Consider the following 72,089-nt stretch of genomic DNA (forward strand, 5'->3'; position numbering starts at 1 on the left):
TTCCACTTTAATTAAACACCTTTCATCATAATGTGCAATGTGTTTTCCATTCAACTGTCACATTCCCTAAGGATGTCATCCAGCATGGGTGCTCTCTATGTCCAATTCACATGTAAGGACAGGTAAGAGGGCAGAAGCTTGATGTAAAACCATGCTCATATTTGATCACAGAGTGACTAGACAGGTAGAGACTGAGGATCAGTGAGCCAAGTGGGTTCTATGTTATGAGGAGACAGTAGTGCTCCCATAGTGGTTGCCATGAAAGTCTTAGAATAACTGGCCTTTTGTGTAGACTCCAGAAATTTCCTGGTACATAAAGGAAACTTCAAGCCTGATATCTCTTTAAGCCATATTTTAATCATTTCCCCAAAATCAAACTTCAAATATAATTTCTTATAACAAATCATGAATTAAGATTTGAGGATCTGGAGTATATTCTTATTAATCAATAGTATCTAGGTCTAGAAGTCTGAACAGTGAAATATAGCCGGAAGAGCCCACAGCTCAAAGAAATGTAATTATATTTTTCTGCCACCAGAATCATCCTAAAAATCATGTGAATCTCCAGGTTCAATGTCTTATATCATGAGTTAATCACTAAATATCTACTTTAGGATCTCCCAATATCTATGTCCAACCCTAACAGCTCAGAGTTTCATGTAGCCAGAGTTGCTGATCATTGAGCAAGAAAGTTTTCATAGAATCCTGTCAGTCCCTACATCCTAACTCAGTCCCTACAGTGTCAGAACATAAACCAGCTGACAAGCAGCTGACTGGGAGCACTGCTCACATTTCTCAGATCTGGGCAAAGCTTCCTAAGACACATCTGCTTTCTTAATTACATCTTTATGAAGCCATTACTCACTTCCAAGGTTACTCCTTGCCAAATTCCGGGCTCTTTTTTTCCTCCACTCATTAAGCCACAAAAATACTGAAGTTAATTATAGGGAAAGGAAAGTCTGCACCCCAATAAAATAACAGTACCCAGTAACCCAATAAAAAATACTACATATTTAAATCTGTACAGATAGTGTTCAAAGTGGGCCACATAAATGAAATGATAATCAATCTAAGCTTGTGCTTTTATTTATTTGTTTATTTATTTATTAAAGTTGATTTATTTATTTTGAGAGAGTGTGAGTGGGGGAGGAGCAGAGGTAGAGAGAGGGAGCAAGAGCAAGAGAGAGAGAGAGAAACAGAGAGAGAGAGAGAGAGAGAGAGAGAGAATCTCAAGCAGGCTCCACCTGTCATTGTAGAGCCCTATGCGGTGCTCAGTCTCATGATCGTGAGATCATGACCTGGGCCAGAATCAAGAGTCATACCCTTAACCAACTGTGCCACCCAGGTGCCCCTAAGCTTGACCTTTTAGATAAGAAAAATACAAATCAGTAGAATCAATACGGATGGAAGAATAGGCAGGAATGATGAACCAGTAGTGGAACTTCTCTTTACCTCTCATTAATCTCTCTCCTGTTTAGTGTGGCTTCTATCAATAGAGAAATACAAGTGCTAAGAAGGTGCCCATACTACTCTGTAAAGATGCACTTGATCCTTAAATATCCTTCCCATCTTGTCTGTTGTCTCTCATTTTGCCCCCCTCTCTAGGTACACGATAAATACTTTATTCCCAAGAAAAAAGCTCATATTTGCAGGCCTGGGCAACATATTTCTGTTGAAAGGCCCAATATAAAAACTGCTATACATTATGTGGTCTCTTGTATTGTTGTACCCAGCACTCTCAGGACTCCATAGTTGAATTAAATTTCAACTCTCCAAACAATTCCATCAAGTTATATGTTTATCCTTAGACCAATGAAAGCTAGCTGTATGGTAACTTGAAATCAGTGAGAATACTCCAACTTTGATTATTTTTTTTTCAAAACTTTTTTGGCCAATGTAGGTCCTTTGCATATCCAAACAAAATCAGACTGTTATGTTCTGCAAAAAGCCTGTTCATTTTTTTTTGTTTCTTAAATTCCACATATTAGTGAAATTGTCATTCTCTGTCTTATTTCACTTAACATAATACTCTCTTTAGCTCCATATCATTGCAAATGGAAAGATTTTATTCTTTTATAAAAATAATATGGGTAATATTCCATAATAGATAGATGATATATATAGATACACACATACATCTACACATAGATATACATACATACCACATCTTTATCCATTCATTAGTCGATGGACACTTGGGCTCTTTCCATAATTTGGCTACTTGTAGATAATGCTGATATAAAAATCAGGGTGCATGTATCCCTTTGAATTAGTATTTTTGTATTCTTCAGGCAAATACCTGGTAGTGCGATTGCTGGATTTTAGGGTATTTCTATTTTTAACATTTTCAGGAATCTCCATACTATTTTCCAGAGTGGCTGCACCAGTTTGCATTCCTAGCAATAATGTAAGAGGATTCCCCTTTCCTCATATCCTCACCAACACCTGTTATTTCTTGTGTTGTTGATTTTAGCCATTCTGGCAGGTGTGAGGTGATATCTCATAGAAGAAAAGGGGAAAAGAAAGGAGAATGAAAGGCAAACCAAGAAACAGACTGTTAACTATAATGAACAAACTGATAGTTACCAGTTTGGAGGGGGGTGGGGGATGGGTTAAATAGGTGATGAGGATAAAGGAGTGCACTTGTTATAAGTACCAGGAGATGTATGGAAGTGTTGAATTACTATATTGTACACCTGAAACTAGTATTACACTGTATGTTAACTAAATTGAATTTAAATAAAAACTTTTAAAAAAGCCTGGTGTGATTTTGATTTGATTTGTGTTTTATATACATATACTCTTGAAGACAATTTTATATTTTAACAATATTGACCTTCTGTTCATGAATATGCTATATGTTTCCATTTATTTAGATTCTTTAGATTTTCAAGTCAATGTTTTATAGTTTTCACTGTAAAAGTTTTGCAAGTATTTTGTTAAAATATATCCTGATTTGGGGCGCCTGGGTGGCACAGTCGGTTAAGCGTCCGACTTCAGCCAGGTCACGATCTTGCGGTCCGTGAGTTCGAGCCCCGCGTCAGGCTCTGGGCTGATGGCTCGGAGCCTGGAGCCTGCTTCCGATTCTGTGTCTCCCTCTCTCTGTGCCCCTCCCCCATTCATGCTCTGTCTCTCTCTGTCCCAAAAATAAAATAAACGTTGAAAAAGAATTTAAAAAAATATCCTGATTTAAGTTTTTTGGTGTTATAAATGGTATTGTTTCTAAGTTTTACTTTCAAATGGATGGCTGGTAGTAAATAAAAGATACAATTAATTTTTCTATTTTGAACTTTTGCCCAACATCGTGCTAAAATCACTGCTTAATTCTAGTGGATATTTATAGATTCCTTAGGATTTTATATATACACTACTATACCATCTGTGAATAAAAAGAGTTATTAACAGCATTTATTATATATTTTAAAATTCTTGTCTGCTAGTCCCATCGTTTCTCAGTCTGCTTTGACTGACATTTTTTTATTCTAGTTATGGGTCACATTTTCTTGCTACTTGTCATATTTAGTGATTTTGAATATTTCAGTGTTGATTATCTGGATTCTGCTGGGCTTTGTTCTGATAGGCAACTGAGTAATTTGTAAATCATTTCAATAATTTTGAAGCTTGTTTTCAGACATTTTCAGGGCAGGTCTTGAGTTGCTTTCACTCTAGAGGGAGTTTGGTCCTATGTCTAATAAGCAGTCTTTTTGGGTTTTCCGCTGAATGTCTTTTCATTAAGGTCATTCCAATCTGCCTGGTCTGCACTGGAATGTTCTCCAGCTCTGCATGTTTAGGATTTATTCAGGTTACAGCTGTATGGTTGTTCTTTGTCCACATATTCATGGATTAGCAACAGACTTAATGGGACAATTATGCAGATTTCTGGAGGTTTTTTCCTGCATATTTTTCTTTCTTTTATTACTATATTTCATAAGTCCCAGCCATCCCACCCCTATGAGTGCTGACCTCTGCCTCCTCTAATCTGAGTGATTGCACACTAAATAATATATGAATATATAATATGTAATACATACATATGTAATGAATATATATATATATATATATATATATATTCAGTGTTTCTCTGTGTGTGTGTGTGTAATAAGACAAATATATATGAGGCAAATGTGGCAATTGGTGATATAGAAGAGCTGGTAGAAAAATAAAAATATATCTTCCCATGCAGTGATCTCAGAAAAGGATAAAAGCTGAATAAAGATCCTGGATAGAATCATGAGGAAATGTCTTTCTGAGGGTGGGGGTGCTCCTTGTTATATTCACTACCACCTTTTCTCTTTCCTAGCTTATATAAAACTTTATATAAAAGTGAGACCTTAGGTATTTCACTGGGCTCTATGACTTCATGAACAGTCTTTATTTCACTAGTTTGAGTTTTTTCTTTCTACAGTTTTAAAGAAGTAGAATCACAATATGTTATCTTCTATTCTAACCTTTTTTTTTTTTAGCATATGTCTTTAATAGACATCTATGATGTGGCATTTTCCTTTTATTGTGGAGTAGTACCCTGTTTTATAAAAACATCACTATGTATTTGTCTATTTACCTGTTGAAGTTCATTCAGTTTTTACCTGGATTGGGGCTAATTTAAAGAAAAATGCCATGAATATTTGTGAACAGGTCTTTCTGCAGATATATTTTCATTTCTGTTAAATAAATAACTAGGTATTGGTTTGCCAATTCCTATTATAAGTGTATGTCTAACTTACCTCATAAGAAGCTGACAAATCATTTTTGAAAATAATTGTACTTCTTGAAAATTTGTACTTCTTTTTAAAATTGTACTTCTTTTTAAAATTTTTTTAACGTTTATTTATTTTTGAGACAGAGAGAGACAGAGCATGAACGGGGGAGGGGCAGAGAGAGAGAGGGAGACACAGAATCGGAAGCAGGCTCCGGGCTCTGAGCCATCAGCCCAGAGCCTGACGCGGGGCTCGAACTCACAGACCGCAAGATTGTGACCTGAGCTGAAGTCGGTCGCTTAACCGACTGAGCCACCCAGGCGCCCCGAAAATAATTTAACTCTTGAAGAGACAATGTTTAACTACCTTAAGCATTTTTAAGTTTTTAAACTCAGTAAACTTTTCGTTTATGTGCTTCTAATCAGGTCCTTTTACCAGTATCCATACCCGCAATTACTTGGAGAATTTGCCAATTAACTGTTTTTTCCTGTTCTCATCCCCATGGCTTTCCCTTCCAACATAAATTATAAAGAAGGGGTATGTTTATCAGGAACACAAAGGAGGAACACTATAATTTTTTGATATTTTTGGTGAGTTATGTTAACCAATCAATGGATTTTATTGGCCATTTTCTCTAAAAAATAATTTAAAATATCATTTCTGTCCCGACAATTTTTCCTTCTTTAAAAATGGTCTGCTCTTAACTGCTTTCTTATGATATTTTACTAACTGTAAGCAATAGCTGCCAACTTCAGAACTAAGATTCTATTTCCCAGTCTTTCCTTCAAGCTGCTGGCTCAGGAAGCATGTGGTTCACCTCACAACTTAGTGAGGACAGCTGAGTAACTCTATATTTTGTCACCACCAAAGATAGATGATCATCTTCTGGGCTCAAATATCAGTTTCTATATTGCTTACTATGAACTGCTAAGCTAATACCACATGTTTTAGTTTTAATGTTATTGTAGTATTCTGATTCTCTGATTTCTACATTAGGTTAGGCTATATTATATTGTGTTGAAAAAACTAAACCCAAAGTATCTATGGCATAACACAAGTTTGTTACTTATCCATGCTACATATACCACATAGGTTGGGAGGTGCTTCTCCCCAACATAGTCTTTCAAGGCCCAAGGCTGCTAGAACTATGACCTTTATGCAGTTTTTTTTTTTATTGTTGCTGCTTTAGACTCTTATTTCATACATTGCCTATATGGAGTCTGACATGGGAAGATTTTATTTTCCTACCTCAAATCATTCTCCTTGAAATTCTGGTCAAGAATTTTTTTTTAAATCAGAATGAGTCCAAAAATCATTTCAAGCCATGGGAACTGGTTAGCAGTAAAAATGAATGGGCATGTATTTTAAAGCAATAAAAAATTACACAATGAAGTCAATGAATTCAGCTTTCATGTTAACAGAAAGGGAGTTGTCCCAAAAAAGTGATGACAAGTGGGTATAATAACAAAAGTCACACAGCTGGTCTGAAGATACCCAGCATCACATGGGAAGACGAAGTTCCCCTGCTTGGACTTCATTTGGCAGGTGACATGGCCTCTCTAGGGACACAAGACATGGTGGATGCTATTGAGCTGCTCCATTAACTAACATAGGTATGAGAATGCTGGCTGAGGGCAGTGAGCCTTGGTGCAGGCTTTCTTCTGTGCTTTACCCATAAACTCCAATCACTTTGCAGTCACACAACTGATTTCTGGGACAAACCAGCATGGGCCAAAGCACAATGGGATCCAAAGGATCAGTATGATACCATGCTGCAGGGATCTCTAAAGTTTGGAGTTTTGAAACCCAGCCATGCAACTGAGATAAAATACAGGAGTGCTGTGCCACCTGTCAGGCAAATAGCTCAGATGTAAGCAGGGTGATGGTAGAGATCTGGAAGAAACCAGGGATGCAGAAGAGGTGATTGTTTGCTTTTTTGTGAGGGCTTCCTGAAGAGTGGTGGGTGGGATCTCCCTGCTCCAGAAACAAGAGAGCCAGGCTACACCATTTTCACCCCGTCCATCAGCACTGATCTACTTCAGTGGGCAAAACATATACCAAATGGAGGTGACAGCCACTTACACCACACCCTGCCCCCCTGTGTTCTGCAGATCCATCTCTACTAGGGCAAGTCTGCCTGAGAATCAACACAGCAGGCACACACCCCAGAAGACCAGAACAAACCCCTTGAAGGTACCAAGTCTATTGATCATGGAATGCTACATGCAAAGCTTCAGCTCTAGGTAAATAGGTTCTAACTTCCCCTTTTTCCCCTCCCCTATGTGATACAGAAAAAGCAATTTTTATTTATTTTTATATTATATTATAAATTACATATATGCATATGTATGCATTATATATTTGGGTATGCCTTCTTTTAACAAACAGACCAAAATACATGAAGGATTAGTTTATTTTTCTTTTTTTTTGACCTTGACAAAATGACAAGACAAGGGGATTCCCCAAAAGAAAGAACAGGAAAAGTAATGGCCAGAGATTTAATCTATATGGATATAAGCAAGATATCTAACTAGAATTTAAAACAACACCTATAAGGACACTAGCTGGGCTTGAAAAAAAGAGTAGAAAACACTAGAGAATACCTTACTTTTGAGATAAAAAAACTAAAGACTAGTCAGGACAAAATTAAAAATGCTATAACCAAGATGGAAGCCTGAAAGAATGTCATGACAATGAGGATGGATGACTCAAAGGAATGAATCAGTGAAATAGAAGATAGAATTATGGAAAATAATGAAGATGAAAAGAAGAGGGAAAGAAAGGTATTAGATCACAAATGTTGGCTTAGGAAACTCAGAAACTCCTTAAACATAATAACATTTGTATCATGGTAGTCCCAGCAGATGAAGAAAGAGAAAAAGGGGCAGAAGGTTTCTCTGAGAAAATTATAGCTGAAAATTTGCCTAACCTGGGGAATGAAACAGACATTGAAATCCAAGAAGCACAGGGGTGCCTGGGTGGCTCATTTGGTTGAGTTTCCAGCTTCAACTTAGGTCATGATTTCACAGTTCATGGGTTCAAGCCTCACGTTAGGCTTTGAACTGACAGCATGGAGCCTGCTCTATATTCTATCTCTGTCTCTGTCTCTGTCTCTCCCTCCCCTGCTTGGTCTCTCTCTCTCTCTCTCTCTCTCTCTCTCTCAACAATAAAATAAAACATCGAAAAGGAAGCACATAGAACCTCCATTAAACTCAACAAAAGCTGGCTATCACCAAGATATACCATAGACAAATTCACAAAATATACAGACTAGGAAGAATCTTGAAAGCAGCAAAGGGAAAAAAGGTCCTTAAGGTTCTTAAGTCACAAAAGAAGCCAGATAAAGTTCACAGCATATCTGTAGATAGAAACTTGACAGGGAGTAGCATGATATATTAAGTGTTAAATGGGAAAAATATTCAGCCAAGTTTCCCAGAAAAAAAAACGTGACCACTAAACCAGCCCTGCAAGAAATAGTAAAGAGGTCTCTTTGAATGAGGGAGAAAGGACCAAAGCAACAAATACTAGAAAAGAACAGAAAACATCACCAGAAACACCAACTTTACAGGTAACACAAAGGCACTAATTTCATATCTATCATATCACCATGAATGTAAATGGACTAAGAGCTCCAATCAAAAGGCATATGTCAGAATGGATTTAAACAAAACAAAACAAAACAAAACAAGACTCAACTATATGCTGCCTACAAGAGAATCATTTTAATTTTTTTAATGTTTATTTTTTTTTGAGAGAGAGTGAGAGAGAGACAGAGCACTAGCAGGGGAGGGGCAGAGAGACAGAGGCAGACACAGAATCAGAAGAAGGCTCCAGGATCTGAGCTGTCAGCACAGAGCCCGATATAGGGCTTGAACTCACAGACTACGAGATCATGACCTGAGCCGAAGTTGAATGCTTAACTGACTGAGCCACCCAGGCGCCCCATGAGAATCATTTTAGACTTAAAGATACCAGCAGATTAAAAGTGAAGGTAAGAAGGGCCATCTATCATGCTAATGGACATCAAAAGAAAGCCAGAGTAGTCATACTTATATCAGACAAAATAGATTTTAAAATGAAAACTGTGACAAGAGATGAAGAAGGGTATTACATCATAATTACAGGGCCTATCAGGAAGATACAGCTGTAGTAAATATAAATGGCCCCAACTTAGAAACACCCAGATATATACACCAATTAATAACAAACATAAAGATGATGTGGTTTATATATACATTAGATGAATGGATAAAGAAGATGTGGTTTATATATACATTAGAATACTACTTGGCAATGAGAAAGAATGAAATCTGACCATTTGTAGCAATGTGGATGGAACTGGAGACTGTTATACTAAGTGAAATAAGTCAGGCAGAGAAAGACAGATACCATATGTTTCCACTCATACGTGGATTCTGAGAAACTTAACAGAAGACCGGGGGGGAGGGGAAGGGGGAAAAAAGTTACAGAGAGGGAAGGAGGCAAACCATAAGAGACTCTTCAGTACTGAGAACAAACTGAGGGTTGATGGGGGGTGGGGGAGAGGGGAAAGTGGTTGATGGACATTGAGGAGGGCATCTGTTAGGATGAGCACTGGGTATTGTATGGAAACCAATTTGATAATAAATTATATATATATATATATATATATATATATATGAAAATAACAAACATAAAGAAGCCCACTGATAATAATAAAACAATAGTAGAGGACTTCAACACCCAATTTAAAGCAATAAACATATCACCTAAGCAGAAAATCAACAAGGAAACAATGGCTTTGGACCAGACTTAACGTATATATACAGAACATTTCATCCGATAGTATCAGAATACACATACCTTTTTGAGTGCACGTGGAATATTCTCCAGAATAGATTACATACTTGGTGGGTCACAAATTAGCCACGAATAAGTACAAAAACATTGAGATTATACCACGCAAATTTTCAGACCACAGCACTATGAAACTTGACATCAACCATAAGAAAAAAAAATTGGAAAGACCACAAATACTTGGAGGTTAAAGAACATCCTACTAAAGAATGAATGTGTTAACCAGGAAATTAAAGAAGAAATGTAAAGAGCATACCATGCTCATAGTTAGGAAGGATAAATATTGTTAAAATGTCTATGCTACCCAAAGCAATCTACACATATAATGCAATCCTTATCAAAGTGCCACCAGCATTTTTTTAGAGAGCTAGAACAATCATAAAATGTGTATGGAACTACAGAAGACCCTGAATAGCCAAAGCAAACCTGAAAAAGAAAAGCATGAGGCATCACAATTCAGAACTTCAAACTATTACAAATATTTAGTCATCAAGACAGTATGGTACTTGCACAAAAACAGACACATAGATCAATGGAACAAAATAAAGAACCCAGAAATTGACCCACAAATGTATGACCAACTAATCTTTGGTGGATGTTGGGTACATATATATGCATATATATATTATTACATATATAAATATATGCATATATATGAATCTGTTATGCAAATATATAGAAACATTTGGTACATAACAAAGGTACAGAAATGAAGACCCTTATGTTAATCAATTGACTTATTATGGTTGAGGAAAGAACCAATGAGTTTGAAGATAGGTAAATAGAAAGTTCTCAACTGAAATGAAAGAAACAAACAAAAATTTAAAAATTAAGAACAGAGCATACAAGAACTCTGTGTCCATATCAAGATATATAATATAGAATAGCAGAGGAAAAGAAAGAAGGAATTGATCAGAATAAACATTTGAGGTAATAATTGCCAAGAACATCCAAAATTATTGACAAATGCCAAACCAATATCCAGGAAACAAAGAAAACACTAAACTATATAAATAGTAAAACAAAAGAAAAAAACCACCTATGTTTATTACATTCTAACTAGATAAAATCAGACAGAGGTCCCTTAATGGATGCCAGAGAAAACAAAAACCTTACCTATAGAGGGATAAGGATAAGATTTACAGTGGGCTTTATTCACAAGCAATTCAAGCAAGGAATGAATGAAATAAACTCTTTAAAGTGTTAAGAGAAAAAAACTAGAAATATATATATATATATGTATATATATATATATATATATATATAGAGAGAGAGAGAGAGAGAGAGAGAGAGAGAGTGCTAACTAATCCATCAAAAGTGAAGTAGAAAAGAAGCATCCTGGAATTACCAACTAAGGATCTCTGAAAATCTGTTCCTTCATAACAGCAATGGGAATGTGGCAAAACTTATCAAAATAAACCTTTTCAGAACTCTGGAAATTGACCAAAGACTTGTAACAAAGAAAAAAATCATTTATTTAAAAAAATGAATTAAAAATAAATTAACAGTAAATTTGTGTCAATCTAACCTGCCCTATCCCCATTCCTCTCTCCTGAACTCCTCAGTAGCCTTGACATCTAGCAGCTCTGCAACAAGTGTAGCTTGTGAAAACCAGCATTCTAGAAGCCACTGGAAGGTTAGAATAAGTGTTGAACTTCACCCAACACTACATTCCTAGAAAACTGTCACTATTTTATCAGACAGCCTCTGAAAAATACCCCTCCACAGAGATTGTCTTCATTTGATGTGACCAAGAGCTAGAGAGAATACCCTATTCCAAGGGGTTATGTTAAAAACAATAAATGTTCTTTGTTTAACATTGCAAGTACCTGAGATGGCAATACCCATTGGAGTAACTAAGGTATGACAAAAACCTAAAACTAAAATCTAGGAAATGAGATAGGATAATTTGGAAAGTTTAGACATATTCTTAGTGATCTAGAATGACATGTACATTTGAAAGCTCAGAGGGCTATATGAAAAGCTCAGAAAAACCTTGAAAAAAGTCTTAATTTATCATTTGTGACTAACCTTGAGACTCTACATGAGCAGAAAGTGAAAGGGTAAAAAGTCAGGGAATGAATGTGTGTCCCAATACCTGCACAGAGCCCATTAGCAAAAGCTGGAAAATTTATTGGTCGTGTCATGTAAGAAAGTCTCTGCCCAATCATTAGCTAACCACTTAGTTAAATGATAAAGACTGCAGCAGCTACAGATGACAAATAATACATATTCTATAGAACCAGTTCAGGAAAGTCACTAAATTACCGCACAACAATGAATATTAACAACAATAAACACTAGGAAGGGTTATAATTTCCAGAGTTGTCACATATTATAGTTTTCAATAACAAAAGTTTAGTTTTAAATAACAAAAAATAATACAAATGAATAAAAAGAAAGTATGTCCTGTGCATAGAACAAAAACAGTCAATGAAGACTGTCTTTCCCAGAGCAACCCTAGATATTAAACTTGCTAGACGAAAGTATAAAATCAGCTGTTACAATTATTCCAAAGACTTAAAGGAAAACATGTTAAACCAAAGTATGAGATATATGTATCTCATCAACTAGATAATATCAGTAAAAGTAATTGTTTTAAAAATGGAAATTATGGAGAAAGGGAAGACTGTGGTGGAGTGAGGAGGACCCTAGGCTTACCTTCCCCCACATATACAACTATATGACTATCAGACGATCATAAATACTCCAGAAATCAACCTGAGGACTGGTAAAACAAACTCCACAACTAAAGAAAGAGAAAAGGCCAAATCAAAGAAGGTAGCAAGTGCAGAAATGAATTTTGGGAGAGAAACAGGTAAAGGCTGTCACAGAGGGGAGTGAGCCATTGTCACATAGAAGGTTGAGAGACAGACTAACACACAAGAGAGTCCACACAGGAATAAATTTAAGTTGGTATTAATGTGAATTAGATTGGTTAAAGTTCAGATAATAATTGTGACCACCAGGACAACCAATAAGAAAATAATTCCAAAAGCTTAGCTAAGGAAACAGCAAGGTGATTAAAAAGTACACTATAAAATACAAAAACAGTCTATGGTAGTTAAGTATGGAACAAAAATGAGTTAAGACATATCAAAAGGAAATAGTAAAATGGAAGACATAAATCCTCCATTAACAGTAATTACATTAATGGTAAATAATGATGAACAATTCTATCTATTCATATCAGTACAACTCCTATCAAAATCCCAGTTGCCTTTTTTTTTTTTTTTTAGTAATTGGCAGGCTGATTCTAAAAATCATATAAAAATAAAAAAAATAGAAATCAGATGAAAATACAAGGAATCCAGAATAGCAAAAACAATCTCAAAAAAGAACAAAATTTTGAGTACTCATTTCAAACTTTCTGATTTGAAAACTCACATAAAAAGCTATAATAATAATAATAATAATAAATTGTGGTACTGGCATAAGTATAGATATATTGATCAGTGGAATAGAATTAAGCGTCCAAAAATAAACCCTAACATTTTGGTCAATTGCTTTTCTAAATTTGCCAAGACTATTTATCCAAGGAAATTTAATGTGAATTTGATTTTCAGGTTTTTATTTAAATTCCAGTTAGTTAACATCCAGTGTAATATTAGTTTCTGGTGTAGACTTTACTGATTTATCACTTACATACAACATCCAGGATTCATCACAAGTGCCCTCCTTAATAGTCATCACAAATTTAACCCATGCCCCTGCCCACATTCCCACCAGTGACACTGTTTGTTCTCTATAGTTAAAAGTCTGTTTCATGGTTTGCCTCTCTCTTTCTTCCCCCCATATTCATCTGTTTTGTTTCATACACATTTGAGAAAAACCATATGGTATTTGTCTTTCTCTGACAGACATATTTCACTTAGCATAATACTCTCTAGTTCCATTCATTTCATTGCAAATGGCAAGATTTCATTATTATTTATAGCTGAGTAATATTCATTGCGTCTATATCTTCTTTATCCATTCATCAGTAGATGAACATTTGAGTTGCTTCCATAATTTGGCTACTGTAGATAATACTTCTATAAACATCAGAGTGCATGCATCCCTTTGAAATAGTGCTTTTGTATTCTTTGGGTAAATATTTACTAGTGCAATTACTGGATTATAGGGTAGTTCTATTTTTAACTTTTTTGAAGACCCTCCATACTGTTTTGCAGAGTGTCTGCACCAGTTTGCATACTTGCCGACAGTCTGAGAGAGGTCCCTTTTCTCCCCATCCTCACCAACACCTTTGTTTCTTGCGTTGTGGATTTCAGCCATTCTGACAGACGTGAAGTGATATCTCATTGTAGTGCTGATTTGTATTTCCCTCATGATGAGTGATGTTGAGCATCTTTTCATGTGTCTGTTGGCCATCTGGATGTCTTCCTTGGAATAATGTCTATTCATATCTTCTGTCTAAATTTTAATTGGATTGTTTTCTGGGTGTTGAGTTTTATAAGTTGTTTATATGTCTTAGATACTAACCCTCTATCAGATATGTCATTTGCAAACATCTACCTTCTGGTCTAGGTTCATTCTTTTGCATGTTGCTATCCAATTTTCCCAACACCATTTCTTGTGATTGTCTTTTTCCCATTCTAAATTCTTTTCTTCTTTGTTGGAGATTAATTGGCTATATAGTTGTGGGTTCATTTCTAGATTTTCTATTAAGTTCTATTGATTCATGTGTCTGTGTTTGTGTCAGAACCACACTGTTTTGATTACTACAACTTTGTAAAATAACTTGAAGTGCAGATTGTGATGCCTACAGCTTTGCTTGCTTTTTCAAGGTTGTTTTGGTTATTCATGGTCTTTTTTGGTTTCATACAAATTTCGGGATTTTTTGTTTTAGCCCTACAAAAAATTCTCTTGATATTTTTTCTTTAACAATAATTTTATTTATTTATTTATTTATTTATTTATTTATTTATTTATTTATTTAATTTTATTTTCAATTTAGTTATCATACAGTGTAGTCTTGGCTTCAGGAGAATTCAGTGATTCATCACTTACATAAAAATCCCAGTGCTCATCCCAGCAAGTGACTTCCTTAATGCCCAACACCCATTTTCCCCATCCCATTCAACTCTCAGTTTGTTCTCTGTATTTAAGAGTCTCTTATGGTTTGTTTCCCTCTCTGTTTTCATTTTACTTTTCCTTCCCTTCCCCTATGATCATCTGTTAAGTGTCTCAAATTCCACATATGAGTAAAATCATGGGATATCTGTCTCTCTCTGACTTATTTCACTCAGCATATCATTCCAGTTCTATTCATGTTGTTGCAAATGGCAAGATTTCATTCTTTTTCATTGCCCAGTAGTATTCCATTGTCTGTGTATGTATGTATGGGTATATATATATATATATATATATATATATAGTATATATATTTCATTGCCACGTAGTATTCCAGTGTGTGTGTGTGTGTATACACACACATATTGTGTGTGTGTATATATATATATATACACACACATATATTGTATATATACACATATATTGTATATATATACATATATATATACAAACATATATTGGAATATATATATATATATACATATATATATATATATATATATATGAAATTTGGGCCCTTTCTATAATTTGGCTATTATTGATAGTGTTGCTAGAAACTTTGGGGTGCATGTGTCCCTTTGAATCTGCACTCCACTCTCACCACTGTTGTTTAACATAGTGTTGGAAGTCCTAGCCTCAGCAACCAGATAACAACATGAAATAAACTGCATCTAAATTGGCAAAGAAGAAGTCAAACTTCCAATATTCTCAGATGACGTGATACTCTACATAGAAAACCCAAAGACTGCACCACAAATCTGCTAGAGGTGATACAGGAATTCAGCAAATTTGCAGGATATAAAATCAATATACAGAAATCGGTTGCATTTCTATACACCAATAATAAAGCAACAGAGATATCAGGGACTCAATTCCATTTACAATTGAATCAAAAAACATAAAATACCTATGAATAAAATACCTAACCAAAAAGGTAAAAAATCTGTATGCTAAAGACTATAGTCTATAGCTTATGAAAGAAATTGAAGAAGACAAAAAAGAAATGAAAAACATTCCATGCTTATGGATTGAAATACATATATTGTTAAAATGTCAATACTACCCAAAGCAATCTACACATTCAATGTAATCCCAATCAAAATATCACCAGCATTCTTCACAGAGCTAGAACAAATAATCCTAAAATTTGCATGGAACCACAAAAGACCCCGAGTAGCCAAAGTAATGTTGAAAAAGAAAAAAAAGTTGGAGACATCAAAATCCCAGATTTTAACCTTTATTCAAAGCTGTAATCATCAAGATACAATGGTATTGTCACAAAAACAGACACATAGACCAATGGAATAAAATAGAGAACCCAGAAATGGACCCACAAATATATGACCAACTAATTTCAACAAAGCAGGCAAGAATTTCCAATGGGGTGGAGGACACAGTCTCTTTAGCAAATGCTGCTGGGAAAACTGGACAGCTACATGCAGAAGAATGAAACTGGGCCACTTTCTTTTTTTTTTTTTTCCAACGTTTTTTATTTATTTTGGGGACAGAGAGAGACAGAGCGTGAACGGGGGAGGGGCAGAGAGAGAGGGAGACACAGAATCGGAAACAGGCTCCAGGCTCTGAGCCATCAGCCCAGAGCCCGACGCGGGGCTCGAACTCACTGACCGTGAGATCGTGACCTGGCTGAAGTCGGACGCTTAACCGACTGCGCCACCCAGGCGCCCCTGCCACTTTCTTACACCATAAACAAAAATAAATTCAAAATGGATGAAAAACCTAAATGTGAGACAGGAAACTATCAACAAACTACATGAGAGAACAGGCAGCAATTTCTTTGGCCTTGGATGCAGCAACTTCTTACTTGACATGTCTCTGAAGGCAAGGGAAACAAAACAAAAAATGAGCTATTGAGATCTCATCGAGACAAAAATCTTCTGCACAGCAAAGGGAACACTCAACAAAACTAAAAGGCAACCAATGGAATTGGAGAATATATTTGCAAATGACATATCAGATAAAGGCTTAGTATCCAAAATCTATAAAGAATTTACCAAACTCAATACCCAAAAAGCAAATAATCCAATGAAGAAATGGGCAGAAGATGTGAATAGACATTTTTCCAAAGAAGACATCCAGATGGCAAACAGACACATGAAACGATGCTCAAAATCACTCATCATCAGAGAAATACATATCAAAACCACAATGAGATACCACCACACACCTGTCAGAATGACTAAAATTAACAACGCAGAAAATAATAGATGTACATGAGGATTTGTAGAAAGGGCAACCCTTTTGCATTGTTGGTGGGAATGCAAACTGGTGAAGCCACTCTGCAAAATAGTATGGAGCTCCCTCAAAAAATTAAAAATTGAACTAGCCTATGACCCATCAAGTGTAGTACTAAGTATTTATCCAAAAGATACAAAAATGTTGATTGAAAGAGGCACACTCACCCCAATTTTGTAGCAATGCTATCAACAATAACCAAATTATGGAAAAATCCTAAATGTCAATCAACTGATGAATGGATAAAGAAGTTGTAGTGTGTGTGTATTCACACACAATGGAATACTACTCAGCAATAAAAAATGAAACCTTGCCACTTGCAACAACGTGGATGGAATTAGAGTGTGTTATGCTAAGCAAAATAAGTCAGTCAGAGAAAGACAGATATCATATGATTTCACTTATATGTGGAATTTAAGAAACACAACAGATGAATGTAGGAGAGGGGAAGGAAAATTAAGATAAATCAGAACAGGAGTCAAATCATAAGAGACTCTTAAATACAGAGAACAAACTGAGGATTGCTGGAGAGGAGGTGGGTGAGGAAATGGGCTAAATGGGTGATGGGAATTAAGGGGGGCACTTGTTGGGATGAGCACTGGGTGTTGTATAGAAGTGATGAATCACTGAATTCTACTCCTGAAACCAGTACTACACTGTATGTTAACTAACTTTAATTTAAATAAATAAATTTTAAATACTGTCAAATAGAAGAACGAAACAATGAGCCCTAAGTGCTTAGGATTCAGAGAAGATAGGTGATAGACATAAATAGAATTGTAGTGACATGATGTCCACAGGCACAAATGAGTACCCAGTACTCAAAAACTACTCTCTGATACCATGTCTAATATCTATCACAATCTATTAAGCCACCTGTGACCAGACTTAACAAAGTCTCATCTGGCTACCAGAATTCTCAGGAAAATGCCACTGAAAACATCCCTAAGTCTCAGAACACATCACAATGCAAGAACCCATTACCCTGTCTTCATACTCTAGCTTGAATAAATTGTGGAGTCTAGTGGATGCATGACTCATATATTTGAGATCAGGACTGGATGCACACTTAATTCATTCTGCCTGAAACTTTTGTCTACAATTTCCATCAACATCCTAAATTATGAATTAGGTAAACTTCTTCACTTAATAAGTTCATCAGGGGACACCGAAGCTTATTTCAATTCCAAAAGTAGCATTGGTCAGAGTAGCAAGCAGGATAAGAAAAAAAAAAAAACATTTTATGGAGACCATAGTACATATGCTTAGTCTCTGATAAATCATAAAGTGTTTTGTATGATCACCATCCATCTTATCAGAAGGAATGAAAGAAGGAAAATATAGATATACAATTGTTATGGATTGAAGAATTGAATTTGGAATGCCACTTACACAGATCATTGCTCATGTTTCTAAGATTAGGACAGAAATTCTCGAGATAAAGTTTCTTCTAAGTTTTTAGGAAGCTATTGTTCCAGTATAAACTTTCAACTAATCTTAGTCACTTCTACCTTCCTTCTCAGTGGATTTCTTTCTTTAAAAAAAAAATTAATGTTTTTATTTATTTTTGATGGACAGAGAGAGAGACAGCACGAGTGGGGGAGGGGAAGAGATAGAGGGAGACAGAATCTGAAGCAGGCTTCAGGCTCTGAGCTGTCAGCACAGAGCCCAGTGTGGGGCTAGAACTCATGAACCATGAGATCATGGACTGAGCAGAAGTCTGACGCTTTACCAACTGAGCCACCCAGGCACCCCTCAGTGGATTTCTTGAGCCATAATTTATAAAATGACATCTCCATATATAATCTAGGAATATCAGTAGTTCCACCCAAAATTCAAATATCTCTAATAATCAGGTAGGAGGCATATGGAGTTGTCAACTTATATAAAACTAAATTTCAGTATGTTTCATCAGTAATAGACCATAATGCAACAGATAAGCCGCCATTATTTAACATTGAGAAATAGGAAGTTACAGAGAAAAATAGTATACTCCATTGATGATAGAGCACACATTTCACATCTTTCCAATAGAGATGTATCTTAAAACCAATAGTGTACAAACACTATTGATCACAGTGATGCTGTCATTGCTGCACATGCATGAAACTTGTTCTAAAAACTTTCCATTACTTCTCTGGGAATGTTAACATTATCAAAACTTGCAGGCTTGGTTTCAGTAAGTTGGAAGATAATCTCACAGAGAGAAGTATAAGACTTGTTCAAGAAATGTGGCATCTGTAAAGCTTCTGATTAGCACATATGATGATAATATGAGGAAAATCATAGATATGATGAGCTGAAAAGTGATTCAGAGGAGTGTGACTGAATGGGAGAAATTTTAGGAATACTTTTGTCAGTGCTATTTGCTTACATTTTTCATCTCTTGTAATCATAAAAGTGACAGAAGATAAATATCCACTTTTATATAAGTTTGAGAGATTTTTCAATAATTATATGATAAAAATTCTAAGTGACAAGAAATATTTGTAGTACAGTTTGTCACAGGCTTTATTCTTTACTCATGATATACACAATAATGATGCATCTTACATTTGATACAAATGAATTTTGTAATTACTTAGAAAAGGCTGTCATTATTAGCAAGTACTGACTTGGTCATGATTATAGAATTGGTTTTAGTCTACATACTTTATGTATTATTAATTTACTCAATCCTCACATCTAAAGAGACAGGCACTAAGAGTCCCACGTTCCATTTCTGTATCTGAGCTAAATTCCTACAAGTGAAAAATTGGAATAATCTTAAGCATGACTCATTCTGTCTCAAGTCTTTCCATCAACTGTGTTATAATACCTTTTCTCTTTTATGGAAAATACTCTTCTACATTTAGTTTAAGGAATTTTAGCCACCATAATGTCATAATATTATTTTCCTAAATTAGGTTTTAGATACTGTATTAAATTGTTTATAAATTTTAGGTGTATAACCCATATGGAATTCATTTTGTGTATAATGTAAGATCAAAGATTAGATTATATTTCCCCCTATGGCTATTCAATCTGTTCAAACATTTATGGGAAAATCTTTTCCCCCCATTGATCTTTCTTATAAATTATTTGTTTTATATGCATGTATCTGCTTTGAGCTCTCTTGTCTTTGATTCATTGATTTATTTCTCTATCTATGTGCAAATACCCACTGAGAAATCCAGGCTATAATCAAATTCTTATCTATTCCTCTCTGTGGAGGGGTACTAGCCAGGGTGTGGCACCAAAGATTCCTTTTAGAATGAGGAAAGGTCCACAGTGCTCCCAGGATCCCCCTTCTGTTACCTCCCTTTCTGCTTGCTACTGAGCTCTGTCCTCAGCAACAAAGATTTTATATATAGATTTGAAAATCAGTTTTAATCAGAAGCACTGATTTTATAAATCCTGATCTGTATTTGAAAACTTTAGTTTGTACCACATAAATCATACAGTGTTCCTTCAGCAGTGTGTCCCCTTTCCATCACTAGAAAAACTTCTAGAAAAATGCAGCCAAGAATGAGGAATTGCATTAACAAGGAATGTGACTAACATCTTTGAAATCTGAAAATCTGTTTATAGCTGCAGCCAGTCTGCTTAGGGGTCTTCTAGAAATCCTCTTATGCTTCTGGACCCTTAATTCACACCTTATACAAAAGTTATTTTGGGGGCACGTAGGTGGCTCAGTCAGTTAAATGACCAACTCTTGGTTTTGGTTCAGGTCATGATCTTGCAGTTTGTGAGTTCAAGCCCTGCTTCGGATTCTCTCTCTCTCTCCCTCTCTCTCTGTCCCTTCCCTGCTCTCTCTTTCTCTCTCAAAATAAATAAGGAAACTTAAAAAAGTTATTCTTTATTTCATGGTAAATTTCCTGTTAAGGAAAAAGTTACCCTGGTAAGGGTAAATTTGGGACCCTTTATGAGGGTCCCAAATCTCAGTGCTGTGACATACAAATAGAGGGAGAAGTTAGTACCTGAGCACACACACATTTCTGTTAGGCCATATTTTGTTCTGATTTCACAGAGGAAAGATAGCAAATAGCCTTGAACGACACCTGAGCTTAGTGGAGGAGGAGGGAGCCAGCAAGGACAAAGCAATTAGAAGTTACCCCTCAACACTCCTTTACCTAGCCTTCCCCCTGCAGAATACAAGTTAGGATTCAGATGCAAACCTCCCTACCACATGCTAATACAAGTACTCATGCTCCACAAAGCCCCAAGTACTAACGTCAGAAGTGTGTCATCTTTCCCACTTCCCAGTTGGCCTACAGATCACTTTATGAAGTCTCATAAAAATAATGTACACAGTTAATAACCCATATATCTCATACTCTTGGAAAATTCAATCTCACATGCCTTGGACAATCTCATGCCTATGCAAGTGTTTGATACTGAATGTTTCTGATGGGACCTCTGGTGATAAGAGGTGTGGAGTGAGGATTTTGGTTCCTAGAGATGGCCCCCTCCAGTTATGCCAATAAGCACAGTTGGCTGTCTTTCAGTGTTATCAGTGTCATGTTTTCTAAATAATGACACAGGACCACCAGCTTTTGCCTCATCTTTCCTCCAACTTGCTTTGTAATTCTGTATCTTAAAATACCAATATTAAGAATTTGTCTTTTACCTCCACATCACAAGCAGGGATCCTTATATTTTACCCAATGTCCCAAATCATCAAAAATATGTGTTTCATTAAGTCTAAGAGGTCACTGACTTCAAGTATACCATTACTTTATGTAGCATTGAGAAAAAAAAAGAACAAGTAAATAATGACCCAACTTCAAGTCTCACTAATTTAAAGATATTAAATGTAAAATTGTGCATAATAAAAAATAATTATTTGTGAATAAAGTCAGGATTTGGTGAAGTGAGGCAAAAAATTGGAAATATATTTATATGAGTAATGTTGATAAAGTAATTAACATTGTTTATCAGAAACCACATGAGATAGATAAATATATGAGGAAAAAAGGGCAAATCATTTTCCCAAAACCCATTCAGCCTTCGCTATGACCCTGGAAATCCTTGGTTTACCAAGAAGAGTGTGCAGGCTCCATGCACATTCCTCCTAGCCAAGAATGAGACAGGGTCAGGTCAGGAGTGGGCAGAGAGTTGTTTTTCAATTCTAGATAAGAAACCAGTAAGTACACAATGAAGAAGGGACTGTATAAGAGTATAATATGGACTACATGCCACTAAAGGGAGGATTGACATGGCCACTTATCCTAAGCTTCTGAGCCACAAGCTTCATCTTTTTTTTTTTAAGAAACTGTGTGAGTGTAGGTGCCATGGAGAATCATAGGAGGCACATGAACACCAAGCAGACACCAGGCAGAGTTCTCTCATTAGAAAGGATTACAGATGTTCTCCATGTCCTTTCCACCTCCTTTCCACTTGCCTCCTTTCCACTTGCAAAAGACACAGCTCTTTTGCCCCCATGGGAAAATATAATAACATGATTATCAGTCTATAATAGATTTCCCTGGTATAACCCATTTCACAGCATGACTTTGGCAGCTACAGCAGCCTCCTAGATGAGAGGGATTATGGAAATCAGAGACTGGTTGTGAAGAGTTGAGCTGGCAGGAGAAGGTCTCAGCTTTTGGAGATCAGGTTTCCTCAGGCACAGTTGTTCTTTTTAGAAATCCTCTAGTCTCCTCTCTGTCTTCTGAAGCCTTTACCACACACCTGTTAAACTTATGATTGTGTTTCTGTTTCATTCATATAGTCATAAGTTATTAGGGTTTCTTTTTTAACTCCACATCTTTGAAGCCCCTCCAGTGCCCTTTCCTAGAACTCCAAGTTACATGTTGAAGGGTAAAAGATGGGCAGAAAAGGCAAACTCCTGAGAAGTTTATCCTGACAATTGTTTCACAGTAAAAGGTCAAAACACAGATCTTGAGAAACCCTGGATTCAGATAAAGGGAGGGGCAAGTAGATGGGAAAATCAATCCTACCACACCTAACATCTACAACCAGGGATGTACAGGGATCCAGTCAGGGAGCAGGTACCAAAAATGTGTCACAGAGAATGAGGAACAAAGTCTCCATATGGTCTTTTTCAGCTCAGAGAGTTGAATGAGTTTCATGGAGACATAGTTTGCGTAGACACCTGAACACTAGCCATACCTAAAGGCTTCAATTACAAAAATCCTGTCAACACCTGTTATTTCTTATGTTGTTGATTTTAACCATTCTGACAGGTGTGAGATTTGTGGTTTTGATTTGTATTTACCTGATAATCAGTGATATTGAGCATCTTTTCATATGTTTGTTGGCCATGTAGATGTCTTCTTTGAAAACATGTCTATTCATATCTTCTGCCAATTTTTTAAGTGGATTATTCATTTTTTAGATAAGTTTGATAAGTTCTTTATAGATTTTGGATACTAACCCTTTATCAGACATGTCATTTGCAAATGTATTCTCCCATTCCATAGGTTGCCTTTTAGTTTTGTTGATTGTTTTCTTCGCTGTGCAGAAGTTTTTATTTTGATGAAGTCCTAATAGTTTATTTTTGCTTTTGTTTCCCTTGCCTCAGGAGACGTATCTGTTAAGAAGTTGCTACGACAAATGTCAAAGAGGTTAGTGTCTATGTTCTCCTCCAGGAATCTAATGGTTTTATGTCTCACATTTAACTCTACAATTCTTTTTGAATTTATTTTTGTGTAAGTGTAAGAAAGTGGTACAGTTTCATTCTTTTGCATCATGCTGTCTGGTTTTTGAGGATGTTAAAAAGGAGAACACTTTTGCTCTGTTGGTGGGAATGTAAATTGATGTAGCCACTCTGAAAAACAGTATGGAAGTTCCTCAAAAAATTAAACATTAGAACTACCCTATGATACAGCTATTGCATTCCTAGGCATTTACCTGAAGAATACAAAAATACTAATTCAAAGGGATACCTGGATCCTAAAGTTTATAGCAGCATGATCTATACACACACACACACACACACACACACGCACATATATGTGACTCAGCCATAAAAAAAAAGAATGGAATATTTCCATTTGCAATAACATGGATGGACTTACAGAGTATTATCCTAAGTGAAATAAATCAGTAAAAGAAAGACAAATACCATACAATTTCACTCATATGTGGAATTGAAGACACAAAACAAATGAGCAAAGGGGATAAAAAAGAGAGAGAGGAAACCCAAGAAACAGACTCAACTATAGAGAACAAACAGATAGTTATCAGAGGGGTGGTGGGTGGGGGATGAGTTAAATAGGTGATGGGCATTAAGGAGTACACTTGTGATAAGCACAGGTTGTTGTATGGAAGTGCTAAATCACTAATATTCATGTGATTATAATATTATACCATGTATTAACTGACTGTAATTTAAATAAAAACTTAAAGAAATTACACTTAGCATAATATTCTCCAGTTCCATCCATGTAATTGCAAATGGCAAGTTTTCATTCTTTTTGATTGCCGAGTAATACTCCATTGTATATAGATACCACATCTTCTTTATCCATTCATCCATTGATGGACATTTGGGCTCTTTCCATACTTTGAATATGAAATCATTGTTGCACTATATGCTAACTAATTTAGAAGTAAATTTAAAAAAAATTAAAAATAAAATTAAAAACAAACTTGAAATTAAACACTGGGAAGTTTAAGTAAAAATAAAATCCTATCTCTGGTTTAAACATTCTTTTCCATACTAAGCTTAACATGTGGAGTATTTTGTCCACACCCCTCTAGAAAAAATGTACTTTAAGGAAAAAGCAGCCTGGCATAAAGAATGAGGATGGATGGAACATCAGCTCATATTTGTGATTAGAAAAGCTCCCAAAGAGATAAACTATCTACACAGCCTTCTGGGAAATCCCTCACCACTCACAGATATTTGTTCCCTTACAGCCTCTAATTTCAATACACACCTATCAGAATTTAGTTTTTAACTCTCTACATTCTTTCAGTGTGGATTCTCACAGACCTAAACAAAACAATGTTTGACAAGTACATGTGGACCGGGACAATTGATCTGAATTTAGAACCCTGGATGACCCTACTTGTTTTCTCTACAAGTCAACAAGACAAAAACAAAACAAAACAAAACAAAAAACAACTGAATAGATGAGCATAGGGAGGAGAGGAAAGCAGGAGGCAGCCTCTCTACATCTCTGTTCTTCAAGTAAGCCCTCGAGAATACAAACAGAAAGCACAGAAGCAATGTAGGACCTCCAGTAAGACTCTGGAACAAAACCTTTGACAGCAAAGAAGCCTCCAAGTGTTTTCCTCTCCTTTCCCTTTCTAACTTTCTGCAAACTTCCTCTGTTCTCAGAAAATGAATCTATAGAATTATAAGTCTACATAATGTGTCTATAAGTGAATCCAATTGAAAGGCCTGAACACTCAGAAACCAAATCACAAATATGCCATTTTCAACCACCTCATGGAAGAATTTTCTAGGTGTCAGAGGTCCAGAATGAGAAATGCACAAAGCTAGGGAACTCCTAATAGCCATGAAGGGAGGTGTACCAGCAAGCATCCTTATTTCTCATTCATTGCTTAAGAAACATGTTGGCTACACCGGATTTTTAACTTAAACACCCTTTACTTTTCAATCTATGTCTTGAATTACTATTAGAGATTTTATTAATACATTTTCATAAGCCCCTCTGATAATGGGGACTTATTTGTTACCACAGTGAAGCCTATTCTATGTTCAGTAATAAAATGGTTTAAGAGTTCAGTGGGGCTTGGGGACCTAAAAGGGACAAAATTCCCTTTTTATATAAATGAATATATAAAATGGCAGATCATTTATATTCACTGAGAGAGATGAATGGTCAGGTAGAAAAAAACCTCTCCCCCCCACAAAAAAAACCTACAAAGAAGTAAACAGAAATAAACTAGCTTCTCTCTATCTTCCTAAATTTCCCCATATATGTTCTGAGCACAGGTACAGTCACTACAGAGACCAGATAGGGGTAATATCCAGCCTTGCCTGAAAACAGAGAGCAGGAAGAGCATTTGTCACTATTAAGTAAGGCTACATCTTGACTAAGACTTAGAGAGCTGTGCTTTTCATTTACTTCTTAATCAAGGCTTGATCAATCTATAGTCTACCTCAGTGAATGAGACAGACCATCTGGTGAACTTGGGGAAACATAGATTGCTGAGTCCCTCATCCAGTTTCCAATTCAGTAGGTCTGGAATGGGTTCCAATAACCTGTTTTAATTCCAGGGATAGCTACTGGCCAAATACTATTCCCATTTTTTCCCTTTAGTTTCTAATTAGTTTTTCAGTTATCAAACTGTTCATGACATCCCTCCTAGGCCTCCACAAAGCCTCCCTGCAGTGTAGTCACAATGGGAGAGGTTGGAGTTAGAGGAAGAGAGGATAGATGGTGGAACCATGGTGAAATCTGGGCAAGGGGTGACTCTATACAGAATCACAAAATAGCATAGAGTGAGATCAGGGGGCTGTTTAAAAAAGAGAAGGAGGTTCTCTGAGTGCTATGTCAATACAAGGACAAAAGACACAGGCTTAACTGTGCACCAAGCTCCAGAGTTAAAGGTTAGAATTATAGATAGGAAGGAGAAATTCCCAATTACTCCTTATTTCCCTAACCCAATTGTCAATGTATAGCAATATTGGCCTGGACAATACAATTCTCAGAAGATAACCATTTAAAACATGCACACATGCATTAGATCAACATTTGAAGCCAGATCTCAAGGTCACATTCCTACCCTGTAGCAAAGAAAGGATTCTGGGGATTAGAAGCCTGGAAGGAGGAATGTAGCTGACAGGGCACACAGCTCATATTTCTGCATCTGGGATTTTTAGTTCTCTCTACTCAGACTTTATGAAGCCTTTTCCATGCTGGACAGTCTCATGTGAGATTCCTGGCACAGGTTCACCCAAAATATTAAATAGTAATCATTCAAATAACTCCAGGATTTTTCTTTCCTCAACATTTATAATGTGGACCCCAGTGTTAGATGTAGCCACAGGTGTTGAAAGCAAAGCAGCACATTTAATGCTAAACAAGAGTATTGCTGGAGTGACATATCATTACATTGCTGCTCCCAATCCAGTGGATGCAGAGGAATATGCTGCAGGGATATACAGACAAAACACTTATGTGGATGGAAATCAGGGGATAAGAAATGCATCAATAAATTCCTAGAATCATACAAGCTACCCAAATTTAAGCATTGAGAAATAGAAAATCTTGACAAACCAATAATAAGTTAGAAAATTGAATAAGTTTTTCGGGTGTGGAGTTTGGTGAGCTCTTTATAGATTTTAGATACTAGCCCTTTGTCCGATATGTCTCTCAGGTATCACCTCACGCCAGTCAGAGTGGCCAAAATGAACAAATCAGGAGACTATAGATGCTGGAGAGGATGTGGAGAAACGGGAACCCTCTTGCACTGTTGGTGGGAATGCAAATTGGTGCAGCCGCTCTGGAAAGCAGTGTGGAGGTTCCTCAGAAAATTAAAAATAGACCTACCCTATGACCCAGCAATAGCACTGCTAGGAATTTACCCAAGGGATACAGGAGTACTGATGCATAGGGGCACTTGTACCCCAATGTTCATAGCAGCACTCTCAACAATAGCCAAATTATGGAAAGAGCCTAAATGTCCATCAACTGATGAATGGATAAAGAAATTGTGGTTTATATACACAATGGAATACTACGTGGCAATGAGAAAAAATGAAATATGGCCTTTTGTAGCAATGTGGATGGAACTGGAGAGTGTGATGCTAAGTGAAATAAGCCATACAGAGAAAGACAGATACCATATGTTTTCACTCTTATGTGGATCCTGAGAAACTTAACAGGAACCCATGGGGGAGGGGAAGGAAAAAAAAAAAAAAAAAAAGGACGTTAGAGTGGGAGAGAGCCAAAGCATAAGAGACTGTTGAAAACTGAGAACAAACTGAGGGTTGATGGGGGGTGGGAGGGAGGGGCGGGTGGGTGATGGGTATTGAGGAGGGCACCTTTTGGGATGAGCACTGGGTGTTGTATGGAAACCAATTTGTCAATAAACTTCATATATAAAAAAAAAAAAAGAAAAAAGAAAATTGAATAAGTAACTAAAACTTCCTAAGAAAGAAAAGCTCAGAACCAGATGACTCCATGGGTAAATTCTACCAAACATTTAGAGAAGAATTCACATCAATCCTCCAATTCTTTCAAAAAATTGAAGAGGAAAGAATACTCCCAAACTAATTTTACAAGGCCAGCATGATTCTGATACCAAAGTCAGATAAGGACACTACAAGGAAAGAAAACTACAGGCAAATATTCCTCATGAATGTAAGTATAAAAATTCTCAACAAAACACTAGCAAACTGAATTCAACATCACATTAAAAGGATCATACGTCATGATCAAATGGGATTTACCCCTTGGATGCAAAGTTGGTTCAACATATGCAAGTCAGTAAATGTGATACACCACCTTAATAGAATGAGAGATAAAAATCGTATGATCATTTCAGTAGGTGCAGAAAAATAATTTGACAAAGTTCAACATCTTTTCATGATAAAAACCCCAAAAAGGTGGTATACAATGAACGTATTTCAACATAATAAAGGTCACATATGACAAGCCACAGCTAACATCATGCTCAATGGTGAAAGACTGAAAGCTTTTCCTATAAGATGAGGAACAAGACCAGGGTATTTACTCTCACCACTCCTATTCAACATAGTACTCTAAATCCTAGCCATTAGGAAATCCTAGCAATTAGGAAACAAAAATAAATAAAAACAATTCAAATAAGAAAAGAGTAAGGAAAATCATCTTTGTTTGCAGATGACATACTATTGTGTATAGAAATTCCTAAAGACTTCACCAAAAAATTCTTAGAACTAATAAATTTAAATTTAATAGTCTCAGAATACAAAATAAACTTGCAAATATCAATTATGTGTCCATACACTAACAATTAACTATCTGAAAAAGAAATAAAATAGTTCTATTTATAACAGTATCAAAAAATAAAATATTCCAGAATAAATTTAACCAAGGGGGTAAAAATAGTTTTTCACTGATAATTATAACACATTTATGAGAGAAACCAAAGAAGACACAAATAAATGGAAACATATTCTAAGGGGCACCTGGGTGGCTCAGTTGGTTAAGCGTCTGACTCTTGGTTTTGGCTCAGGTCATGATCTTACAGTTGGTGAGTTCAAGCCCTGCATCGGGCTCTGCACTGACAGTGTGGAGCCTGTTTGGGATTCTCTCTCTGACTCTCTCTCTCTGCCCCTTCCCTGCACAAGTGAGTTCTCCCTGCCCCTCAAAATAAATAAAATAAACATTTATTAAAAAGTAGAAAAAAGATGCCCTGAGCCCATGGATCCATATCAAAATTTCAAAGGCATTTTTAGCAGAAAGAGGAAAAAAAATAATTCTAAACCACAGAAGATCCCTGATAGCCAAAGCAATCATGAGAATGAGCCAAGTCAGAGACATCCCACTTACTGATTTTGAACTATGTTACAAAGCTATAGTAATCAGAATGGCATGGTACTGACTTAGAGATAGATATACACATCAATAGAATATAATTGAGAGCCCAGAAAGAAATCCACACATATAAGGTCAACTAATCTCTGATCTTTGTCAAGGGATTATGAGTAAAGGACAATCTCTTCAATAATGAAAATCATGTTGGGGAAAGTGCATACTCATATGCAAAATAGTGAAACTGGACCCTTATCTTATGCCCCTCACAAAAATCAACTTAAAATGGATGAAAAACTTAAAGACAAGATGTGAAACCATAAAACTACTGGAAGAAAACATACAGAAGAGCCCCTTGACATCAGTCTTTTCAATAATTTTGTTGGATATGTTATCTAAAGCACAAGAAACAAAAGCAAAAATAAGCAAGTGGGACTATATCAAACTAAAAAGTGTCTGCACAGAAATAAAAAATAAAATGAAAACATACAGAATGAGAGAAAATATGTGCATCATCAGCAAAACAAAACAGCGACCAAATGAATGGAAAAAGATATTTGAAAATGATATATTTGATAAGACATTAATATCCAAAATATATAAGAAACTGATCCAACTCAATAGCAATACTATAACTCATATAATCCAATTAAAAATGGACAAGGACCTGAATAGGCATTTTTCCAAGGTAGGTATGCAATGACCACCGGGTATATGAAAATGTGCTCAATATCATTAATCACCTGGGAAATGCAGAAAAAAACAACAGTAAAATATCCCTGCATACCTTTTAGAATGGCTATTATGAAAAATACAAGAAACAAATGGTGTAGAAGATGTGGAGAAAAGAGAACTCTACTACAGTCTTGGTGGGAATGTAAATTGGGACAGCCATTACAGAAAACAGTAGAGAAGTTCTTGTAAAAATTGAAAATATAACCTCTATATGATCAAGCAATTCAGCTCCTGGGTATATATCTGAAGGAAATTAAATTGGTATCTCAAAGAGATATCTTCACCCTCATGTTTACTGCAGCATTATTCATGATCACAAAAACATGGAAACAACCTAAGTGTCGTCCATCAACAGATAAATGGGTAAAGAAAATGTGGTATATATACAACTGAATATTATTCATCCATACATAAGAAGGAAATCTTGTCATTTGAAACAATATGGATGAAAGTTGAGGAGACTATGCTAAGTAAAATGATTCAGACAGATAAAGACAAATACTGTCTGTTCCCACTTGTATATGGAATCTTAAAAAGCCAAACTCAGAAACAGAGTGTAGAATGGTGATTGCCGGGGGCAATTTGGGGGAATGAAGAGATGCTGGTCAAAGAATACAAACATCCAGTTTTAAGATGAACAAAATTCATAGATGAAATGTAGAGCATGGTGACTATAGTTAACAATACTGTACTGTATACTGGAAAGTTGTTAAGAGAATTGATCTTAACACACACACACACACACACACACACACACACACACATAATCATATGTGGTAATGGAAATGTTAACTGAATTATATATATATATGTATATATATATGTGTATATATATATATATATATATATATATATATATACACACACACACACACATACATGCCTCAAATCATCACGTTGTACACCTTAAACTAACACAATGTTATTTGTCAATTGTATCTCAGTAAAGCTGGGGAAAATGCATCTGAGATAAAATACTGTTCCTATTTCTGAGATCTTGGCACAAGTTCCTAAAGCTCAGCTTCCTTTAGATTTTTTTTAATGTTTGTTTATTTTTGAGAGAGACAGAGACATAATGCGAGTGGATTAGGGGCAGAAAGAGAGGGAGACACAGAATCAGAAGAAGGTTCCAGGCTCTGAGCTGTCAGCACAGAGCCCAACATGGCCTCGAACACAAGCCCATGACCTGATCCCAGGTCAGACGCTCAACCAACTGAGCCACCCAGGCGCCCTGGCTCAACTTCCTTTAGAAGCTAGAAATGCCTAGGAAGCTAGCACTCACCTCAAAGCTCAATTCATTCCAATTCTTTAGCCATCAACTCTTAGGGTAGGTCCAGCATCTAAAAGAGGGAGCCCCTCACACTTTAAAAATATCAGAGACCTGTCCTTATGTCTCAGTAGGGATTTTGTTCAGGCCACCAAATAGCAGAGAAGCCAGCATGGGGCCATTTACAGAAATAGACAGAAAAAAGAATGGCAAAGAAGCATTTCTCTCCTGCTCTCCCACACCTGCAACTCCTCCATGCATTCTTTGCACTAGGAAGTGGGCATTGACACCAGGAAGAGCCTACATGCTTTTCATATGCTGCAGACTCCCAGGAAATTCCTCCCAGTACCATGGATTGCCTTCCATGATGCCCTATGTGCCTTTCTTATCCTCTTTCCAAACCCCCTTGAGGATGTTTGACAATAGCTTTATTGTTTATTCTTCATCACTTAAAAAAGTGCATATTCTCAGAGGCCCTCCTCATCTTAAAGAAAACTATAGTGTTCTTAAGGAAGCTCCTCCTGAGTAAAGACTTGTCTGCTCTACTCTTTCTGAAGGGGTTGTTACAATGATCTGTTTTTAGGGACCAAATCTGCATCTACAAATCTCAAAATATTTCCACCCAACGGTCCCAGTTATAAATTTCTGACCATGCTCTTTCAGATGAGGCTACAACATCACACAGCATGTCCTAACTAGCATAGCATGTTGCTTTCAACCCCCCGCCTTGAAATCATTTCCAAGATTTAGCAGCCTGGCCTGGGTAATGAGGCTGACAACAACTCTGTTCTCATAAACTCCCCAAAGACGCTTCAACGCCCCCACCACAAGCTCACGACAGCCACCTAGTTAATCACACGCCTTCGCACATACGCACTCAGTAGGCAGAGACCCAGCAGGTATGGGGACAAGGCATCAGGGAGCAAAGTGCGTAAATCTGAGCAGAGTCACGTTTTAGCCTGTCCCCATAGCAACAGAAAGTAGAAAACAGGCAATCAAGGATAATAAGCCCCGTGGGCGGGCGAACCTGTGAGAGCAAGTTAAGCCCCCATCCTTCCTTTTCTCTCTTTTCCACCCCCACCATCTCTCTGGAATATAAACAAACGTCAAGACCCAGTAAAGAGGGCTCTTCAGGGCTCCATGACAACTGCCCTCCCTTCATCCTGTCTTCCCCCGCTAGCTTGGATACACCACCTTTCTGCAAAACGCCTCCATCTCAAACAATCTGGTGACAATATGGCCACTTCACAACACCCAATCCCTGAGCATGACCAGAAGGGGCTTCTGAGGGTCATCGACCTGGACAGTGAGGAATGTAGCAAAGACAGAGCAGAGGCTAGACAGCTACACACAGAACAATGCTGTTCTTTCTTCTCTTCTTTTCTCCAATTATTTATTTTGAAATATTTCAAAGCCACAGGAAAGTTGAAAGCATAGAAAAGTAAACCACTTTAATATCCTCATCTAAATTCACCAGTTGCTAACAATTCAGCTTTTTAATATTCTATCTATACATCTGTTTATGTGTCTGTGTACTTATCATAGTTGTTTATTACATAACTATGATAATATCACATCTAAGAAAATTAAGATTAATTATGTAATATTTAATATGTAGTACATGTTTAAATTTTCATTTTGTCTCCAAAATATCTTTTATAGCTTTTTATTTTTATTTATTTTTGGACCCAAAATGCAAGCAAACCACATGCAGTGCATTTGGTGTCTTGTCTCCTTTAATGTATCATGATCATGTGCCCTCCACCAACACCTGCGTTTGGTTTTAGTTTTTTTTTAATGAAATTGTTTTTCAAAACTACAGGACAAAGTTCTTGTAGATAATTCTACATTCTGGATTTCTTTGTTTCCCCCCCCCCCCGCTAAGGATTAGATTCAGGTTAGGTTGCCACACCATCAGAGATGCTGGATTTGATCACTACCCTACTGTACAGGCACATTTTTTTTTTTTCAAAGGGAAAATTCCTTGGGGAATGATGGTTTGAGACAACAAAACTATCCTGAAACATAAGAGCCTTTCATCTGGTGATTGTAGCCTTGACAAGGGTTCTGCCTGAATTATTATATCTGGTGAGAGTTGCAAAATGTTAATTTTCTACTTCTGTCACTCCTGTGGTTATTATCTATCAAAAGAAGAGATCTTCCCTAATAACTTGTATTACCTACCTACCTACCTACCTACTAAGTATCTATCTATGTATCTATCTTCTATCTATCCATTATCTATCAATCATATCTGCCTGCCTACCTACCTATCTTCTGTAATCTATCATATATCTTTCCTTTATGTCTATTTCTCCATTGCTTTATATCTTTATTGAGATAAACTCTAAACATCTAAAATCAGCATATATTTAAATTGTACAGTTTGATGAGCATTTACATGTGTGTGTATACCCATGAAACCATCACTATAGTCAAGATAATATCATTATCCCTAAAAATTCTGGTGACACTTTGTAATCTCACCCTCCTCCCTACAATCTCAATAGGCTACCACTGATATGATTTCTTTCACTGTAGATTAGTTTTTATTTGAATTTTATATACATAAAACAATGCAGCATGTATTCCTTTATGCCTGGCTTCTTTGGTCAGCATAATGATTTTGAGATTCAGTTATAATGTGTGCATCAATAGGTTGTCCCTGTTGTTCCTTTTTTATTTTTTACTGCTGTATAGTATTCACTGACTTTAAAAATTTTTATAATTTAAAATAATTTCAGACTTATAAAACAATTGCAAAGACAGTACAAAGAATCCCTGTATACACTTCTCTCAGCTTTCCCTAATGTTAACATATTATGTACTACGGAATGCTTAGCAAAAATAAGACCATTTGCAGATAACCTGATACTATACATGGGAAATACTAGAGACTACACTAAAAAACTATGAGAAGTAATAAATGAATTCAGGAAAGTTACAGATACAAAAGTTTTTTTTTTTAGTTTTTATTTAAATTCCATTTAGTTAACATAGAGTATAGTATTAGTTTTAGGTATGCAATATATTGATTCAACACATTAAGACATCAGTTGGTGCTCATCACAAGTGAACTATAGGATACAAAATAAATACCCATATTTCAGTAGCATTTGTATACCTAATAACAGAGTAGCAGAAAAATAAAAAAAAATCTTTTACAATTGCACAAAAAGTAATAAAATACCTAGGAATAAACTTAGCCAAGAATGTAAAGAAGTGTACACCATAAACCATAAAAAATTGACAAAACAAAATGAAGATGATATAAGCAAATGGAAATATATTCCATGCTCATGGATTGGAAGAAAAAATGTTAAAATATCTATATTACCCAAAGCAATCTACAGTTTCAATGTAATCCCTATCAAAATACCAACAGCATTTTTTCTAAAAACTAGAACAAACAATCTTAAAATCTGTATGGAACTACAAAAGATCCCAGGTAGCCAAAACAATATTGAGAAACAAGAACAAAGCAGGAGGTATCACAATTCCAGATTTTAAGATATACTACAAATCTGTAGTAATCAAAACAGTATGTATGAGACTGGCACAAAAATAGACACATAGGTCAATGGAACAGAATAAAGACCCCCCAAATAAACCCACAATTATATGGTCAATTATTGACAAAGAAGGCAAGAATATACAATGGAGAAAAGACAGTCTCTTTAATAAATGGCCCTGTGAAAACCACACAGCTACATTCAAAGTAAAGTTGGACTAGGGTGCCTTTGTGGCTCAGTTGGTTGAGCAGCCAACTCTTGATTTCAGTGCAGTTCATGATCTAATGGTTCTGAGATCAAGCCCCACTTTGGGCTCTGTGTGGAGTCTGGTTAAAATTCTTTCTCTCTCTCTCCCTCTCCCTCTACCCCTCCCCTGCTTGTGCTTTCTCTCTGAAACTACAACAACAGCAGCAACAACAGGACCACATTCTAATACCATACACAAAAATAAACTCAAAATAGAATAAAAACCTAAATGTGATACCTGAAACTATAAAATTCCTAGAAGGAAACAGGTAGTAATCTCTCTTACATCAGCCATAGCAACATTTCTCTAGATATGTCTCTTCAGGCAAGGGAAACAGAAGCAAAAGTAAACTATTTGGACTACATCAGAATAAAAAGATTTTGCATAGCAAAGGAAACCATCAACAAAACCAAAAGCCTACTCAATGAGGGGAATATTTGCAAATCATATTTTCAATAAAATGTTAATATCCAAATATATTTTCCCATTCTGTTGGTTGCCTTTTAGTTTTGTTGATGGTTTCCTTTGCTGTGCAGAAGCTTTTTATCTTCATGAGGTCCCAATAGTTCGTTTTTGCTTTTAATTCCCTTGGCTTTGGGGATGTGTCAAGTAAGAAATTGCTGTGGCTGAGGTCAGAGAGGTTTTTCCCTGCTTTCTCCTCTAGGGTTTTGATGGTTTCCTGTCTCACATTCAGGTACTTTATCCATTTTGAGTTTGTTTTTGTGAATGGTGTAAGAAAGTGGTCTAGTTTCATTTGCAAATGACATATCGGACAAAGGGCTAGTATCCAAAATCTATAAAGAGCTCACCAAATTCCATACCCGAAAAACAAATAATCCAGTGAAGAAATGGGCAGAAGACATGAATAGACACTTCTCTAAAGAAGACACCCAGATGGCCAACAGGCACATGGAAACATGCTCAACATTGCTCCTCATCAGGTAAATACAAATCAAAACCACACTCAGGTGTCACCTCACGCCAGTTAGAGTGGCCAAAATGAACAAATCAGGAGACTATAGATGCTGGAGAGGATGTGGAGAAATGGGAACCCTCTTGCACTGTTGGTGGGAATGCAAACTGGTGCAGCCACTCTGGAAAACAGTGTGGAGGTTCCTCAAAAAATTAAAAATAGATCTACCCTATGACCCAGCAATAGCACTGCTAGGAATTTACCCAAGGGATACAGGAGTGCTGATGCATAGGGGCACTTGTACCCCAATGTTTATAGCAGCACTTTCAACAATAGCCAAATTATGGAAAGAGCCTAAATGTCCATCAACTGACCAATGGATAAAGAAATTGTGGTTTATATACACAATGGAATACTACGTGGCAATGAGAAAGAATGAAATATGGCCCTTTGTAGCAACGTGGATGGAACTGGAGAGTGTTATGCTAAGTGAAATAAGTCATACAGAGAAAGACAGATATCATATGTTTTCACTCTTATGTGGATCCTGAGAAACTTAACAGAAGTCTATGGGGGAGGGGAAGGAAAAAAAAAGAGGTTAGAGTGGGAGAGAGCCAAAGCATAAGAGACTGTTAAAAACTGAGAACAAACTGAGGGTTGATGGGGGTGGGAGGGAAGGGAGGTTGGGAGATGGGTATTGAGGAGGGCACCTTTTGGGATGAACACCGGGTTTTGTATGGAAGCCAATTTGACAGTAAATTTCATATTAAAAAATGAAAAAAATGTTAACATCCAATACATATCACTTATACAACTCAACACCCAAAACACCCAAATAATCCAGTTAAAAATGGGCATCGAATCTGAATAAATCTTCTCTAAATAAGACATACAAATGGCTAACAGATTCATGAACAGAAAATCAACACTCCACATCACTAATCATCAGGGAAATATAAATAAAAACCACAATGAAATATAACCTTACATTTGTCAGAATAGCTAGTATCAAAATGACAAGAAATAACAAATGTTGTCAAGGATGTGGAGAAAAAAGAACCCTCTTACACTGTTGGTGGAAATGTAAATCAGCATAGCCACTGTATAAAACAGTATGGAGGTTCCTCAGAAAATAAAATAAAATTAGTAATATCATATTTTCCAATAATTTCACTATGGGTATTTATGAAAAGAATGAAAACACTAATTTGAAAAGATATATGCACCACTATGTTTATTGCAACATTATTTACAATTGTCCAGATATGAAAGCAACCTAACTGTCCATCAATATATAAATGCATAAGGAAGATGTGATATATACATATATACACACAATGGAATATTTCACAGCCATAAAAAGGGATAAGATTGTGTCATTTGAAACAACATAGATGGACCTAGAGGGTATTATGTTAAGTGAAATAAGTTAGACTGAGAAACACAAATACCATATGATTTCATCCATAAGTGAAATACAAAAAAATAAAAATTAAGAAACAAAAAGCAGAATCATACCTATAAATACAGAGAACAAACTGATGGTTGCCATCAGGAGTTTGGGAATGTGCAAAGTGGGTGAAGGGGATCAGAAATACAGGCTTACAGTTATGGAATGTCACAGGAAAAAAAGATACAGCATAAGGAATATAGCCAATGATATTATATCAGTGATGTATGAAGACAAATGATAGTTACACTTGTGTTGCCCATGGCATAATGTATAAACTTGTTATATTGCTATGCGGTACACATGAAACTAATGTGATAGTGCATGCCAAATATACTTAAAAATATATATAAAATAATACAATAATTCAGCAAAAAATCTAAGCCTTTAAGTCCTTTTAATTAATTAGTTAATTAATTTATTTATATTGAATTGTTTAAGTTTTTTATATGTTTTGGATATTAACCTCCTTTCAGATATATGGTTTGAAAATATTTTTCCCATTCCTTAGGTTACTTATTCACTGTTCTATTTTTCTTCAAAGAAAGATACACAGAACAATACATGTGTCAAAGTTTTTACCATCACTAATCATCAAAAAAATGCAGATTAAAACCACAATGAGATATAACCCCACAGCTTTTAGGATGTCTGTTATCAAAAAACAAGTGGGGCACCTGGATGGCTCAGTCAGTTTGGCGTCTGACTTCAGCTCAGGTCATGATCTCATGGTTCATGAGTTCAAGCCCCACATGGGAATGTCTGCTGTCAGCACAGAGCACACTTCAGATCTTCTGTCACCCTCTCTCTCTGCCTCTCCCCCACTTAGGCTCCCTCTCCCTCTCACAAAAATAAACATTTAAAATACATGTTGGATAAAGGGTTAGTATCCAAAATGTATAAAGAACTTATCAAACTCAACACCCAAAAAACAAATAATACAGTGAAAAAATGGGCAGAAGACATGAATAGATACTTTTTCAAAGAAGGCATCCATATGGCCAACAGACACATGAAAAGTTGCAGAAGGTCACTCATCATTAGGGAAATACAAATCAAAACCATATTGAGATACCACCTCACATTGGTCAGAGTGGCTAAAATTAACAACTCAGGAAACAACAGATGCTAGAGTGGATGTGGAGAAATGGGAAGCTCTTGCACTGTTTGTGGAAATGCAAACTGGTACAGCTCCTCTGGAAAACAGTGTGGAGGTTCCTCAGAATCCTAAAAATAGAACTACACTACAACCCAGCAATAGCATTACTAGGAATTTATCCAAAGGATACAGGAGCGCTGACTCATAGGGGCACATGTACCCCAATGTTTATAGCAGTGCTTTCAACAATAGCCAAATTATGGAAAGAGCCTATATGTCCATCAACTGATGAATGGATAAAGAAAATGTGGTTTCGGGGCGCCTGGGTGGCGCAGTCGGTTAGGCGTCCGACTTCAGCCAGGTCACGATCTCGCGGTCCGTGAGTTTGAGCCCCGCATCGGGCTCTGGGCTGATGGCTCAGAGCCTGGAGCCTGTTTCTGATTCTGTGTCTCCCTCTCTCTCTGCCCCTCGCCCGTTCATGCTCTGTCTCTCTCTGTCCCAAAAATAAATAAACGTTGAAAAAAAAAAATTTAAAAAAAAAAAAAAAAAGAAAATGTGGTTTATCTATACAATGGAATACTACTTGGCAATGAGAAAGAATGAAATCATGCCATTTCCAGCAACATGGACAGAGCTGGAGAGTATTATGCTAAGTGAAATAAGTCATACAGAGAAAGACAGATATCATATGTTTTCACTCATATGTGGAACTTGAGAAACTTAACAGAAGACCATGGGGGAAAGGAAGGGGAAAAATAGTTACAGAGAGGGAGAGAGGCAAACTGTAAGAGACTCTTAAATACAGAGGACAAACTGAGAGTTGATGGGAGGGGTGGGGGACAGGGAAAATGGGTGATGGGCATTGAGGAGGGCACTTGCTGGGATGAGCACTGGGCATTGTATGTAAACGATGAATCACAGGAATCTACCCCCAAAACCAAGAACACACTGCACACACTGTACATTAGCCAATTTGACAATACATTATATTAAATAAATAAATAAACAAACTTTTTTTTTTTTAATTTTTTTTTTCAACGTTTATTTATTTTTGGGACAGAGAGAGACAGAGCATGAACGGGGGAGGGGCAGAGAGAGAGGGAGTCACAGAGTCGGAAACAGGCTCCAGGCTCTGAGCCATCAGCCCAGAGCCTGACGCGGGGCTCGAACTCACGGACCGCGAGATCGTGACCTGGTTGAAGTCGGACGCTTAACCGACTGCACCACCCAGGCGCCCCAAAACAAACAAACTTTTTAAAAAGATTTAAAAAAAATCAAGAGGTAACAAGTGCTGGTAAGAATGTAAAGAATACAGAATCCTAGTGCACTGTTGCTGGAAATGTGGTACAGCCATTATGGAAAACAGTATATTAGTTCCTCAAAAAATTAAAAATGGAACACCTGTATGATTCCACAATCCCACCTCTGGATATATGCCAAAGAAATAAATACCTTGAAGATATGTCTGCACTCCCATGTTCATTGTGATATCAGTCACAATAGTCAAAATATGGAAATTATTTTATACATTCAGCTTGATTGGCAGACACTTTGATTGAGTCATCTATATTGTCACAAATGGCAGGATTTCCTTCTTTTTTTAAGGCTGAATAGCATTCCATTGTATTCCATTGTATGTGTATTTATTTATTTGTGTGTTTACATATGCACACATAAACACACAATGGACTATTATTCCATTCATATGTATAATGTGTACACACACGAATAAACACACAATGGAATACTATTCGGCCTTAAAAAATGACATCCTGCCATGTGGGACAACATGGATTAATCTGGAAGACATTAAACTAAACAAAATATTCCAGACATAAAATTACATATACCATAGTATTTCACTTACATATGGAAACCTAAAAACATTAAATGTATTAAAGGAGAGAGTAGAATGGTGGTTGCATGGGTTTGGGGAAAATGGAAGATGTTGGTTCAAAGACCACATAGTATCAGTTATGAAGGATAAGTTCTTCAGGCCTATTGAAGAGCATGGCAACCATAGTTAATAATACTGTACTGCAACCTCTCTGTTTTTATCACTTTTCCTTCTCTTCCCCTATGTTCATCTGTTGAGTTTCTCAAATTCCACATATGAGTGAAATCATATGGTATCTGTCTTTCTCTGGCTAACTTATTTTGCTTAGCATAATACCCTCCAGTTCCATCCATGTTGTTGCAAATGGCAAGATTCCATTCTTGCTCACCAAGTAATATTCCATTATGCATAATATTATATATAATATATACATATATTATATATAATATGTATGCATATATATAATATATATAATATATGCCTATATATACATATATATTATATAGATCACATTTTCTTTATGCATTCATCAGATGATGGACATTTAAGCCCTTTCCATAATGTAGTTATTGTTTATAGCGCTGTTATAAATAGTGGGAGCCTGTGTCCCTTCAAATCAGCATTTTTGTACCCTTTGGATAAATTACCTAAGAGTGCAATTGCTGGGTTGCAGGGTAGTTCTATTTTTAATTTTTTGAGGAACCTCCATACTGTTTTCTAGAGTGCCTGCACCAGTGGCATTCCCACAAACAGTGCAAAAGTTTTCCCCTTTCTCCACATCAGCACCAACATCTGTTGTTTCCTGAGTTGTTAATATTAGCCATTCTGACAAGTGTGAGGTGGTATCTCATTGTGGTTTTGATTTGTATTTCTCTGATTATGAGTGATGTTCAGCCTCTTTTCATGATGTCTTCTTTGGAAAAGTGTCTATTCATGTCTTTTGCCCATTTGGGAAGGAGGCAAACCAAAAGACACTAAAATATAGAGAACAACTTAGGGTTGCTGGAAGGGAGGTTGGCAGGAGATGAATTAAATGGGTGATGGGCATTAAGGAGGGCTCTATTTGGGATGAGCAATTGGTGTCATATGCAAGAGATGAATCACTGGATTCTACTCCTAAAGCCAAGACTACAGTGTATGTTAACTAACTTGAATTTAAATAAAAAAAAACTGTATTACATAATTGAAGTTTGCTAAGACAGTAAGTCTTACATGTTCTCAACACACAGAAAAGAATAGTAGCTATGTGAGGTTAGCAATATGTTAATTAGCTTGATTTTGTTCATCATTTCACAATGTATATTATATTAAATGCATCATGACATACATTTTACTTTATTTTTTTAATGTTTATTTATTTTTGAGAGAGAGAGAGAGAGAGAGAGAGAGAGAACAAGAGTGGGGGACGAGCAGGGAGAGAGGGAGACAGAGAATCTGAAACAGGCTCCAGGCTCCGAACTGTCAGCACAGAGTCCAACATGGGGCTCAAACTCATGAACTGCGAGATCATGACTGAGCCAAAGTTGGACACTTAACCCACTGAGCCACCCAAGCACCCCATAGTGTATATTTTAAATATATATAATTTTCATTTGTCAAATAAACATCAATAAATCTGGAAAAAATAATACATTAGCATTGGTACAAAGTATTAAATAATTTTTATTCAGACATTGACAGTTTCTCAGTTTTTTTTCATGACCTTGCCATTTAAAGAGCCTGATCAGATATTTTATAGAACGTCCTTCAATTTGAATATCTAATGCTTTCTTACTATCAGGCCATGGTTATGGGTTTTGGAGATGGATACCACTTAATTGAGGTGCCCCTCTTATCACATCACATCAGGGGGCACATGATATTATAGTGACAAGGTAATGTTAACTTTGATAACTTGGTTAAGATGATTTCTCCCAGTTTACTCCACTGTACAGTTACTATCTTTCATTTTACATACTTGTTAGAAGCAAATTACTAAGCCTTAACTCAAGGGAAGAGAATTAATCTCTACCTCTGGAGAAGTGAATATCTATGTTTATAGTTTGGGATTCTTCTGTAAATATTTATCCCTTATTTACTATTTATTTGTGTGTGTAATAATTTATTTTGAAATATCATTATGGATTCATGAGCATTTATTTTATTATTTTAATTATAACCCAAACCATCCTTAATTATTTTGTTGCTAAATTTGTTTCAGCTTTGTCTGGTCACTGGGAGATCTTTGATCTACTTCTATGGGCCTGTGATAAGTCCTATTTTCTCTTCTTTTTTCATGTCCTTCCTTTCTGGCCTATAGGATGCTTCAGGTTCACCCTGTATTTTTCCTGTCCCAGCCCTAGAATATGCTGAATCCCTGATTCTTTATTGGGTAATAGAATTTAGAAAGTACAATCTAGGCATTGAACGTGCTCCTCATTGTTACTGGAGTTTTGCTGCCTCTAGGCCCTGTCGGTGAACAGAATCAGAAAATATAACGTATGCCTATTTTCACTCAGTTTTGTGAAAATGCTAGTTCTACCAAGCTCTTAGCTTTCCTTCACGAAACCCCATTCATTCGTTTATTCCATATCTTAAACTAGAAATTAGCAAAGCTAAATTTACTCTTTAGTCTTAACCAGAGATAGTAACATTCTTTCTTTCTTCCTTTCTTTATTTCGTTTTCTTTCTTTTTAATTTTCTTTTTAATTTTTTTTAATTCACACCCAAATTAGTTAGCATACAGTGCAAAAATTGTTTCAGGAGTAGATTCCTTGGTGCCCTTTACCCATTTAGCCCATACTCCCTCCCACAACCCTTCCAGCAACCTCCCTCCCACAACCTCGCCAGCAATATGGAGTTTGTTCTCCATATTTATGAGTCTCTTCTGTTATGTCCCCCTCCTTGTTTTTATATTATTTTTGTTCCCCCTCCCTTATGTTCATCTGTTTTGTCTCTTAAAGTCCTTACATGAGTGAACTCATAGGGTTTTTATCTTTCTCTGACTAATTTCACATAGCATAATACCCTCCAGTTCCATCCACGCAGTTGCAATTGGCAAGATTTCATTCTTTTTGATTACCAAGTAATACTCCGTTGTAGATATATACCACATCTTCTTTATACATTCATCCATCAGTGGACATTTGGGCTCTTTCCATACTTTGGCTATTGTTGATAGTGCTGCTATAAACATGGGGGTGCATGTGTTCCTTCGAAAAAGCACACCTGTATCCCTTGGATAAATACCTAGTAGTGCAATTGCTGGGTCATAGGGTAATTATATTTTTAGTTTTTTGAGAAACCTCCATACTGTTTTCCAGAGTGGCTGCACCAGCTTGCATTCCCACCAACAATGCAAACGAGATCCTCTTTCTCTGCATCCTCGCCATCATCTGTTGTTGCCTGAGTTGTTAATGTTAGCCATTCTGACAGGTGTCAGTTGATATCTCATTGTGGGTTTGATTTGTATTTTCCTGATAATGAGTGATGTTGAGCATTTTTTCATGTGTCGGTTGCCCATCTGGATGTCTTCCTTGGAGAAGTGTCTATTCATGTCTTTTGCCCATTTCTTCACTGGATTATTTGTTTTTTGGGTGTTGAGTTTGATAAGTTCTTTATAGATTTTGGATACTAACCCTTTATCTGATATGTCATTTGCAAATATCTTCTCCCATTCTGTCGGTTGACTTTTAGTTTTTCGGATTGTTTCCTTCACTGTGCAGAAGCTTTTTATTTTGATGAGGTCCCAGTAGTTCATTTTTGCTTTTGTTTCCCTTGCCTCCGGAGACGTGTTGAGTAACAAGTTGCTGCAGCCAAGATCAAAGTGGTTTTTGCCTGCTTTCGCCTCAAGGATTTTGATGGCTTCCTGTCTTACATTTAGGCCTTTCATCCATTTTGAGTTTATTTTTGTGTATGGCATAAGAAAGTGGTCCAGGTTCATTCTTCTGCATGTCATTGTCCAGTTTTCCCAGCACCACTTGCTGAAGAGACTGTCTTTATTCCATTGGATATTCTTTCCTGCTTTGTCAAAGATTAGTTGGCCATACGTTTGTGGGTCCATTTCTGGGTTCTCTATTCTGTTTCATTGTTCTGAGTGTCTGTTCTTGTGCCAGAACCATACTGTCTTGATGATTACAGCTTTGTAGTATAGCTTGAAGTCTGTGATTTTGATGCCTCCTGTTTTGTTTTTGTTTTGTTTTGTTTTGTTTTTGTTTTGTTTTGTTTTTTCCCCTCAATATTGTTTTGGCTATTCGGGGTCTTTTCTAGTTCCATACAAATTTCAGGATTATTTTTTCTAGCTCTTTGAAGAATGCTGGTGTTACTTTGATAGGGACTGCATTGAATATGGAGATTGCTTTGGGTAGTATTGATATTTTAACAATATTTGTTCCTCCTATCCAGGAGCATGGAATTTTTTTCAATTTTTTTGTGACTTCTTCAATTTCTTTCACAAGCTTTCTATAGTTTTCAGTGTATAGATTTTTCATGTCTTTGGTTAGATTTATTCCTAGGTATTTTATGTTTCTTTTTGTGCACCTGTAAATGGGATAGATTCCTTGATTTCTCTTTCTGTCGCGTAATCATTAGTGTATAGGAAAGCTACTGATTTCTGTGCATTGATTTTATATCCTGAAACTTTGCTGAATTCATGAATCAATTCTAAAAGGTTTTTGGTGGAATCTTTTGGGTTTTCCATTTAGAGCATCATGTCATCTGCAAAGAGTGAAAGTTTGACCTCCTCCTGGCCGATTTGGATGCCTTTTATTTCTTTGTGTTGTCTGATTGCAAAGGCTAAGACTTCCAATACTAATCTTATGCCTTAAGGAGCTGGAAAAAGAACAACAAATAAAACCCAAAACCAGCAGAAGACAGGGAATAATAAAACTTATAGCAGAAAAGGGGCGCCTGGGTGGCTCATCAGGTCATGATCTTATGGTTTGTGGGTTCAAGCCCCGCGTCAGGCTCTGTGCTGACAGCTCAAAGCCTGGAGCTTGTTTAGGATTCTCTGTCTCCTTCACTCTCTGCCCCTCCCCCACTCGTGCTCTGTCTCTATCAAAAATAAATAAATGTATAAAAGAAAAAAAGATTAGAGCAGAAATTAATGCTATCGAAACAAACAAACAAACAAAAAAACCAACAGTAGAACAGATCAATGAAACCAAAAGTTGGTTCTTTGAAAGAATTAACAAAATTGATAAACCACTAACCAGTTTGATCAAAAAGAAAAAGGAAAGGACCCAAATAAATAAAATAAAGAATGAAAGAAGAGAGATCACAACCAACACAACAGAAATAAAAACAATAATAAGAGAATATTATGAGCCATTATATGCCCAAAAAATGGGTAACCTGGAAGAAATGGACAAATTCCTAGAAACATATACACTACCAAAACTGAAACAGGAAGAAATACAAAATTTGAACACACCCATAACCAGTAAGGAAATCGAATTAAGAATCGAAAATCTGCCAAGAAACAAGAGTCCAGGGCCAGATGGCTTCCCAGGGGAATTCTACCAAACATTTAAGGAAGAGTTAACACCTATTATCTTGAAACTGTTCCAAAAAATAGAAATGGAAGGAAACCTTCCAAACTCTTTCTATGAAGCAAGTATTACCTTGATTCCAAAACCAGACAGAGACCCCACTAAAAAGGAGAACTACAGACCAATTTCCCTGATGAACATGGATGTGAAAATACTCAACAAGATATTAGCCAACTGGGTCCAACGATACATTTAAAAAATTATACACCACGACCAAGCAGGATTTATATCTGGGATACAGGGCTGGTTCAATATCCGCAAAACAATTAATGTGATTCATCACATCAATAAAAGAAAGGACAAGAACCATATGACCCTCTCAATATGCAGAGAAAGCATTTGACAAAACACAGCATCCTTTCTTGATAAAAACAGCCAAGAAAGTAGGGATAGAAGGAGCATACCTCGAGATCATAAAAGCCATATATGAACAACCCAATGCTAATATCATCTTAGTGGGGAAAAACTGAAAGCTTTCCCCCTAAGGACAAGAACAAGACAAAAATGTCCACTCTTGCCACTGTTATTCAACATAGCATTGGAAGTTCGTTCTTTCTTTCTTTCTTTCTTTCTTTCTTTCTTTCTTTCTTTTCTCCTTTTCTTTTTTTTTTTATTTTTTGTTTCATTTTTTAAAAAATTTAAATCCAAATTAGCATATAGTGCAACAATGAGTTCAGGAGTATATTCCTCAGTGCCTCTTACCCATTTAACCCATCCCCCCTCCCACATCCCCTCCCATAATCCTGTTTGTTCTCAATATTTATGGGTCTCTTCTGTTTTGTACCCCTCCCTGTTTTTATATTATTTTTGTTTCCCTTACCTTATGTAACATTCTACCTCAAAATGAAATCCTCATGATTACATACAGACAGGATAAGAAATAAATGGAATTGGACAACATTTGTAAGCCAAATGAGAGTCTGGGTTGTGAAAAGAAAATATACAATGTTGCCAACCCAACAGGGATGAATGATCTGGGCAGGTCCCCCAGTCTGGCCCCACCCCTACTCCACCACACTCACATATGCTGTGAGCTATGAAAAGAGCATGGCTATAATGGAAATCCATTGCACGGTGCATGGAGTATAGTGTGGAGGCTCCAGGAAACTCTCCTGGCTTGTCATATTTCTCCTCTTACTTCATACTCCCAGAAGAGCTCTGTGATTACCTCCTCTATTTTTCTCAGGAACAAAATGTGAAAAATTGGGGATGTGAATCATGAATGTCTATAGATAGAAAATATTTGGAATATTTGGGCCTTTCCATATACATGACATGTACTGTATCCTCACCATTTTATCCATGATTTTTGGTCCCCAAGATTTGTGGGGCTTTCAGTCCAAAAGGAAGAAATGCTGATAGTAGAGAAGACAGGGTACTTCCTAGGATTTATTAGGCAATACTATTTTCTTCACCTGAAACCGCAGTTTTTAACTGTTCCAGAGATCACATCCTGGAATATGAAGTAGTTTGAGATTTACACTTACATCTGGAAATTTCAGAGCCCCACCCAAAGTCCTAGACCAAAGAGTTCTATGTTGATAGGAAAGAAAGTGAGCTGAGCAAGACGGTTATTTTGGATAAGTGTATCAACTTCAATAACACATACACACAATAGAAAAATTCCCCAGAAAATACAATTTTAGGTGTACATGGGGGGAAAGAGCCAACTGAGGTGTGGAAGACAACAGACACATATCCTACTGTTCCATCCCCATAATTCGATCTATGAGAACAGCACAGGTTGAAGAGGCTAGAGGGATAGAAAAGAACCTGCTGATGGAAGATGCTCTCACCTGCCATAATGGATCACTGCTGCCTGCTTTCCCCCACTGTGTGCCCACATACCTCTCCTCCCTGAGTGGCACAACCTGCTTAGATTTTCACTTGGACACCACATTTCCCCAGACATCTTCTCAGACACAGTTACGAACTGTGGCTTGAATCCAACCACATTGGGCATCATGGCCTCTCCTCACTTCAATCCAAACCGGGGCTAGACCTGGGGTGAAGAGAGCAGCTGGCTAAGGTGTAGCTCATGTTTCTGATTTCAGGAAGACATTTCCTTAGGTGCTGTTATTCAGGCCATTTGGCCACCAGGAACCCCTCTGGCTCTCTGAGCTCTTACCTCATCCCTGGTCAACTTTCACAGGATTTTCCATTCCTTGTCTTAAATAGATCATGGACAGCTGTTCTTGTCATTTTATGCTCTATGGTTCTTAACCCTTTGCCAAGCCTCATTTTTGTCATTACTTTAGACACTCTGAGAAAAGGCAGAGTGTGCTGGGTAGGAAGAGAGAATCAGCTTTGCAATCATCTGGGCTCAAACCCTGAATGTGACTCTCAGAGCTATGTGACTCTGTGTAAATCATTTAACCTCTCTGTGCTGTTATTTCAACTGTAAAGTGGGGAAAAATAATAATAGCTCTGTTACCATAGGGTTCTAATGATGTTTACATGAGTTAGTATACAAAGTCCTAAGAAGAGCACCATGCACCTCAGAACTGTTATGGAGGTGTTGGGCACATACTAAAAGCTGTCATTGCTCACAATTCTCTCCAAAATCCCAGGGTGGCCCAGGTATAGGATAGGAAGGAGGTCTGATACTGCAGGTTAACGTGTTCAGGCCTTGAAGAGTCTAATAACAAATACCAAAGACCAGAAAATGTCATCCAAAGGGAAGGAATGTTTTCCTAGGCATGTACTCTTTGGGGGCAAATACATATTTTGAAGACCCTTCCTCTCCTATAAGATCTCACAAATAATCATTTGAAACCACAGGAAACTTATATGCAATACCTAAGTTGTGAATTGTTAGGGCATGATTTGTAACTTCTTCACTTAACAACCCCAAAGTCAGTTTCAAATTCCAGCTCTCCAAAACATCTTAAGTTGCAGATAACATGCCCAGAAGGAGGTGGAGGTAGGAAGTGAAATATGGAGGTAATTATATTTGAGAATGAAGCTGACAGGGAGCACTTTCAGTTTCCTATTCATAGTTCCGTAATCCCTTTGCCTCCAAAACTTCCATATGGCAATGAGTACAGCTAAGTTCACAGATAGAGTAAGGAATGCTGTGCTGATCCATGAATGTTCTTCTGTCCCCAGGAAGAACCTTCAGGTCTCAGAGCATTGTCTACTGTCTTTCTCCTCACTCCAACCCCTACCCTGCTCCTTGTAGTTGTCTCTCATTTTTGTCTTCAACAACAAACCAAACAAACAAAATGAGCCAAATATATAGGCATATTCTCAAATATATTTCTTATACTGAACTGGTAAATATTTTGGCCTCAATATTTTCAAAGGTATATACATATACCTTTTTTTCCCCTCACAGTAACTTTCAAATACACATACAAATACTTTTAAGGGAAAAACCTTAGCAAATAAGTTGTCTTTATTCATGATTGTTTTGACTGTGTTACCAAATATAGGTGTGGCAAAATAATAAATTTTCTCAATTTTATTCCCTGGCAGTACAGAATATAAACATATCCAGCTAAGAAGAATAAACAAGCAAAAAGAGATGACTTTCACATGTTGTGATGAGCAAGTTAAGGATTTAATATTTAAATTGTGAACACTGCTTGAGCCCTAAATATTTAATTGGTTTAGTCCTTTCTTTCTTTTTTCTCTATTCAATCATGAAAAATTTCAAACCAAAATGTTGAAAGAATTGTGTACCCACCACCTAGATTCTAAAATCAATATTTTATTATATTTGCTTTAGCAAATATCTATCCATTTATCCATTCCTATATTTAATCCATTTTACTTTTATGCACTTTAAAGTAGATTGCAGATATCAGTACACATCACCCCTATAAATATCACTAATGAGATGAAAGTATTTTCTTACTAAAAGAAAATCTAAATATAGTGAAATGTATAAAACTTAAGTGATGAGTTTTGACAAATGGATGAACTGATGGACTTCAAAACCCTATCAAAATATAGAAAATTACCATCAATGCAGAAAGTTCCCTCATGCTTCTTTCCATTCAATTCACAGCAACCGCTGGCCTGATTTCTCTTAACAATAGATTATTTTGCCTGTTCTTGAAAATCATATAAACAAAATAAAATTGTATGGACTATTTTGTGTTAGATTACTATTCATCAGCATAATGTTTCTGAAGTATACATGGTGCAGCATATATCAGCAGTTCTTTCCTTTTTGTTGATGAGTTGCATGCCAAAGTTTGGCACAGTGGCTGTTTCCAGGTGTTTACTTTTGTGTATAAGAAACATGGATCAAAAGACAAGCCCCATCTGAAGAGTCAAAGATGTGAATCAGAAAGAATTGTAGTATTTCATCGTCAAAATTCCTCATTCTTACATCTCTATTTTAGTGGATTTTGATAAATTAGGTGGTGAGAAAACCCTCTGTAATTTGGAATGAAAGAGACCAGGATATCTAAAAGTTGGGTTTTGTGGAAATTAAGTGCTAAGAATCTTTTTTTGTGTGTGTCAAAAAAATTATTTTTTAATAATATAATTTATTGTCAAATAGGTTTCCATACAACACCCAGTGCTCATCCTAACAAGTGCCCTCCTCAATGCCCATCACTCACTTTCCCCACTCTCCCACCCCCATCAACCCTCAACTTGTTCTCAGTATCCAAGAGTCTCTTATGGTTTACCTCCCTCCCTCTAACTGTTTTTTATCCCTTCTCCTCCCCCACAGTCTTCTGTTAAGTTTCTCAAGATCCACATACGAGTGAAAACATATGGTATCTGTCTTTCTCTGACTGACTTATTTCACTTAGCATAATACCCTCCAGTTCCATCCAACTTGCTGCAAATGGCCAGATTTCATTCTTTCTCATTGCCAAGTAGTATTCCATTGTATGTATAAACCACATCGTCTTTATCCATTCATCAGTTGATGGACATTTAGGCTCTTTCCATGATTTGGCTATTGTTGAAAGTGCTGCTGTAAACATTAAAAAAATGTTTATTTGTATTTTGAGAGAGTGAAAGCAAGCAGGAGAGGGGCAGAGAGAGGGAGAGAGAGAGAATCCCAAGTAGTCTCTACACTATAGTGCAGAGCCCAATGTGGGATTCTATCTCATGAACATGAGATCATAACCTGGGCCATAATCAAGAGTTGGATGCTTAACCAAGTGAGCCACCCAGGCAACCCCCCCCACCAAAATCATTTTTGTCAAAATTTGTTCCCAATAAAAAATCTTGTGGCACCCATAATGCATGGGAACAAAATGCATGGCAGATACCCTGTTTAAGAAATATATGTTGACTACAAAGGCAGAAGTTATTCTCATGTTTTATTTTAGAAAAGTTTCCCATACTTTACCATTCATGTTTATATTGGAAAGCTCTCAATAGTTGTTATGTTATATGATACAAGGTAGGGACCATATACTTCCATATTGATCTAAGGACATTTTTGAAATGACTATTTTACCATTGCTTTACAGTATAGTTATGTTAGAACTCACTTATAACATAGTTATATATGTGTGGATCTGTGCCTGTATTCTCTACTGTGTTCCACTGTTTGCTTATTTATTTATTTATTTATTTATTTATTTATTATTTTAGGAGTGGGAGATATGTGAACTTTGTGCATTTTGAGTAGAAAGTTGATTTTTCACTCTGTGTATTTTAATTTGAATAGTCAACTTAATGTAATCACTGTTCTATTTGGGTTTAACTCGTTTTATATAACTTCTGTTATAGTTTAAAAACTATAGTAGTTTGCTTCTGTTTTTAACTACTTTAAAATCAAATATTTAGTCATGCATTATTTTACCCTCTAAAATTATTATTTGTTATCTTATTATTGTTGACTATCCAATTAATTACAACATGCTCAATTTTACAAATCCTAATATGAATTTTTACTTTTCTCATTTTCTCAGTAATGACAGAAACATGGAACACGTCAACTCCCTTCTCCCATTTTTTGACAATTATTTTTATCTTGTATTTTGATTCTACTTATATTGTGAATCCTATAAACTCTTAGGATCATTGTTTTATACACCAATATATATTCATATTTAAATGCATATTCAACTTTATTTGTCCTTCATATGAGTTTCTTTTAGAGATTATCCTGCTTGAATAAATCTTGTTTATTTCTCGTTTGGGATGATATTTTGGTAAAATATCTCTAAAACTTTCTCATAGTATCTGAATTTTAAATAATGTTTCCATTGAACATAGGATTCTTGGTCATCTGGTATTTTATTTATTTATTTACTTTTGGTTATGAGAAGGCATTCTATTGATTTCTGGCTTAAACTATTTCTGTTTAAATCTGTTTGTTTTATTGTTGCTTCCTTAAACATAATATGTCTGTTTTTTTCTGTCTTCTTTCAAGATTTTCCTCACTGAATTGGCAATCAATAATATATATATTATATATATGTGTATATATATTAATGTGTAATGTATGTATATATAATGTATATATGTAAAGTATATATCAGTAATATATATGTAATATATACTCAGTAATATATTACATATATATTCACCCATATATATTTATTTAAACATATATATACATGTATACATATATATATGTATATATATACCATAATGCCAATTTCTTTGTATTTATCCTGCTTGATTTTCACTGGACGTTTATAATCTATTTATTGATATTTTCAACAATTTTGGAAAATTCTTAGGCATTATTTTTTCAATATTTCTTTGATCCCCATTTCTCTTTGTTTTACTTTAGTCTAATTCCAAATGTGTTAGGTATTTTCACTGTGCTCTAGAGATTTCAAATATAAATATTCAATTATTTTACTTTAGTACTTATTTTCATATATTTGCTCTTGGTTCATCTTCTTTACTTTGTACTTGATCTTTCAAATGATATATGGAGTTATTAATTTTAGCTATAGCGTCTTTTATTTTTGTAGTTTTTGAGTATTTTATGCATTCTTCACCATTGAAAATGCCTTATATTTTTATCTTTCTGTATTTTTCTCTATTTCAATATACATATTAAGCAAAATTAGAATGAAGAATGTTAACTCACCAACTTCCTCAACAACTGTAGAAAGAAATTGCCAGTTTAAAATATTATGCCTTATAGAAAAGTGTGTAGAAGTATCAACAACAATGGAATACTACTTGGCAATGAGAAAGAATGAAATCTGGCCATTTGTAGCAATGTGGATGGAACTGGAGGGTATTGCTAAATGAAATAACTCAGGCAGAGAAAGACAGATACCATATGTTTTCACTCATATGCAGATCCTGAGAAACTTAACAGAAGACCATGGGGGAGTCGAAGGGGGAAAAAGTTACAGAGAAGGAGGGAGGCAAACCACAAGAGACTCTTCAGGACTGAGGACAAACTGAGGGTTGGTGGGGTGTGGGGGAGAGGGGAAAGTGATTGATGGGCATTGAGGAGGGCACCTGTTGGGATGAGAACTGGGTGTTGTATGGAAACCAATTTGACAATAAATTATATTTAATATAAAAATTTTTAACCATGAAAGTACAAAAATTTCAAAATACTAATGAATAGCATTTTAAATAGATATTGCTAAGAAATAGACTATAGTATATGGGTGTGTATCAATAGTAATGTGCTTATGTCATGTTTTCAGTGTTCAGAAAACCCACTGAAAAAGACAGCAGAATGGGTTAATTCAAGATATCAATGTTTCTCCAAATTTGCAGGTTAAAATAACTTTTATGAGACAATGATCAAAGTTAGAGAAAAAATGATCAGCTATCACCTTCCTGGAGACAGTTCCCTTTGTCTTTCCGGAAAGAGGCAAGACTGACTATGGGCAGAAAGAATGTTCATGTTGCAGACACAATGCTGTGTGGACTCCAATCAGAACCACAAGCTCTCCCTTTGCCCTTACCCATAAATGCCCTCTCATGTGTCTGTTTCCAAACTTTTTTCTTATTGGTAATGCATAGACAAATAGACCTCAACATTGCTTCACTTTAAACACTTTTTAAAACTCTGGCCCTAGTATTATATGTTTTGGCTTGTAAAAGTGTGAATCATATAGCATGTCCTCAGCAGCTGCCCCATCCTAAAGCCAGAAAATGCTTCTAGGAATGAGCACATGGGATGAGGAGAAAGACTAATAGGACACAGCTTATACTGTGGGACCAGCACTCTTCATAAGGCATATCCTTTTTGTTTATGAGAATTTTCTAATAGTTCTTATTTTTCTCAGGCCTTAGCTTATTCTTTATACAATTCCATATTACATAAATGTTTAAAATTTGCAGATTATCAGAGTATTTTTATGTACACTAAAGGCACCTTAATCAGGGATTGGGTTAATCCTTTCAAAGCCCAGTGACTACAGTGCTTGTCGACAGGGAAACAGGTGGTAACAGTGAGTAAATGTTGAGCTATATTTCATTCTATCTCCATAGCAACAAGATAGAAAAACTTCAATTAGGATACATCATTTTCAGCGAGGAAGAAAATGAGATGTTCCTTTCTTCTTTTCATTTATCCCCAAGTCTCATTTCTATCCTTTTCCTCTAGGAAAAAAAAGGGGGGGGGAACATAGGTATAAAGAAATCTATTTATTACACAAATAATGCCATGTAGGGTCTGTAAAGATATCTCAAGAGTAGGTCCTTTCTTGTCTCCCTCTCATATGGCAGCAGATTGTATTATTGGTACCAATTATTAATTCTCACTTTTTTATTAGAGTTTTGTTGCTCCATCAAGTGCATAGACACTTGACTTGCTTTTGGAATGTGAGCAGAAATTATGAATGCTGCGCTCGGGCATAAGCTTAAGAGTTCTTACTCGCTTCTGTGGTTGCTTTTGTTCCTCCTGTCACACAAATCGCATGTCCTTCAACCTGAATCCTAGAATAAAGAAGACATGTGATGAATTGCACATGATCCCCATCAGATACACAGCCACTATTTTTTGTGAAAAAGAAATAATGCTTGTAATTATGAATACCAGAGACTTTGAAGTCCTTTCTTACTATACATTAACTTAGTTAAACTAATGAACAAAGAAATTGGCACCAGTTATGAGGTGCCACCAGAAAAAGAAAAACTAATACATTCTTAGCAGATCCAAACAATAGGCTGTTACAAAGTCGTTATTGATGCCTAGAAAATGAAGTGAGCCATGTTTTTTATCGATAAAACATTTTCTAAAACTTTTCTGTATGATAAGTTGTTATAAGCTTATGGGTTTAGGCAAAGATATTGGGAATGTGAAACTAATCGTATGACTGAGCTGTTATTAGTTACAGTAAAAGGTATTATGTGAAAGAGAAAATTTCAGAAAATAACCTGTGAATTTGATAGCAAAATTGAAATATGGAATTGTTTATTCTCTCTAAATAATGAAAGGTAAAACAGAAACAAAGATCAAAACTCAGTGTTAAAGCAAAGACCAAACCAAGAGTGTGGCCTCAAGGGTGTGGCCTCATACCCTTTGTTACAACCTATGAATTGATTAAAGGGAGCATTCAGTCAACAAATTTAGCTTCACAAAATGTCTCAGGAGACAAAGGAGACTAAGAATATGATTCTTTTTTGGAGGCGTGATTGATTTAAGTTACATCAATTTACTTCAGATTACCTTAAGCCACAAGTGGAGGATGTCTTGGAAAGAACTGTGGGTGTGGTTACTGTCACATTGGAATTTTACAGAATAAAAGCTAAATTTGTTTAGAGAGAGCTATACTGTCAAAGAGCCAGCAGCCTGTATTAAAATATGCTGTGGCTCTTTGAGACTTAAAATGATTTTTGGACCCCCAATAATCTGCTTGTCCCCAAAGAAGAAATACTGTTTAATGCCTTATGCCAATGTGGCCAAGGAGAGTGATGAATAACCCTCTACTTTCAGAAGGTAGAGCCAAGAATCAAAGAGAATGGAATCCTGCTCCAAGAGAGTAGACACTGGGACCTAATAAAAGAAAACCGTCTACCAATTAGCTAGTACGGACACAATGTTTGTCCAGAAGGATTTCAGAAATCTTACAATGAAAGCTGAGTCCCCCCCACTGCCAATCTTTGAATCTTTCCCTTTTAGAAGGAGGGTATTTATTAAAATAGCCCTGCTCTGATATTTTATGCTGATTGTATGCTGGTTAGAAAGCTTTTATATATATATATATATCTGGATTGTATGATATATATATCTGATTGTATGCTGGTTAGAAAGCTTTTATATATATATATATATATATATATATATATATATATATATATATCTGGACAATAAAACAACAATATAGACTAGAATGTTATCATGAGATACAGAAGTTTAGCTATGATGGCATGGTTAGATGACACAGAGATTTCACTTACAGGAGGGAGTGAATTCTATACACTTGAGGGAATGAAGTAATATTTGTAACAAGGGTTGGGTTATGGTATATTCTATTGTTGTGCTCAATTGTTCCTTCCCCATTTCCCTGCAAAAAGAATATACTCTATGTTCCATATAATTTGGGCTTGGACATAGGACTGTCTTTGGAATGTGAGTTGAGGTGGTGAATATCACATCCAACCAGATACTTCACCCATCCAAGCATGTGTTTTTACCTTTATTTTTACCATAAAAATGTAATGTATTATTTGGTCTGGATCCCAGAAGATACATAAAGGAAAGCTGTAATTGACAACTATTGATATATACATGAGTAAGATATAAATGTTTGCGATTTCAAGTTCAATGAAATTTGGGGGAGGGGTCTTTGATATTACAGTATAACATAATTAAATCCAAATAATAAAAGCGCACATACTTCATTTTTTAAGAGATGTTTTCAGCAACAAAATCTCAGAAAAAAAGGGCTTTCGCAACTCATTTTGACATACAGCTCAATTTTCAGACATGCTGACCTTTCTCTGTACAAATCTGCCTGTAAATCACATAGGTTTTTTTGTGTTTTTTTTTAATATTAGGGAAAAAAAGGTGGTGAGAAATCCTGTGTGATTTGCCCTACGTGAGGGGCAGCCCTGCATAGGGTATCTGAACTAGAGGGGCCTGAAGAAGGAATATGTGTGTTGCGGCCTGGCAGGATATGGGTTCTGAGACAGGTGAGAAGGCACAGAGAAAAAAAAATGTAGCTGCCATGGGAGAATGGTTACATATTATAGACACACTAAGTAAGAACATTTTTAAGGATGTTGGAAAACAGGATTTCACTCTTGGAGAATGGACTTTCACACATTCCAAATCTTGTGCTGGATACTGTCCTTTGATATTTTTTTCACTTTATTGGGGCTCCCACATGCTGTGCTGGGCCATCACAACTACCTCTGAAGTCGCCTTCCCCCAGACCCATATGCAGTATGCCTTCCCTTTCACAACCTTCCTTACCCATTTCTATGCATGAAGGTACTTGGGATAATACACTCATGCCCACAGTTAGTGTGTGAGTTCTGTAAAGAACTGTGCTCCACCCTAGCTCTCTAAGCACTCTCCCAGATACCTACTACCAATTTTATTCACTCATGGGGTTAAAAACGACATTTTAACAAAGTTAAGCCTGGATACCAGCTTATATAAGAAATTTCAAATTAGGGGCCCATGGGTGGCTCAGTTGGTTAAGTGTCCGACTTCAGCTCAGGTCATGATCTCACTGTTCGTGGGTTCGAGCCCCATGTTGTACTCTGTGCTGACAGCTCAGAGCCTGGAATCTGCTTTGGATTCTGTTTCTCTCTCTCTCAATAAATAAATATTAAAAAAATAAAAAAAGAAATTTCCAGTTAAATATCTTGATTTTTATTAGTTTACACTTGAGTAGCTCATATCTCTCAGGGAGTTTAGAGATCAGAAGTTTGAAACAAGAATTGCATGCAGAAGAATTCCAAATAATTTATGTAGATACTCTACCCTGAAGGAGAGGAGCATAACTCCCTACTCAAGTGTAGGCTGTCCAAAGTGATTTCCTTCCAATTATTACAGTATGGAAAGGGGATTAAAAGAGTAACTGCTGTGGAGAAATCTGACAAACATTACCAGGTTTCAAGGTCAACATCAACAGTGATAAATTACACTGATGACATATGACCTTGATATGATGTGATGAAATGGAACATTATCCATAACCCCCATTTAATCATGAGGAAAACATTAGGTAAATTCTGATAGAGGGAAAATTTACAAATTACTTGACCAGTACTCTTCAAAATGGTCAAGGGCATAAACAACAGAAAATCTATCACAGCCAAAAGGAGACTTAGGAAACATGATGACTAACTGTGATGTGGTGTCCTGGATGGGATCTTGGAACAACAACAACAACAACAACAACAACAAAAAGGTATAAGGTATAAACTAAGGTAATAACATATCAGTATTGGTTCATTATTTATGACAAACGTAACTTACTAACTGAAGATGTCAATAATACGGAAAATTGGGTATGTGGTATAAGGGAACTCTGTACAATCTTTGCAACTTTTCTTTAAATCTAAAGCAAACAGTCACCTTCCCTCATCTTCCTTTCAATGAATCAGGGCAGGTAAAGCACAGCATGGAGATGTGCTCCTGAAAAACCCTCCAGCATGGAGAGTTACCCCTGTTCACCCTATCCAACTGTAAAAGAGACAAAGACATGAAGAAGATGCTACAGTCCATCAAAAAGAGTAAGCAAACATCAAGAAGCCTGTTGTTCCTGTACAGCCAGTTGTGAGCACTTTATTCCTTCCCCTCTGCCAGGCAGTGATTCTGAAAATTGACAGTAGGAACAATTAGTCATGTCAAGACTTGAGTCACAGTTTGTACACCTAAAGGAACTAAAAAAAAGATGAACAAATAGAGACCAAAGTAAATAGAAGAAAGGAAATAATAAAGATAACAGCAGAAATACATGGCATAGAGACGAAAGAAATTAAGAAAGAAAAAAATCAATGAAACAAAGAGCTGTTCTTTGAAAAGATAAACAATATTGATAACCCACAGCCAGATTCATCAAGAAAAGAAGAAAAAGGACTCATATGAACAAAAACTGAATCCAGGAAGAAATAGAAAATTTGAACATACCAATTACTAGTAACGAAATTGAATCAGCAATATAAAACTATCAAAAAATTAACAAAAGTCCAGGGCCACATGCATTCATAGGCAAACTCTACCAAACTTTAAACAAGAATTAATACCTATCATCCTCAAACTATTCCAAAAAGTAGAAGAGGAAGGAAAGCTTCCAAATATGTTCTGTGAAGCCAGCATTACCCTGACACCAAAACTAGAAGAGTACACTATAAGGAAGGAAGGAAGGAAGGAAGGAAGGAAGGAAGGAAGAGAGAAAGAAAGAAAGAAAGAAGGAAGAAAGAAAGAAAGAAAAGAAGGAAGGAAGGAAGGAAGAGAAAGAAAGAAAGAAAGAAAGAAAGAAAGAAAGAAAGAAAGAAAAGAAGGAAGGAAGGAAGCTACAGGCCAATATCTGTGGTTAACATACAAACAAAACTTCTCAGTAAAATATTGGCAAATCACATTCGACAATACATTATAAAAGGATCATTCACCACAATTAAGTGACATTTATTCTAGGGATCCAAGGATGCTTAAATATTCACAAATCAATCAATGTGACATACCATATCAACAAAACAGAGGATAAAAATTATATGGTCATCTCAATAGAGAAATAAAAAGCATCTGACAAAATTCAGCATCCATTTATAATAACAACTCTTAACAAAGTAGTTTTTGAGAAAACATACCTCAGCATAATAAAGGCCATTTATGAAAAACCCACAGCTGGCATCATATTCAATAGAGACAAACTGATAGCTTTCCCTCTAATTTCAGGAACAGGACAAGGGGATGCCTATTCTGACCATTTTTATTCAACATAGTACTGGAAGCCCTACCTATAACAATTAGACAAGAAAATAAATAAGAGGCATCTATATTGGTAAGGAAGAAATTAATCTGTCACTAAATGCAATGACATAATACTGTACATAGAAAATCTTAAAGACTACAATAAAAAACTATTTAAAGTGATTAATTCAATAAAGATTCAGAATACAAAATTAATACTCAGAATCAGCAGCATTTCTCTATACTAATAATGAGTTAGCAGAGAGAAAAATTAAGAAAGCAATTCCATTTACAATTACACCAAAAAGAGTAACATAACTAGAAATAAACTTAACCAAGTAAGTGAATGACTTGTACTCTGAAAACTATAAAACACTGATGAGAGAAGTTGAACATCATCCAATTGGAAAGATATTCCATGCTCATGAATTGGAAGAATTAATATTTATTAAGTGTCCATACTACCCAAGGCAATTTCCAGATTCAGTGTAATCCCAGTAAAAATACCAGCAACACTTTTTCATGGAACTAAAACAAATAATGATAAAATATGTATGCAACTAGAAAAGACCCCCCCAAAGCCAAATCAATCTTGAGAAAGAAGAATAAAACTGGATGTATCACAATCCTAGATTTCAAGGTTTACTACAAAGCTGTAGTAATAAAAAAGGTGTTGTACTCACACAAAAATAGACACATGATCAACAGAAGAGAAAAGTGAGCCCAGAGATAAACCCATTATTAAATGGTTAATTAATTTGACATAGGAGGCAAGAATACACAGTGGGGAAAAACAGTCTTTTCAGTAAATGGTGCTGGAAAAACTGGACAGCTCCATTCAAAAGAATAAAACTGAACCACTTTCTTATATTATACATACTGATAAACTCAAAATGGATTAAATATCTAATAATGAGTTAATATCCAAAATATAAGGGGTAATATCCAAAATATATATGAGACTTATGCAACTCAACACCAAAAAAATAAATAATTTGATTTAAAAATGGGCAGATGACCTAAATACACATTTTCTGAAAGAAGACATACAGATGGACAACAGACACATGAAAAGATGCTTACCATCACTAATTCTCAGGGAAATGCAAATCAAAACCACAATGAAATATCACCTTACATCTGTCAGGTTGGCTAATATAAAAACAAAACAAAACAAAAACAAAAAAAACAAAGAAACAAACACAAATAAACAACATAACAAAACAAAAAGAAAGGACAAGTTTTGCCAAGGATGTGGAGAAAAAGGAATGCTTGTGTACTTGTGGTGGGAACACAAATTGGTACAGCCACTGTAGAAAACAGTATGAAGGTCCTTCAAAAAATTAAAAATATAAATACCATATGATCCAATAATTCCACTACTGGGAATTTACTCAAAGGGAATTAAAACACTAATTCAAAAAGATAAATGTACCCCCATGTTTATTACAGAATTATGTACAATAGCCAAGATATTGAAGCAACCTAAAGTCCATCAATAGACAAATGGATAAAGAAGATGTGATATGGGGTGCCTGAGTGGCTCAGTCAATTAAGCAACCAACTCTTGACTTCAGCTCAGGTGAAATGCTCTGTCAGTGCAGAGGCTGCTTGGGATGCTTTACCTCTCCTTCTCTCTCTGCTTGTTCGTACTCTCTTTCTCTCTCTCTCTCTCTAAGTAAATAAATAAACATTTTTTAAAAAGATGTGACATACACACACACACACACATACAATGGAATATTAGTCATAAAAAGTAATGAAATACTGCTATTCACAGCAACATGAATGTACCTAGAGGGTGTAATGGTAAGTGAAGTAAAAGAGACTGAAATAGACAAATACCACATGATCTCAATAACATGTGGAATCTAAAAAACCAAACAAATGAACAAACAAACAAATATCAGAATCAGAACTATAAATACAGAGAATAAACTGATGGTTACCAGAGAGAAGGGGATGGGAGAAGAGCAAAATGGGTGAAGGGGACTGAGATACAGGCTTCCAGTTATGGAATGAGTAAGCCATGGGAATAAAATACACAGCATAGGGAATATAGTGAATGACACTGTAACAGCAATGTATGGTGACAGATGGTAGCAACACTTGTGAGCATGGCATAAGATATAGAAAAGTGGAATCAATACGATGTTCACCTGAAACTAATGTAACACTGTGTGTCAACTATATTAAAATTTAAAAAAAGTTATACAAAATTCCAATTAAAAAAAATCTTTACCCCCAGTGTGATAGCTAGACTTCCTTAGGCCTGACTTGATTGCAAATCTTTCAGGGCAGCAAACAAGTGCCTAGGATGCAGGATGGCCTCCAGGTCTCACACACACACACACACACACACACACACACACACACACACACCCCATGCATTTACCTTACAGGGATGGCTGTGGAGACCAGGTATCTCAAAAACAATTTAAGGAAATTGTGGATCTAATTTCAGGCATACTGCCTTGGGCTAAGATGAGTCACACACACCATCCCCTTGGCCCCTCATTTCTGCCTCTTCTTAGAGAAAAAAATACTTGGGCAACAGCAGGCTGAGATAAGAAACAGGGCCATTAGGGAGCGGAGCACAGATTTTGTAGATGGATTTTAATCCTGAATGGCTTTCTCCATTCAGTCCCCCTGAAATTTTATCTTCAAAGACCTGAAATCAATCTTTGTGAAAGTGCAGCTGTCTTATCATCCCACATCATTTTTCATAGATTGTCAAGGTGAGTTATTGTATCCTATATCTAAGCTATATCCTTCACACACACACACACACACACACACACACACACACACTCCAACACCTGTAGTTATGCTTCATGTGTAAATGGAAATATAGGGACAGCTGAAGGAAATAATCTGAAGTCACACTTAGGATTCTGTGTACTAAGACTTATTTTAAAAACTATCCCACTAATAAACATGATCCCAAAAAGAAGAGGAGTCAGTCAAAGGTGACAAATGAACAGCCATTTCCCTTTTGTCCTTGTTTTCTATGAGTCAAAGGTAGGTACAGATGCAGCACAGAGACCACACATGCCCACACAAAACCCTCCTCCTTCTCTCTCCTTGAATTCCCTAAAACCCTCAACAAACTTTCTCCAGCACTCACCACAGAAATACAACTGGTTTCCTGATGGGTCTGATGCCAACCTTTGCTCATTATTTGCTTAATCCAATTAAAACATCTTTGAATATTAGAGACCTCATATTTACTCTCTCCATATGAGGTCCCTGCCCTGTACACATTGAAACCATCTGAGACCTAGCCATGTTCAATGGAGAATGTGGCCAATGTGGGCGCCCCACCCATTTGGGGATCAATATTGTTCTTCAGTTGCATCTCCTCAAGTTTATTTCTTTTCCACTTCATTCCATTATATTATCTGGGTTTGCTCATTCACTGTATTGATACATTTTGTGAGGTGTTCCCATGATTCACCTATTAAATAGGCAGTTGGTAGGCAGATTATGGATATATAAGGGTATACTTGCTTGGTCTATATTTATAGTTACAGCTTATCAGGAGCAAGGGCCATGCAAGAGGAGAAAGCAATGCCAGCATCCCTCTGTCCACTCTGTGCCATAATTTTCCTATTTCTCCTTCAACCCTCCTCTTCACATCTTTCTCCAGACCTCTGTGCTGAGTTGAAGTGAATACAGTACCAAGAAAGCCCTGCAGCACATAAATAATCTTCACACTTCAGAAGGACACATCTCAGCCCAGAGCTGCCACATCCCACAGAAGAGCATGACTCATCCCTAAGATAATCTCAATGCAAATATTTTGGTATGTTTTCAATGAGTTCATAATTTTCAATGTCCTGAGCACCACATTCAGAAAAGGGCACAGCAAGATGAAAATGAGAAACAGGCTGACAGTAAGAAGAGCTTAGATTCTGACGTTGGTTGTCATTCCTATCTGTTTTTCTCTTTAATCAATTTCCTCAACCAACAGATCTTAAGGTCCCATATATTAAACTGCAATAACTGTCATTCATTCTTTTTTTATTACTAGACACAATGCATTTTATTTATTTCTTCTTTTTTACAATATAATTTGTTGTCAAATTTGTTTCCATACAATGCCCAGTGCTCATCTCAACAAGTGCCCTCTTCAATGCCCATCACCCACTTTCCCACTCCCCCAGCCCCCATAAACCCTCATTTTGTTCTCAGTATCCAAGAATCTCTCATGGTTTACCTCTCTCCCTCCCTGTAACTTTTTTTCCCTTCCCCTCCCTCATGGTCTTCTGTTATGTTTCTCAAGATCCACATATGAGTGAAAACATATGGTATCTATATTTCTCTGACTTACTTCACTTAACATAATACCCTCCAGTTCCATCCACGTTGCTGCAAATGGCGGAATTTCATTCTTTCTCATTGCCAATTAGTATCCCATTGTATATATAAATGACATCTTCTTTATCCATTTGTCAGTTGATAGACATTTAGGCTCTTACCCCAATTTGGCTATTGTTGAAAGTGCTGCTATAAACATTGGGGCACATGTGCCACTATGCTTCAGGGAAATAACTGTTATTCATTCTAAATCAAGTTCAAAAATACCTGAGTTTCAATATGTTTATTCTATCAAAAAGTTAGAGCCCTCATGGTCTATACCAAACCATACTATCCCACAGTTAACTTTTTTTCCCCTTTTCCTGACATGAGAGGGCTGTTTATGGGAATTCCCATTTATGTTCATCTCTTTGGTGACACCTCCAACAAGTTGCATTAACACCCATGAGCTCAGAGACAGGGAGGGAAGGCAGGAATTGGCAAGCAAACTGGCCCTACACTCCCTATTTGGGAGTCTATTTCTCCCTCACTTTCTGCACCTCCTCTCTCTCTCTCTCTCTCTCTCTCTCTGTCTCTTCCTGTCTCTCTCTCAAAATAAATGAATAAACTTTAAAAAATAAATTCTGTTTATAAGTTCTTTGGGAATACAAAGTTCTTAATTTTGATGATATCCAAATTGCCAACCTTAAAAAATTGCTTTATTGTATTATTTTTTTATTTTTATTTTATTTTTAAAAATGTATTTATTTAAATTCAATTTAGTTAACATACAGTATAGTATTGGTTTCAGGAGTAGAACCTAGTGATTCATCACTTCCATACAACACCCAGTGCTCATTCCAACAAGTGTCCTCGTTAATGGCCATCACCCATTTAGCCCATCTCCCTACCCACCACCTCTCCTGAAATCCTGTTTGTTCTCTACATTTAAGAGTCTCTTCTGGTTTGCCTCCCTCTCTGTTTTTATCTTATTGTTCCTTCCTTTCTCCTATATTCATCTGTTGTGCTTATTAAATTCCACATATATGTGAAATCATATGCTATTTGTCTTTCTCTGGCCTATGTCACTTAGCATAATATATTCTTGTTCCATCCACATTATTGCTAATGCCAGTATTTTGTTGTTTTTTATCACTGAGTCATATTCCATAGTACACAAATACCACAAGTTCTTTGTTGATTCATCAGTCGTTGGACATTTGGGCTCTTTCCATAATTTGGCTATTCAAGAGAAATGATAAGAACCATATGATCCTCTCAATAGATGCCGAAAAAGCATTTGACAAAATACAGAATCTTTTCTGAATAATAACCCTCAAGAAATTAGGGATACAAAGAACATACCTCAATGTCATAAGGGCCATATATGAAAGATCCATAGATAATCAGGAAAAATCCATCCTCAATGGGGAAAAACTAAGAGCCTTCCCCCAAAAGGTAAGGAACATAACAGGGATGAACATTCTCACCAGTGTTCAACATAGTACTGGAAGTCGTAGCCTCAGTAATCAGACAACAAGATAAAAGGCATACAAATTGGCAGAGAAGTCAAACTTTCACTCTTCAAGATGACATGATACTCTACATGGAAAACCTGCAAGACTCCACCAAAAAAACTGATAGAACTGATACATGAATTCAGCAAAGTTGCAGGATATAAAACCAATATACAAAAATAGGTTGTATTTATATACACTAATAATAAATCAACAGAAAGAGAAATAAAGGAATTGATCCCATTTACAAGTGTACCAAAAATCATAGGATACCTGGGAATAAATCAGAACTCAGAAATGGACCTAAAGAGGTAAGAGGTCTGTACACTGAAAACTATAGGAAGTTTATGAAAGAAAATAAAGAAGAAACAAAGAAATGGAAAAATATTCCATACTCATGGACTGGATAAAGAAATATTGTTAAAATGTCTATACTACCCAAAGCACTGTACATATTCAAGGCAATCCCTATCAAAATAACACCAGCATTCTTCACAGAGCTGTTGTAGAATAAACAATTCTAAAATTTGTATGGAACCCGAAAAGACTCCAAATAGCCAAAGTAATGTTGAAAAAGAAAACCAAAGCTGAAGGCATCACAATCCCTGACTTTAGCCTGTATTACAAAGCTGTAATCAAGACAGTATGGTACTGGCACAAAATCAGACACATAGATCAATGGAAGAGAATAGAGAACTCAGAAATTGACCCACAATTGTATGGCTAACTAATATTCAACAAAGCAAGAAAGAGTATCCAATAGAAAAAAAAAGACAATCTCATCAGCAAAAATATTGTTTAATAAATATTTCCCTACCTCAACATCATAGAAATGTTTTCTAAGTCTTCATTATTTCTAGATTATTTTCACATCTAGTACCCTAACACATTTGGATTTATTACATGTGGTGTGAACTGGAGGGGACAGATACATATTTTTTCTTACCTGTTATGGGTTGATATATATTGATAGACTTTAATACTTCATTTCTGTTCTCTTGCCAGACAAAATTTCTTAAAATTAGAAGCAGAAATAAGGGTTAAAGTAAACCCAAATCCTTTCTTCCAGGAACTCCATTAGAGTCTCAAAGTGAGTATTTCTGAAAGACCCAAACTCAGCCCTGATGGAAGTGGAAGGGAATAATGCAACCGTCGTGAAAGACACTCAAATCCCTCTCTGTAGTGTAGCCACTCTTCAGAGAGAAGGACAATAAGAGCACAATTCTAAAACCTTATCCAAGCCAGGGACAGGGAACTACTCTCCTCTCCAGCTCCCTCCAGCCTTTCTGTCTCATCTAAGAGAACAATGAAACAAAATGAAAACGATAGTCAATACAGGATTCACAGAAATAGATTTAAAATGTCATAACCAACAAAGGGAGTAAAAATTAGCCCATAGGGTTGAGGGAAGCCTTAAAACTAGAAGAAGGATATAGACACATTGTGAAAGCCACATCTCTCAGACACATGCAAACCAAAAGTTTGATATTTACTCAAGATTATAGAATGCTCCCCTCTTTCAGAACTTATGACCACAGCAAGACAGTCCCAATATAATGAAGTGGATTACAGCTGAAACAGCTGCAAGATACAAATGCTCTAAGTAGTAAGACACAGGGAATTCCCAAAGCTAAAACAGGAGACAAACACAAAGTCATAAAGGAATTTTAACCCTCTGGTACCTATATCTACAAAAAAAAATTAAACAAAACACAACTTCTGACCAAATTAGCACAAATACTCACACAAAAGTCCTGGTTACCTCAGTTCCTAATAAGTGATGCAATATATCTAGATTTCAAAACAAAAAAAAAACCCAAGCTTTAAGAAGAAAACACACAGACGGCATAAATAACTCAATTATCAGAACCAGACTCAGTTATAACCCATATGTTGGAATTATCAGACAAGGAATTTAAAATAGCTATACTTAATATAGTAAGGGTTCTGATGGAAAAATAGACAACATTCAAGAAGAGATAGATAATCAATGTAAGCAGAGACATGAAAATTCTAAGAAAGGAATCAAAAAAATACTAGATATGACAAACACAGTAACAGATAGGAAGAATGTCTTTGACAGTCTTTTTACATGGCTGAGGAAAGACTTATTGAACTCAAATTTAAGTTAATAAAAGCCTTCCAACTGAAATGTAAATAAAAAAGAATGAACAACAACATAAAAGAAAACAAAATAGATCATTCAAGAACTGTGTGACAGTAACAGATGGCATAATAACGTATACAGAAAAAAATTAAAGACCCCACCAAAATACTATTAGAAAAAATAAATGAATTCAGTAAAGTTACAGGATATAAAAAAGGGAGGCAACATAGGGGGACGACTGGGTGGCTTAGTAGGTTGAACCAGTAGGTTGATTTTGGATCAAGTCATGATCTCACAATTTATGGGATCAAGCCCCACATAGGGCTCCGTATTGACAATGCAGAGCCTCCTTGGGATTCTCTTCCTCTCTCTCTCTGCCCCTTCCCCCTCACACTCTCTTTCAAAATAAATAAACTTAAAACAATAATATACAATGGGGATAAAACATATTCTTCAATAGAGAGTTGTTGAGAAAACTGGACAGCCAAAGAATGAAACTGGACCACTCTCTCACACCATATACAAAATAAACTTGATAGGTTAAAGACCTAAATGTCAGACTTGAAACTATAAAACTCCTAAAAGAAAATATAGGCAGTACGTCTTGGATATCAGCCTTAGCAATATTTTTCTGGATGTGTATATCTGGTCCAGGGAAACAAAAACAAAATAACAATTAAAACTACATCAAAATAAAAAGACTTTACACACTAAGGAAAACCATCAATAAAACAACAACAAAAAAACAGAATCTATTAAATGGGGAATGATACATCATTTGCAAATGATACATCCAATAAGGGGTTCATATTCAAAATATATACAGAATTAATATAGATATACATTTAAAAATAAATAATCAATTTGAAAAATGGACAGAGGACCTGACTAGACATTTTTTTTCCAATGAAGAAAAATGGATGGTGTACCACCTCATACCTGTGAGAATGGCTAAAATTAACAACCCAGGAAACAGATGTTGGTGAGGATGCAGAGAAAGGGGAACAATTTTGCATTGTAGGTAGGAAAGCAAACTGGTGCGCCCACTCTAGAAAATAGTATGAAGGTTCATAAAAATTAAAAATAGAACTACAACCCAGAAATTAGATACTACTAAGTTTTTATCCAAAGGATACAAAAAATGTGGATTTAAAGGGACACATACACCCAAATGTTTATAGCAGTGCTATTAACAATAGCCAAATTATGGAAAAAGCCCAACTATCCATTGACTTATGAGTGGATAAAGAAGATGTCGTGTATATGTACACACACACACACACACACACACACAATGTAAATTTATGTGGCGATCAAAAAGAATGAAATCTTGTCATTTGCAGCAACGTGGATGGAGCTAGAGTGTAGTATGCTAAGTGAAATAAGTCAGTCAGAGAAATACAAAATCATGATTTCACTCATATGTGGAACTTAGAAACATATTAACATAGGGGAAGGGAAAGAAAAATAAGATAAAAACAGAGAGCAAGGCAAGCCAGAAGAGACTGTTAAATACAGAGAACAAACTGAGGGTTGCTGGGAGGGAGGTGAGTGGAGGGATAGGCTAAACGGGTGATGGGTATTAAGGAGGGCACTTGTTGGGATGAGCACTGGGTGCTCATATATGGAAGTGATGAATCACTGGGTTCTACTCCTAAAACCAACACTACACTGTATGTTAAAAAACTTGAATTTAAAAAAAAATAAAAGAAGACAAATGTATAGTGAAAAGACACATGAAAAGATGATCAACATTATTAATTATCAGGGAAATGCAAATTAAAACCTCAATTAAACCCTCTCCTTATTCCCCATCAGTGGTTTTGTTAAAAATGTTTATACTACTCAAAGCAATCTACACATTTAATGCAATACTTATCAAAGAACCACCACCATTTTTCACAGACCTAGAGAAAACAATCCAAAATTTGTATGGAACCACAAAAGAGCCTGAATAGCCAAAGCAATGGCAAAAGAGAAAAAAAAAACTGGAGGCATCATGATTTTGGATTTCAAGCTACATTATAAAGCTGTAGTCATCGAGACAATATGGTACTGGCAAAAGAACAGACAACTAGATCAATGGAAGAGAATAGAAAACCCAGAGATGGACTCACAACTATATGGTCAACTAATATTTGACAAAAGCAGGAAAGAATATCCAGTGGAAAAAAGACAGTTTCTTCAACAAATGGTGTTGGAAAATCTAGACAGCAACATGCAGAAGAATGAAACTGTCCCACATTCTTACACCACACACAAAAACAAATTCAAAATGAATGAAATACCTACATGTGAGACAGGAAAACATCAAAATCCTAGAAGATAACATAGCAACCATTTGACCTCAACTGTAGCAACTTATTACTAGACATGTCTCCAGAGGCAAACATGAACTCTCGGGACATCATCAAAATAAAAAGCTTCTGCACAAAGGAAACAATCAACAAAACTAAAATTTAGCCTAAGGGTTGGGAGAAGAGATTTTCAAGTAATATAGGTGATAAAGGATTAGTATCCAAAATCTATAAAGAAATCATCAAACTCAACACCCCCAAAATAAATAATCCAGTTAAGAAATGGGAAGAAGACATGAATAGACACTTTCCCAAAGAAGACATCCAGCTGGCTAGTAGACACATGAAAAGATGCTCAACATCATTCACAGTCAGGTAGATACAAATCAAAACCCACAATGAGATACCACCTCACACCTGTAAGAATGTTTAAATCAACACCACAAGAAACAACAGATTTTGCTGAGGATGGGGATAAAGGGAAACATTCTTGCACTGTTGTTTGGAATGATAACTGGTGTAGCCACTCTGGAGAAGTATGGAGAGTTCTCCAAAACTTAATAATAGAATCACCCTATGATCCAACAATTGCAATACTAGGTATTTACCCAAAAGATACAAAAATACAAATTTGAAGGGGTACATCAGGGGCACCCTGATGTTAATAGCAGCATTATCAACAATAGCCAAATTATGGAGAAAGACCAAATGTCCATCAACTGATGAACAGATAAAGAGAATGTGGTATGTATATGGAATGTTATGTATAAGGAATTTATATGGAATTGATGAATGGATAAAGAAGATGTGGTATGTATATGGAATGGAATATTATTCAGCCATCAAAAATAATGAAATTTTGCCATCTGCAACAACAAGGATAGAATTAGAGGGCATTATGTTAAGCAAAATAAGTCAGTCAAAGACAAATATCATATGATTTAACTTACACGTGGAACTTAAGAAACAAAACAGATAAACATATGGCAGGCAGAAAAAAATGAGAGAGAGAGAAATAAATTGTAAGAGCCTCTTAAAGATAGAGAACAAACTGAGGATTGATGGAGGGAGGTTGGTGGATAGTGGGATAGATGGGTATGGGTATTAAGGAGGACACTTGTTATGATGAGCAGTGGGTGTTGTATGTACGTGACGAATCACTGATTTCTACTCCTGAAACCAATATTGCACTGTATGTTAACTAACTAGGACTTAAATAAAAATTTGAAATAAAAAGACCTGATCTCACAGTTGTGATCAGTTCATGATCTCACAGTTCATGAGATTGAGCCCCATGCCAGGCTCTGTGCTGACAGCAGGGAGTCTACTTGGTATTCTCTCTCTCCCTCTCTCTCTGCCCCTCCCCCACTTTCTCTCTCAAAATATATAAATCAACATAAAGAAGAAAACAAAGCAAAACATAATGATATATAACTTCATACCAGTCAGAATGGGTACAAAACAAGAAAGAAAGAAAGAAAAGAAAGAAAGAAAGAAAGAAAGAAAGAAAGAAAGAAAGAAAGAAAGAAAGAGAAAGAAAGAAAGAAAGAAAGAAAGAAAGAAAGAAAGAAAGAAAGATTGAATAAGTGTTGGTAAGGACGTGGAGGAAAAAAAAACACCCTTGTGCATTGTTATCGAAAATATAAATTGGTGCAGCCACTATGGAAATAATATGTAAGTACCTCAAAAAGTTAAAAAATATAAATGCCATACTACTCAGTAGTTCCACTTATGGGTAGTTATCCAAATAAAATGAAACCAACTTGAAATGATATATGTACCCCTATGTTTATTGCAGCATTATTTACAATATCCAAGGTATGAATCAACCTAAGTGCCCATTTATAGTAAATAGATAAGGAAGATGTGGCATACATGTACAATGAAATATTACTCAGCCATAAAAAATGAAATGTTGTCATTTATAACAACATGGATGAGCCTACAGATTATTATGCTAAGTGAAATAACTTGGCCTGAGAAAGACAAATACTATTTGATTTCACTTACATGTGGAATCTAAAAAACAAAACAAAACAAAACAAAACAAAACAAAACAAAACAAAAGGACAAAGAGACTTCTAAATATCAAGAACAGTTGCACATGCCAGAGGGAAGAGGATGCAGGGATAGATGTACTAGGTGAAGGGTATTAAGAGGTACTAACTTGCAGTTATAAAATAAATAACTTATAGGGATGAAAAGTATACC

The sequence above is a fragment of the Lynx rufus genome, unplaced genomic scaffold (assembly GCF_022079265.1).
Source record: "Lynx rufus isolate CCGP_SWC_20201006 ecotype Redwood Valley unplaced genomic scaffold, mLynRuf1.p SCAF_21, whole genome shotgun sequence".
In the NCBI taxonomy this organism is placed as follows: Eukaryota; Metazoa; Chordata; class Mammalia; order Carnivora; family Felidae; genus Lynx; species Lynx rufus.